General features: G+C 49.4%; 1 protein-coding gene across 1 annotated transcript; it reads left to right on the top strand.

The window, feature by feature from the left end:
- Nucleotides 1-47093: 47093 nt before the first annotated feature.
- On the top strand, nucleotides 47094-67223 carry LOC132385547 (cathepsin L-like). The gene is made up of 12 exons (XM_059957700.1): nucleotides 47094-47121; nucleotides 47727-47867; nucleotides 48810-48876; nucleotides 49376-49489; nucleotides 51915-52078; nucleotides 58051-58147; nucleotides 58242-58322; nucleotides 60509-60628; nucleotides 61019-61083; nucleotides 62565-62649; nucleotides 64448-64506; nucleotides 66378-67223. The coding sequence occupies exons 2-12, from the start codon at nucleotides 47766-47768 to the stop codon at nucleotides 66447-66449; spliced, it is 1026 nt and encodes a 341-aa protein (XP_059813683.1). The 5' UTR covers nucleotides 47094-47121; nucleotides 47727-47765; the 3' UTR covers nucleotides 66450-67223.
- Nucleotides 67224-72089: the final 4866 nt, after the last annotated feature.

Genomic DNA, 72089 nt, shown 5'->3' with positions numbered 1-72089 from the left:
AATCCCAGGGTTGTGTACGATGACATCTGAATCTCAGGGTTGTGTACGATGACGTCTGAATCTCAGGGCTGTGTACGATGCCATGTGAATCTCGGGTTGTGTACGATAATATGTGAATCTCAGGGCTGTGTAAGATGACATCTGTATCTCAGTGTTGTGTACGATGATGAGTGAATCTCAGGGTTGTGTACGATGATGAGTGAATCTCCGGGTTGTGTACGGTGACGTGTGAATCTCAGGGTTGTGTACGATGACGTGTGAATCTCAGGGTTGTGTATGGTGACGTGTGAATCTCAGGGTTGTGTACGATGACGTGTGAATCACAGGGTTGTGTACGATGACGTCTGAATCTCAGGGTTGTGTATGTTTACGTGTGAATCTCAGGACTGTGTACGGTGATGTGTGAATCTCAGGGTTGTGTACGATGACGTGTGAATCTCAGGGTTATGTACGATGATGTGTGAATCTCGGTTGTATACGATGACATCTGAATCTCAGGGTTGTGTACTGTGATGTGTGAATCTCAGGGTTGTGTACTGTGATGTGTGAATCTCAGGGTTGTGTACGATGACGTCTGAGTCTCAGGGTTATGTACGATGATGTGTGAATCTCAAGATTGTGTACGATGTCGTCTGAATCTCAGGGTTGTGTACGGTGATGTGTGAATCTCAGGGTTGTGTACGATGATGTGTGAATCTCAGGGTTGTGTACGATGACGTGTGAATCTCAGGGTTGTGTACGGTGACGTGTGAATCTCAGGGTTGTGTACGATGATGTGTGAATCTCAAGATTGTGTGCCTTGACGTTGCAAATTTCAGGGTTGTGTACGATGATGTCTGAATCTCAGTGTTGTGTACGGTGATGTGTGAATCTCAGGGTTGTGTACGGTGATGTGTGAATCTCAGGGTTGTGTACGGTGACGTCTGAATCTCAGGGTTGTGTACGGTGACGTGTGAATCTCAGGGTTGTGTCGGGTGACGTGTGAATCTCAGGGTTGTGCACGGTGACGTGTGAATCTCAGGGTTGTGTCGGGTGACGTGTGAATCTCAGGGTTGTGCACGATGCCATGTGAATCTCGGGTTGTGTACGATGATGTGTGAATCTCGGTTGTGTAAGATGACATCTGAATCTCAGGGTTGTGTACGATGATGAGTGAATCTCAGGGTTGTGTACGATGACGTCTGAATCTCAGGGTTGTGTACGGTGAAGTGTGAATCTCAGGGTTGTGTAGGGTGACGTGTGAATCTCAGTGTTGTGTACGATGACGTCTGAATCTCAGGGTTGTGTACGATGATGTGTGAATCTCAGGGTTGTGTACGATGACGTGTGAATCTCAGGGTTGTGTACGATGCCATGTGAATCTCGGGTTGTGTACGATAATGTGTGAATCTCAGGGCTGTGTACGATGCCATGTGAATCTCAGGGCTGTGTAAGATGACATCTGAATCTCAGGGTTGTGTACGATGATGAGTGAATCTCAGGGTTGTGTACGATGACGTCTGAATCTCAGGGTTGTGTACGGTGCCATGTGAATCTCAGGGCTGTGTAAGATGACATCTGAATCTCAGGGTTGTGTACGATGATGAGTGAATCTCCGGGTTGTGTACGGTGACGTGTGAATCTCAGGGTTGTGTACGATGACGTGTGAATCTCAGGGTTGTGTACGGTGACGTGTGAATCTCAGGGTTGTGTACGATGACGTGTGAATCACAGGGTTGTGTACGATGACGTCTGAATCTCAGGGTTGTGTATGTTTACGTGTGAATCTCAGGACTGTCTACGGTGACGTGTGAATCTCAGGGTTGTGTACGATGACGTGTGAATCTCGGTTGTATACGATGACATCTGAATCTCAGGGTTGTGTACTGTGATGTGTGAATCTCAGGGTTCTGTACGATGACGTCTGAATCTCAGGGTTGTGTATGTTTAAGTGTGAATCTCAGGACTGTGTACGGTGACGTGTGAATCTCAGGGTTGTGTACGATGACGTGTGAATCTCGGTTGTATACGATGACATCTGAGTCTCAGGGTTGTGTACGATGATGTGTGAATCTCAGGGTTGTGTACGGTGATGTGTGAATCTCAGTGTTGTGTACGGTGATGTGTGAATCTCAGGGTTGTGTACGGTGATGTGTGAATCTCAGGGTTGTGTACGATGACGTGTGAATCTCAGGGTTGTGTACGATGACGTGTGAATCTCAGGGTTGTGTACGATGATGTCTGAATCTCAGTGTTGTGTACGGTGATGTGTGAATCTCAGGGTTGTGTACGGTGATGTGTGAATCTCAGGGTTGTGTACGATGACGTGTGAATCTCAGGGTTGTATACGATGACGTGTGTCTCAGGGTTGTGTACGGTGATGTGTGAATCTCAGGGTTGTGTACGATGATGTGTGAATCTCAGGGTTGTGTACGGTGACGTGTGAATCTCAGTGTTGTGTACGATGATGTGTGAATCTCAGGGTTGTGTACGATGATGTGTGAATATCGGGGTTGTGTACGATCTCATCAGAATCTCAGGGTTGTGTACGGTGATGTGTGAATCTCGGGGTTGTGTACAATGACGTGTGAATCTCAGGGTTGTGTACGGTGACGTCTGAATCTCAGGGTTGTGTACGGTGACGTGTGAATCTCAGGGTTGTGTCGGGTGACGTGTGAATCTCAGGGTTGTGCACGGTGACGTGTGAATTTCAGGGTTGTGTCGGGTGACGTGTGAATCTCAGGGTTGTGCACGATGCCATGTGAATCTCGGGTTGTGTACGATGATGTGTGAATCTCGGTTGTGTAAGATGACATCTGAATCTCAGGGTTGTGTACGATGATGAGTGAATCTCAGGGTTGTGTAGGGGGACGTGTGAATCTCAGGGTTGTGTAAGATGACGTGTGAATCTCAGGGTTGTCTAGTGTGACGTGTGAATCTCAGGGTTGTGTACGATGACGTGTGAATCTCAGGGTTGTGTACGATGACGTCTGAATCTCAGGGTTGTGTATGTTTACGTGTGAATCTCAGGACTGCGTACGGTGACGTGTGAATCTCAGGGTTGTGTACGATGACGTGTGAATCTCAGGGCTGTGTATGTTTTCGTGTGATTCTCAGTGTTGTGTACGGTGACGTGTGAATCTCAGGGTTGTGTACGATGACGCCTGAATCTCAGGGTTGTGTAAGATGACGTGTGAATCTCAGGGTTGTCTAGTGTGACGTGTGAATCTCAGGGTTGTGTACGATGACGTGTGAATCTCAGGGTTGTGTACGATGACGTCTGAATCTCAGGGTTGTGTATGTTTACGTGTGAATCTCAGGACTGTGTACGGTGACGTGTGAATCTCAGGGTTGTGTACGGTGACGTGTGAATCTCAGGGTTGTGTACGATGACGCCTGAATCTGAGGGTTGTGTACGATGACGTGTGAATCTCGGTTGCGTACGATGACGTGTGATTCTCAGGGTTGTGCACGGTGACGTGTGAATCTCAGGGTTGTGTCGGGTGACGTGTGAATCTCAGGGTTGTGCACGATGCCATGTGAATCTCGGGTTGTGTACGATGATGTGTGAATCTCGGTTGTGTAAGATGACATCTGAATCTCAGGGTTGTGTACGATGATGAGTGAATCTCAGGGTTGTGTACGATGACGTCTGAATCTCAGGGTTGTGTACGGTGAAGTGTGAATCTCGGGTTGTGTACGATGATGTGTGAATCTCGGTTGTGTACGATGACATCTGAATCTCAGGGTTGTGTACGGTGACGTGTGAATCTCAGTGTTGTGTACGATGACGTGTGAATCTCAGGGTTGTGTACGATGACGTCTGAATCTCAGGGCTGTGTATGTTTTCGTGTGATTCTCAGTGTTGTGTACGGTGACGTGTGAATCTCAGGGTTGTGTATGTTTACGTGTGAATCTCAGTGTTGTGTACGGTGACGTGTGAATCTCGGTGTTGTGTACGATGACGTGTGAATCACATGGTTGTGAACGATGATTTGCGAATCTCAGGGTGGTGCACGATGCTGTATATACCTCAGGGATGTGTATGATGACGTGTGAAGCACAGAGTTGTGTACGATAACTTATGAATCTCAGTGTTGTGCACGGTGACGTGTGAATCTCAGGGTTGTGTACGGTGACGTGTGAATCTCAGGGTTGTGTACGATGACGCCTGAATCTGAGGGTTGTGTACTATGACGTGTGAATCTCGGTTGCGTACGATGACGTGTGATTCTCAGGGTTGTGCACGGTGACGTGTGAATCTCAGGGTTGTGTACGGTGACGTGTGAATCTCAGGGTTGTGTACGATGACATGTGAATCTCAGTGTTGTGTACGATGACATGTGAATCTCAGGGTTGTGCACGGTGACGTGTGAATCTCAGGGTTGTGTACGATGACGCCTGAATCTCAGGGTTGCGTACGATGATGTGTGAATCTCAGGATTGTGTACGATGATGTGTGAATCTCAGGGTTGTGTATGGTGACGTGTGAATCTCAGGGTTGTGTACGGTGACGTGTGAATCTCAGGGTTGTGTATGGTGACGTGTGAATCTCAGGGTTGTGTACGATGATGTGTGTATCTCAGGGTTGTGTACGATGATATGTGAATCTCAGGGTTGTGTACGATGATGAGTGAATCTCAGGGTTGTGTATGATGACATCTGAATCCCAGGGTTGTGTACGATGACATCTGAATCTCAGGGTTGTGTACGATGACGTCTGAATCTCAGGGCTGTGTACGATGCCATGTGAATCTCGGGTTGTGTACGATAATGTGTGAATCTCAGGGTTGTGTAAGATGACATCTGTATCTCAGGGTTGTGTACGATGATGAGTGAATCTCAGGGTTGTGTACGATGATGAGTGAATCTCCGGGTTGTGTACGGTGACGTGTGAATCTCAGGGTTGTGTACGATGACGTGTGAATCTCAGGGTTGTGTACGGTGACGTGTGAATCTCAGGGTTGTGTACGATGATGTGTGAATCTCGGTTGTGTAAGATGACATCTGAATCTCAGGGTTGTGTACGATGATGAGTGAATCTCAGGGTTGTGTACGATGACGTCTGAATCTCAGGGTTGTGTATGGTGAAGTGTGAATCTCGGGTTGTGTACGATGATGTGTGAATCTCGGTTGTGTACGATGACATCTGAATCTCAGGGTTGTGTACGGTGACGTGTGAATCTCAGTGTTGTGTACGATGACGTGTGAATCTCAGGGTTGTGTACGATGACGTCTGAATCTCAGGGCTGTGTATGTTTTCGTGTGATTCTCAGTGTTGTGTACGGTGACGTGTGAATCTCAGGGTTGTGTATGTTTACGTGTGAATCTCAGTGTTGTGTACGGTGACGTGTGAATCTCAGTGTTGTGTACGATGACGTGTGAATCACATGGTTGTGAACGATGATTTGCGAATCTCAGGGTGGTGCACGATGCTGTATATACCTCAGGGATGTGTATGATGACGTGTGAAGCACAGAGTTGTGTACGATAACTTATGAATCTCAGTGTTGTGCACGGTGACGTGTGAATCTCAGGGTTGTGTACGGTGACGTGTGAATCTCAGGGTTGTGTACGATGACGCCTGAATCTGAGGGTTGTGTACGATGACGTGTGAATCTCGGTTGCGTACGATGACGTGTGATTCTCAGGGTTGTGCACGGTGACGTGTGAATCTCAGGGTTGTGTACGGTGACGTGTGAATCTCAGGGTTGTGTACGATGACATGTGAATCTCAGGGTTGTGTACGATGACATGTGAATCTCAGGGTTGTGCACGGTGACGTGTGAATCTCAGGGTTGTGTACGGTGACGTGTGAATCTCAGGGTTGTGTACGATGACGCCTGAATCTCAGGGTTGTGTACGATGATGTGTGAATCTCAGGATTGTGTACGATGATGTGTGAATCTCAGGGTTGTGTACGATGATGTGTGAATCTCAGGATTGTGTACGATGATGTGTGAATCTCGGTTGTGTACGATGACGTGTGATTCTCAGGGTTGTGTATGGTGTCGTGTGAATCTCAGGGTTGTGTACGGTGACGTGTGAATCTCAGGGTTGTGTATGGTGACGTGTGAATCTCAGGGTTGTGTACGATGATGTGTGTATCTCAGGGTTGTGTACGATGATATGTGAATCTCAGGGTTGTGTACGATGATGAGTGAATCTCAGGGTTGTGTACGATGACATCTGAATCCCAGGGTTGTGTACGATGACATCTGAATCTCAGGGTTGTGTACGATGACGTCTGAATCTCAGGGCTGTGTACGATGCCATGTGAATCTCGGGTTGTGTAAGATGACATCTGAATCTCAGGGTTGTGTACGATGATGAGTGAATCTCCGGGTTGTGTACGATGATGTGTGAATCACAGGGTTGTGTACGGTGACGTGTGAATCTCAGGGTTGTGTACGATGACGTGTGAATCTCAGGGTTGTGTACGGTGACGTGTGAATCTCAGGGTTGTGTACGATGACGTGTGAATCACAGGGTTGTGTACGATGACGTCTGAATCTCAATGTTGTGTATGTTTACGTGTGAATCTCAGGACTGTGTACGGTGACGTGTGAATCTCAGGGTTGTGTACGATGACGTGTGAATCTCAGGGTTATGTACGATGATGTGTGAATCTCGGTTGTATACGATCACATCTGAATCTCAGGGTTGTGTACTGTGATGTGTGAATCTCAGGGTTGTGTACGGTGATGTGTGAATCTCAGGGTTGTGTACGATGACGTCTGAGTCTCAGGGTTATGTACGATGATGTGTGAATCTCAGGGTTGTGTACGGTGACGTGTGAATCTCAAGATTGTGTACGATGATGTGTGAATCTCAGGGTTGTGTACGGTGATGTGTGAATCTCAGGGTTGTGTACGATGATGTGTGAATCTCAGGGTTGTGTACGGTGACGTGTGAATCTCAGGGTTGTGTACGATGATGTGTGAATCTCAAGATTGTGTGCCTTGACGTTGCAAATTTCAGGGTTGTGTACGATGATGTCTGAATCTCAGTGTTGTGTACGGTGATGTGTGAATCTCAGGGTTGTGTACGGTGATGTGTGAATCTCAGGGTTGTATACGGTGATGTGTGAATCTCAGGGTTGTGTACGATGACGTCTGAATCTCAGGGTTGTGTACGATGACGTGTGAATCTCAGGGTTGTATACGGTGACGTGTGAATCTCAGGGTTGTATACGGTGACGTGTGAATCTCAGGGTTGTGTACGATGATGAGTGAATCTCAGGGTTGTGTACGGTGATGTGTGAATCTCAGTGTTGTGTACGATGACGTGTGAATCTCAGGGTTGTGTACGGTGATGTGTGAATCTCAGGGTTGTGTACGATCTCATCAGAATCTCAGGGTTGTGTACGGTGATGTGTGAATCTCGGGGTTGTGTACAATGACGTGTGAATCTCAGGGTTGTGTACGGTGACGTCTGAATCTCAGGGTTGTGTACGGTGACGTGTGAATCTCAGGGTTGTGTCGGGTGACGTGTGAATCTCAGGGTTGTGTACGGTGATGTGTGAATCTCAGGGTTGTGTACGATGACATCTGAATCTCAGTGTTGTGTACGATGTCGCCTGAATCTCAGGGTTGTGTACGATGATGTGTGAATCTCAGGGTTGTGTACGGTGACGTGTGAATCTCAGTGTTGTGTACGATGTCGCCTGAATCTCAGGGTTGTGTACGATGATGTGTGAATATCAGGGTTGTATACAATGACATCAGAATCTCAGGGTTGTGTACGGAGATGTGTGAATCTCGGGGTTGTGTACAATGACATCTGAATCTCCGGGTTGTGTACGATGATGTGTGAATCTCAGGGTTCTGCACGGTGACGTGTGAATCTCAGGGTTGTGCACGATGATGAGTGAATCTCAGGGTTGTGTACGATGACGTCTGAATCTCAGGGTTGTGTACGATGACGTCTGAATCTCAGGGTTGTGTACGATGATGTGTGAATCTCAGGGTTGTGTATGGTGACGTCTGAATCTCAGGGTTGTGTACGGTGACGTGTGAATCTCGGGTTGTGTACAATGATGTGTGAATCTCAGGGTTGTGTATGGTGACGTCTGAATCTCAGGGTTGTGTACGGTGACGTGTGAATCTCAGGGTTGTGTACGATGCCATGTGAATCTCGGGTTGTGTACGATGATGTGTGAATCTCGGTTGTGTAAGGTGACATCTGAATCTCAGGGTTGTGCACGATGCCATGTGAATCTCGGGTTGTGTACGATGATGTGTGAATCTCGGTTGTGTAAGGTGACATCTGAATCTCAGGGTTGTGTACGATGATGAGTGAATTTCAGGGTTGTATACGATGATGAGTGAATCTCAGGGTCGTGTAGGCTGACGTGTGAATCTCAGGGTTGTGTAAGATGACGTGTGAATCTCAGGGTTGTCTAGTGTGACGTGTGAATCTCAGGGTTGTGTACGATGACGTGTGAATCTCAGGGTTGTGTACGATGACGTCTGAATCTCAGGGTTGTGTATGTTTACGTGTGAATCTCAGGACTGTGTACGGTGACGTGTGGATCTCAGGGTTGTGTACGATGACGTGTGAATCTCAGGGTTATGTAAGATAATATGTGAATCTCGGGTTGTGTACGGTGATGTGTGAATCTCGGTTGTGTACGATGACATCTGAATCTCAGTGTTGTGTACGGTGACGTGTGAATCTCAGTGTTGTGTACGATGACGTGTGAATCTCAGGGTTGTGTACGATGACGTCTGAATCTCAGGGTTGTGTACGATGACGTGTGAATCTCAGGGTTGTGTACGATGACGTCTGAATCTCAGGGCTGTGTATGTTTTCGTGTGATTCTCAGTGTTGTGTACGGTGACGTGTGAATCTCAGGGTTGTGTACGATGACGCCTGAATCTCAGGGTTGTGTAAGATGACGTGTGAATCTCAGGGTTGTCTAGTGTGACGTGTGAATCTCAGGGTTGTGTACGATGACGTGTGAATTTCAGGGTTGTGTACGATGACGTCTGAATCTCATGGTTGTGTATGTTTACGTGTGAATCTCAGGACTGTGTACGGTGACGTGTGAATCTCAGGGTTCTGCACGGTGACGTGTGAATCTCAGGGTTGTGTCGGGTGACGTGTGAATCTCAGGGTTGTGCACGATGCCATGTGAATCTCGGGTTGTGTACGATGATGTGTGAATCTCGGTTGTGTAAGATGACATCTGAATCTCAGGGTTGTGTACGATGACGTGTGAATCTCAGGGTTGTATACGATGATGTGTGAATCTCAGGGTTGTGTACGGTGACGTGTGAATCTCAGGGTTGTGTACGGTGATGTGTGAATCTCGGGGTTGTGTACAATGACGTGTGAATCTCAGGGTTGTGTACGGTGACGTCTGAATCTCAGGGTTGTGTACGGTGACGTGTGAATCTCAGGGTTGTGTCGGGTGACGTGTGAATCTCAGGGTTGTGCACGGTGACGTGTGAATCTCAGGGTTGTGTCGGGTGACGTGTGAATCTCAGGGTTGTGCACGATGCCATGTGAATCTCGGGTTGTGTACGATGATGTGTGAATCTCGGTTGTGTAAGATGACATCTGAATCTCAGGGTTGTGTACGATGATGAGTGAATCTCAGGGTTGTGTACGATGACGTCTGAATCTCAGCGTTGTGTACGGTGAAGTGTGAATCTCAGGGTTGTGTAGGGTGACGTGTGAATCTCAGTGTTGTGTACGATGACGTCTGAATCTCAGGGTTGTGTACGATGCCATGTGAATCTCGGGTTGTGTACGTTAATGTGTGAATCTCAGGGTTGTGTATGATGACGTCTGAATCTCAGGGTTGTGTACGATGACATGTGAATCTCGGGTTGTGTACGATGATGTGTGAATCTCGGTTGTGTAAGATGACATCTGAATCTCAGGGTTGTGTACGATGATGAGTGAATCTCAGGGTTGTGTACGATGACGTCTGAATCTCAGCGTTGTGTACGGTGAAGTGTGAATCTCAGGGTTGTGTAGGGTGACGTGTGAATCTCAGTGTTGTGTACGATGACGTCTGAATCTCAGGGTTGTGTACGATGCCATGTTAATCTCGGGTTGTGTACGTTAATGTGTGAATCTCAGGGTTGTGTATGATGACGTGTGAATCTCAGGGCTGTGTACGATGCCATGTGAATCTCGGGTTGTGTACGATGATGAGTGAATCTCCGGGTTGTGTACGGTGACGTGTGAATCTCAGGGTTGTGTACGGTGACGTGTGAATCTCAGTGTTGTGTACGGTGACGTGTGAATCTCAGGGTTGTGTACGATGACGTGTGAATCTCAGGGTTGTGTACGGTGACGTGTGAATCTCAGGGTTGTGTACGATGACGTGTGAATCACAGGGTTGTGTACGATGACGTCTGAATCTCAGGGTTGTGTATGTTTACGTGTGAATCTCAGGACTGTGTACGGTGACGTGTGAATCTCAGGGTTGTGTACGATGACGTGTGAATCTCAGGGTTATGTACGATGATGTGTGAATCTCGGTTGTATACGATGACATCTGAATCTCAGGGTTGTGTACTGTGATGTGTGAATCTCAGTGTTGTGTACGATGACGTGTGAATCTCAAGATTGTGTACGATGACGTCTGAGTCTCAGGGTTATGTACGATGATGTGTGAATCTCAGGGTTCTGTACGATGATGTGTGAATCTCGGTTGTATACGATGACATCTGAATCTCAGGGTTGTGTACGATGATGTGTGAATCTCAGGGTTCTGTACGATGATGTGTGAATCTCAAGATTGTGTGCCTTGACGTTGCAAATTTCAGGGTTGTGTACGATGATGTGTGAATCTCAGGGTTGTGTACGGTGATGTGTGAATCTCAGGGTTGTGTACGGTGATGTGTGAATCTCAGGGTTGTGTACGGTGATGTGTGAATCTCAGGGTTGTGTACGGTGATGTGTGAATCTCGGGTTGTGTACGATGACGTGTGAATCTCAGGGTTGTATACGATGATGTGTGAATCTCAGGGTTGTGTACGGTGATGTGTGAATCTCAGGGTTGTGTACGATGATGTGTGAATATCAGGGTTGTGTACGGTGACGTGTGAATCTCAGGGTTGTGTACGATGACGTGTGAATCTCAGTGTTGTGTACGATGACGTGTGAATCTCAGGGTTGTATACGATGATGTGTTAATCTCAGGGTTGTGTACGGTGATGTGTGAATCTCAGGGTTGTGTACGATGATGTGTGAATATCGGGGTTGTGTACGATCTCATCAGAATCTCAGGGTTGTGTACGGTGATGTGTGAATCTCGGGGTTGTGTACAATGACGTGTGAATCTCAGGGTTGTGTACGGTGACGTCTGAATCTCAGGGTTGTGTACGGTGACGTGTGAATCTCAGGGTTGTGTCGGGTGACGTGTGAATCTCAGGGTTGTGTACGGTGATGTGTGAATCTCAGGGTTGTGTACGATGATGTGTGAATCTCAGGGTTCTGCACGGTGACGTGTGAATCTCAGGGTTGTGCACGATGATGAGTGAATCTCAGGGTTGTGTACGATGACGTCTGAATCTCAGGGTTGTGTACGATGACGTCTGAATCTCAGGGTTGTGTAAGATGATGTGTGAATCTCAGGGTTGTGTACGATGCCATGTGAATCTCGGGTTGTGTACGATGATGTGTGAATCTCGGTTGTGTAAGGTGACATCTGAATCTCAGGGTTGTGTACGATGATGAGTGAATCTCAGGGTTGTGTACGATGATGAGTGAATTTCAGGGTTGTGTACGATGACGTGTGAATCTCAGGGTTGTCTAGTGTGACGTGTGAATCTCAGGGTTGTGTACGATGACGTGTGAATCTCAGGGTTGTGTACGATGACGTCTGAATCTCAGGGTTGTGTATGTTTACGTGTGAATCTCAGGACTGTGTACGGTGACGTGTGGATCTCAGGGTTGTGTACGATGACGTGTGAATCTCAGGGTTATGTAAGATAATATGTGAATCTCGGGTTGTGTACGGTGATGTGTGAATCTCGGTTGTGTACGATGACATCTGAATCTCAGTGTTGTGTACGGTGACGTGTGAATCTCAGTGTTGTGTACGATGACGTGTGAATCTCAGGGTTGTGTACGATGACGTCTGAATCTCAGGGTTGTGTACGATGACGTGTGAATCTCAGGGTTGTGTACGATGACGTCTGAATCTCAGGGCTGTGTATGTTTTCGTGTGATTCTCAGTGTTGTGTACGGTGACGTGTGAATCTCAGGGTTGTGTACGATGACGCCTGAATCTCAGGGTTGTGTAAGATGACGTGTGAATCTCAGGGTTGTCTAGTGTGACGTGTGAATCTCAGGGTTGTGTACGATGACGTGTGAATTTCAGGGTTGTGTACGATGACGTCTGAATCTCATGGTTGTGTATGTTTACGTGTGAATCTCAGGACTGTGTACGGTGACGTGTGAATCTCAGGGTTCTGCACGGTGACGTGTGAATCTCAGGGTTGTGTCGGGTGACGTGTGAATCTCAGGGTTGTGCACGATGCCATGTGAATCTCGGGTTGTGTACGATGATGTGTGAATCTCGGTTGTGTAAGATGACATCTGAATCTCAGGGTTGTGTACGATGATGAGTGAATCTCAGGGTTGTGTACGATGACGTCTGAATCTCATGGTTGTGTACGATGACGTGTGAATCTCAGGGTTGTGTACGGTGAAGTGTGAATCTCAGGGTTGTGTAGGGTGACGTGTGAATCTCAGTGTTGTGTACGATGACGTCTGAATCTCAGGGTTGTGTACGATGATGTGTGAATCTCAGGGTTGTGTACGATGACGTGTGAATCTCAGGGTTGTGTACGATGCCATGTGAATCTCGGGTTGTGTACGATGATGTGTGAATCTCGGTTGTGTAAGGTGACATCTGAATCTTAGGGTTGTATACGATGATGAGTGAATCTCAGGGTTGTGTAGGGTGACGTGTGAATCTCAGGGTTGTGTAAGATGACGTGTGAATCTCAGGGTTGTCTAGTGTGACGTGTGAATCTCAGGGCTGTGTACGATGACGTGTGAATCTCAGGGTTGTGTACGATGACGTCTGAATCTCAGGGTTGTGTATGTTTACGTGTGAATCTCAGGACTGTGTACGGTGACGTGTGAATCTCAGGGTTGTGTAGGGTGACGTGTGAATCTCAGGGTTGTGTAAGATGACGTGTGAATCTCAGGGTTGTCTAGTTTGACGTGTGAATCTCAGGGTTGTGTACGGTGAAGTGTGAATCTCAGGGTTGTGTAGGGTGACGTGTGAATCTCAGTGTTGTGTACGATGACGTCTGAATCTCAGGGTTGTGTACGATGATGTGTGAATCTCAGGGTTGTGTACGATGACGTGTGAATCTCAGGGTTGTGTACGATGCCATGTGAATCTCGGGTTGTGTACGATGATGTGTGAATCTCGGTTGTGTAAGGTGACATCTGAATCTTAGGGTTGTATACGATGATGAGTGAATCTCAGGGTTGTGTAGGGTGACGTGTGAATCTCAGGGTTGTGTAAGATGACGTGTGAATCTCAGGGTTGTCTAGTGTGACGTGTGAATCTCAGGGTTGTGTACGATGACGTGTGAATCTCAGGGTTGTGTACGATGACGTCTGAATCTCAGGGTTGTGTATGTTTACGTGTGAATCTCAGGACTGTGTACGGTGACGTGTGAATCTCAGGGTTGTGTACGATGACGTGTGAATCTTAGGGTTATGTAAGATAATATGTGAATCTCGGGTTGTGTACGATGATGTGTGAATCTCGGTTGTGTACGATGACATCTGAATCTCAGTGTTGTGTACGGTGACGTGTGAATCTCAGTGTTGTGTACGATGACGTGTGAATCTCAGGGTTGTGTACGATGACGTCTGAATCTCAGGGCTGTGTATGTTTTCGTGTGATTCTCAGTGTTGTGTACGGTGACGTGTGAATCTCAGGGTTGTGTACGATGACGCCTGAATCTCAGGGTTGTGTAAGATGACGTGTGAATCTCAGGGTTGTCTAGTGTGACGTGTGAATCTCAGGGTTGTGTACGATGACGTGTGAATCTCAGGGTTGTGTACGATGACGTCTGAATCTCAGGGTTGTGTATGTTTACGTGTGAATCTCAGGACTGTGTACGGTGACGTGTGAATCTCAGGGTTGTGTACGGTGACGTGTGAATCTCAGGGTTGTGTACGATGACGCCTGAATCTGAGGGTTGTGTACGATGACGTGTGAATCTCGGTTGCGTACGATGACGTGTGATTCTCAGGGTTGTGCACGGTGACGTGTGAATCTCAGGGTTGTGTCGGGTGACGTGTGAATCTCAGGGTTGTGCACGATGATGTGTGAATCTCGGTTGTGTAAGATGACATCTGAATCTCAGGGTTGTGTACGATGATGAGTGAATCTCAGGGTTGTGTACGATGACGTCTGAATCTCAGGGTTGTGTACGGTGAAGTGTGAATCTCGGGTTGTGTACGATGATGTGTGAATCTCGGTTGTGTACGATGACATCTGAATCTCAGGGTTGTGTACGGTGACGTGTGAATCTCAGGGTTGTGTACGATGACGTCTGAATCTCAGGGCTGTGTATGTTTTCGTGTGATTCTCAGTGTTGTGTACGGTGACGTGTGAATCTCAGGGTTGTGTATGTTTACGTGTGAATCTCAGTGTTGTGTACGGTGACGTGTGAATCTCAGTGTTGTGTACGATGACGTGTGAATCACATGGTTGTGAACGATGATTTGCGAATCTCAGGGTGGTGCACGATGCTGTATATACCTCAGGGATGTGTATGATGACGTGTGAATCTCAGGGTTGTGTACGGTGACGTGTGAATCTCAGGGTTGTGTACGATGACGCCTGAATCTGAGGGTTGTGTACGATGACGTGTGAATCTCGGTTGCGTACGATGACGTGTGATTCTCAGGGTTGTGCACGATGACGTGTGAATCTCAGGGTTGTGTACGGTGACGTGTGAATCTCAGGGTTGTGTACGATGACGCCTGAATCTGAGGGTTGTGTACGATGACGTGTGAATCTCGGTTGCGTACGATGACGTGTGATTCTCAGGGTTGTGCACGGTGACGTGTGAATCTCAGGGTTGTGTACGGTGACGTGTGAATCTCAGGGTTGTGTACGATGACATGTGAATCTCAGGGTTGTGCACGTGACGTGTGAATCTCAGGGTTGTGTACGGTGACGTGTGAATCTCAGGGTTGTGTACGATGTCGCCCGAATCTCAGGGTTGTGTACGATGATGTGTGAATCTCGGGTTGTGTACGATGACGTGTGAATCTCAGTGTTGTGTACGATGATGTGTGAATCTCAGGACTGTGTACGGTGACGTGTGAATCTCAGGGTTGTGTACGATGATGTGTGAATATCAGGGTTGTGTACGATGACGTGTGAATCTCAGGATTGTGTACGATGATGTGTGAATCTCAGGATTGTGTACGATGATGTGTGAATCTCGGTTGTGTACGATGACGTGTGATTCTCAGGGTTGTGTATGGTGACGTGTGAATCTCAGGGTTGTGTAGGGTGACGTGTGAATCTCAGTGTTGTGTACGATGACGTCTGAATCTCAGGGTTGTGTACGATGATGTGTGAATCTCAGGGTTGTGTACGATGACGTGTGAATCTCAGGGTTGTGTACGATGATGTGTGAATATCAGGGTTGTGTACGATGACGTGTGAATCTCAGTGTTGTGTACGGTGACGTGTGAATCTCAGGGTTGTGTAGGGTGACGTGTGAATCTCAGTGTTGTGTAGGGTGATGTGTGAATCTCAGGGTTGTGTACGATGATGTGTGAATCTCAGGGTTGTGTACGGTGACGTGTGAATCTCAGGGTTGTGTAGGGTGATGTGTGAATCTCAGTGTTGTGTAGGGTGATGTGTGAATCTCAGGGTTGTGTACGATGATGTGTGAATCTCAGGGTTGTGTACGATGATGTGTGAATCTCAGGACTGTGTACGGTGACGTGTGAATCTCAGGGTTGTGTACGATGATGTGTGAATATCAGGGTTGTGTACGATGATGTGTGAATCTCAGGGTTGTGTACGGTGACGTGTGAATCTCAGTGTTGTGTACGGTGACGTGTGAATCTCAGGGTTGTGTACGATGACGTGTGAATCTCAGGGTTGTGTACGGTGACGTGTGAATCTCAGGGTTGTGTACGATGACGTGTGAATCACAGGGTTGTGTACGATGACGTCTGAATCTCAGGGTTGTGTATGTTTACGTGTGAATCTCAGGACTGTGTACGGTGACGTGTGAATCTCAGGGTTGTGTACGATGACGTGTGAATCTCAGGGTTATGTACGATGATGTGTGAATCTCGGTTGTATACGATGACATCTGAATCTCAGGGTTGTGTACGGTGATGTGTGAATCTCAGGGTTGTGTACGGTGATGTGTGAATCTCAGGGTTGTGTACGGTGATGTGTGAATCTCAGGGTTGTGTACGGTGATGTGTGAATCTCAGGGTTGTGTACGATGACGTGTGAATCTCAGGGTTGTGTACGGTGATGTGTGAATCTCAGGGTTGTGTACGGTGATGTGTGAATCTCAGGGTTGTGTACGGTGATGTGTGAATCTCAGGGTTGTGTACGGTGATGTGTGAATCTCAGGGTTGTGTACGATGACGTGTGAATCTCAGGGTTGTGTACGATGACGTGTGAATCTCAGGGTTGTGTACGATGACGTGTGAATCTCAGGGTTGTGTACGATGATGTGTGAATCTCAGGGTTGTGTACGATGACGTGTGAATCTCAGGGTTGTATACGATGATGTGTGAATCTCAGGGTTGTGTACGGTGACGTGTGAATCTCAGTGTTGTGTACGGTGATGTGTGAATCTCAGGGTTGTGTACGATGATGTGTGAATATCGGGGTTGTGTACGATCTCATCAGAATCTCAGGGTTGTGTACGGTGATGTGTGAATCTCGGGGTTGTGTACAATGACGTGTGAATCTCAGGGTTGTGTACGGTGACGTCTGAATCTCAGGGTTGTGTACGGTGACGTGTGAATCTCAGGGTTGTGTCGGGTGACGTGTGAATCTCAGGGTTCTGCACGGTGACGTGTGAATCTCAGGGTTGTGTCGGGTGACGTGTGAATCTCAGGGTTGTGCACGATGATGTGTGAATCTCGGTTGTGTAAGATGACATCTGAATCTCAGGGTTGTGTACGATGATGAGTGAATCTCAGGGTTGTGTACGATGACGTCTGAATCTCAGGGTTGTGTACGGTGAAGTGTGAATCTCGGGTTGTGTACGATGATGTGTGAATCTCGGTTGTGTACGATGACATCTGAATCTCAGGGTTGTGTACGGTGACGTGTGAATCTCAGTGTTGTGTACGATGACGTGTGAATCTCAGGGTTGTGTACGATGACGTCTGAATCTCAGGGCTGTGTATGTTTTCGTGTGATTCTCAGTGTTGTGTACGGTGACGTGTGAATCTCCGGGTTGTGTATGTTTACGTGTGAATCTCAGTGTTGTGTACGGTGACGTGTGAATCTCAGTGTTGTGTACGATGACGTGTGAATCACATGGTTGTGAACGATGATTTGCGAATCTCAGGGTGGTGCACGATGCTGTATATACCTCAGGGATGTGTATGATGACGTGTGAATCTCAGGGTTGTGTACGGTGACGTGTGAATCTCAGGGTTGTGTACGATGACGCCTGAATCTGAGGGTTGTGTACGATGACGTGTGAATCTCGGTTGCGTACGATGACGTGTGATTCTCAGGGTTGTGCACGATGACGTGTGAATCTCAGGGTTGTGTACGGTGACGTGTGAATCTCAGGGTTGTGTACGATGACGCCTGAATCTGAGGGTTGTGTACGATGACGTGTGAATCTCGGTTGCGTACGATGACGTGTGATTCTCAGGGTTGTGCACGGTGACGTGTGAATCTCAGGGTTGTGTACGGTGACGTGTGAATCTCAGGGTTGTGTACGATGACATGTGAATCTCAGGGTTGTGTACGATGACATGTGAATCTCAGGGTTGTGCACGTGACGTGTGAATCTCAGGGTTGTGTACGGTGACGTGTGAATCTCAGGGTTGTGTACGATGACGCCTGAATCTCAGGGTTGTGTACGATGATGTGTGAATCTCAGGATTGTGTACGATGATGTGTGAATCTCAGGATTGTGTACGATGATGTGTGAATCTCGGTTGTGTACGATGACGTGTGATTCTCAGGGTTGTGTATGGTGACGTGTGAATCTCAGGGTTGTGTAGGGTGACGTGTGAATCTCAGTGTTGTGTACGATGACGTCTGAATCTCAGGGTTGTGTACGATGATGTGTGAATCTCAGGGTTGTGTACGATGACGTGTGAATCTCAGGGTTGTGTACGATGCCATGTGAATCTCAGGGTTGTGTACGATGATGTGTGAATATCAGGGTTGTGTACGATGACGTCTGAATCTCAGGGTTGTGTACGATGCCATGTGAATCTCGGGTTGTGTACGATGATGTGTGAATCTCGGGTTGTGTACGATGATGAGTGAATCTCCGGGTTGTGTACGGTGACGTGTGAATCTCAGGGTTGTGTACGGTGACGTGTGAATCTCAGGGTTGTGTACGATGACGTGTGAATCTCAGGGTTGTGTACGGTGACGTGTGAATCTCAGGGTTGTGTACGATGACGTGTGAATCACAGGGTTGTGTACGATGACGTCTGAATCTCAGGGTTGTGTATGTTTACGTGTGAATCTCAGGACTGTGTACGGTGACGTGTGAATCTCAGGGTTGTGTACGATGACGTGTGAATCTCAGGGTTATGTACGATGATGTGTGAATCTCGGTTGTATACGATGACATCTGAATCTCAGGGTTGTGTACGGTGATGTGTGAATCTCAGGGTTGTGTACGGTGATGTGTGAATCTCAGGGTTCTGTACGATGATGTGTGAATCTCAAGATTGTGTGCCTTGACGTTGCAAATTTCAGGGTTGTGTACGATGATGTCTGAATCTCAGTGTTGTGTACGGTGATGTGTGAATCTCAGGGTTGTGTACGGTGATGTGTGAATCTCAGGGTTGTGTACGGTGATGTGTGAATCTCAGGGTTGTGTACGGTGATGTGTGAATCTCAGGGTTGTGTACGGTGATGTGTGAATCTCAGGGTTGTGTACGATGACGTGTGAATCTCAGGGTTGTGTACGGTGATGTGTGAATCTCAGGGTTGTGTACGGTGATGTGTGAATCTCAGGGTTGTGTACGGTGATGTGTGAATCTCAGGGTTGTGTACGGTGATGTGTGAATCTCAGGGTTGTGTACGATGACGTGTGAATCTCAGGGTTGTATACGATGATGTGTGAATCTCAGGGTTGTGTACGGTGACGTGTGAATCTCAGGGTTGTATACGATGATGTGTGAATCTCAGGGTTGTGTACGATGATGTGTGAATATCGGGGTTGTGTACGATGACGTGTGAATCTCAGGGTTGTGTACGATGATGTGTGAATATCGGGGTTGTGTACGATCTCATCAGAATCTCAGGGTTGTGTACGGTGATGTGTGAATCTCGGGGTTGTGTACAATGACGTGTGAATCTCAGGGTTGTGTACGGTGACGTCTGAATCTCAGGGTTGTGTACGGTGACGTGTGAATCTCAGGGTTGTGTCGGGTGACGTGTGAATCTCAGGGTTCTGCACGGTGACGTGTGAATCTCAGGGTTGTGTCGGGTGACGTGTGAATCTCAGGGTTGTGCACGATGCCATGTGAATCTCGGGTTGTGTACGATGATGTGTGAATCTCGGTTGTGTAAGATGACATCTGAATCTCAGGGTTGTGTACGGTGACGTCTGAATCTCAGGGTTGTGTACGGTGAAGTGTGAATCTCAGGGTTGTGTACGATGACGTCTGAATCTCAGGGTTGTGTACGATGATGTGTGAATCTCAGGGTTGTGTACGATGACGTGTGAATCTCAGGGTTGTGTACGATGACGTGTGAATCTCGGGTTGTGTACGATGATGTGTGAATCTCGGTTGTGTAAGGTGACATCTGAATCTTAGGGTTGTATACGATGATGAGTGAATCTCAGTGTTGTGTACGGTGACGTCTGAATCTCAGGGTTGTGTACGGTGACGTGTGAATCTCAGGGTTGTGTACGATGATGTGTGAATCTCAGGATTGTGTACGATGACGTGTGATTCTCAGGGTTGTGTAGGGTGACGTGTGAATCTCAGTGTTGTGTATGTTTACGTGTGAATCTCAGGGTTGTGTACGATGACGTCTGAATCTCAGGGTTGTGTACGATGATGTGTGAATCTCAGGGTTGTGTACGATGATGTGTGAATCTCAGGGTTGTGTACGATGACGTGTGAATCTCAGGGTTGTGTACGATGCCATGTGAATCTCGGGTTGAGTACGATGATGAGTGAATCTCCGGGTTGTGTACGGTGATGTGTGAATCTCAGGGTTGTGTACGGTGACGTGTGAATCTCAGTGTTGTTTACGGTGACGTGTGAATCTCAGGGTTGTGTACGATGACGTGTGAATCTCAGGGTTGTGTACGGTGACGTGTGAATCTCAGGGTTGTGTACGATGACGTGTGAATCTCAAGGTTGTGTACGGTGATGTGTGAATCACAGGGTTGTGTACGATGACGTCTGAATCTCAGGGTTGTGTATGTTTACGTGTGAATCTCAGGACTGTGTACGGTGACGTGTGAATCTCAGGGTTGTGTACGATGACGTGTGAATCTCAGGGTTATGTACGATGATGTGTGAATCTCAGGGTTGTGTACGATGATGTGTGAATCTGAAGATTGTGTACGGTGACGTGTGAATCTCAGGGTTGTGTACGATGACGTCTGAGTCTCAGGGTTGTGTACGATGACGTGTGAATCTCAGGGTTCTGTACGATGACGTGTGAATCTCAGGGTTCTGTACCATGATGTGTGAATCTCAAGATTGTGTGCCTTGACGTTGCAAATTTCAGGGTTGTGTACGATGATGTCTGAATCTCAGTGTTGTGTACGGTGATGTGTGAATCTCAGGGTTGTGTACGGTGATGTGTGAATCTCGGGGTTGTGTACGATGATGTCTGAATCTCAGGGTTGTGTACGGTGATGTGTGAATCTCAGGGTTGTGTACGGTGACGTGTGAATCTCAGGGTTGTGTACGGTGATGTGTGAATCTCAGGGTTGTGTACGATGATGTGTGAATCTCAGGGTTGTGTACGGTGACGTGTGAATCTCAGTGTTGTGTACGATGACGTGTGAATCTCAGGGTTGTATACGATGATGTGTGAATCTCAGGGTTGTGTACGGTGATGTGTGAATCTCAGGGTTGTGTACGATGATGTGTGAATATTGGGGTTGTGTACGATCTCATCAGAATCTCAGGGTTGTGTACGGTGATGTGTGAATCTCGGGGTTGTGTACAATGACGTGTGAATCTCAGGGTTGTGTACGGTGACGTCTGAATCTCAGGGTTGTGTACGGTGACGTGTGAATCTCAGGGTTGTGTCGGGTGACGTGTGAATCTCAGGGTTCTGCACGGTGACGTGTGAATCTCAGGGTTGTGTCGGGTGACGTGTGAATCTCAGGGTTGTGCACGTTGCCATGTGAATCTCGGGTTGTGTACGATGATGTGTGAATCTCGGTTGTGTAAGATGACATCTGAATCTCAGGGTTGTGTACGATGATGAGTGAATCTCAGGGTTGTGTACGATGACGTCTGAATCTCAGGGTTGTGTACGATGATGTGTGAATCTCAGGGTTGTGTACGATGACGTGTGAATCTCAGGGTTGTGTACGATGCCATGTGAATCTCGGGTTGTGTACGATGATGTGTGAATCTCGGTTGTGTAAGGTGACATCTGAATCTTAGGGTTGTATACGATGATGAGTGAATCTCAGGGTTGTGTCGTGTGACGTGTGAATCTCAGGGTTGTGTAAGATGACGTGTGAATCTCAGGGTTGTCTAGTGTGACGTGTGAATCTCAGGGTTGTGTACGATGACGTGTGAATCTCAGGGTTGTGTACGATGACGTGTGAATCTCAGGGTTGTCTAGTGTGACGTGTGAATCTTAGGGTTGTGTACGATGACGTCTGAATCTCAGGGTTGTGTATGTTTACGTGTGAATCTCAGGACTGTGTACGGTGACGTGTGAATCTCAGGGTTGTGTACGATGACGTGTGAATCTCAGGGTTATGTAAGATAATATGTGAATCTCGGGTTGTGTACGGTGATGTGTGAATCTCGGTTGTGTACGATGACATCTGAATCTCAGTGTTGTGTACGGTGACGTGTGAATCTCAGTGTTGTGTACGATGACGTGTGAATCTCAGGGTTGTGTACGATGACGTCTGAATCTCAGGGCTGTGTATGTTTTCGTGTGATTCTCAGTGTTGTGTACGGTGACGTGTGAATCTCAGGGTTGTGTACGATGACGCCTGAATCTCAGGGTTGTGTAAGATGACGTGTGAATCTTCAGGGTTGTCTAGTGTGACGTGTGAATCTCAGGGTTGTGTACGATGACGTGTGAATTTCAGGGTTGTGTACGATGACGTCTGAATATCAGGGGTGTGTATGTTTACGTGTGAATCTCAGGACTGTGTACGGTGACGTGTGAATCTCAGGGTTCTGCACGGTGACGTGTGAATCTCAGGGTTGTGTACGATGACGTGTGAATCTCAGGGTTGTGCACGATGCCATGTGAATCTCGGGTTGTGTACGATGATGTGTGAATCTCGGTTGTGTAAGATGACATCTAAATCTCAGGGTTGTGTACTGTGATGTGTGAATCTCAGTGTTGTGTACGATGATGAGTGAATCTCAGGGTTGTGTACGATGACGTCTGAATCTCATGGTTGTGTACGGTGAAGTGTGAATCTCAGGGTTGTGTAGGGTGACGTGTGAATCTCAGTGTTGTGTACGATGACGTCTGAATCTCAGGGTTGTGTACGATGATGTGTGAATCTCAGGGTTGTGTACGATGACGTGTGAATCTCAGGGTTGTGTACGATGCCATGTGAATCTCGGGTTGTGTACGATGATGTGTGAATCTCGGTTGTGTAAGGTGACATCTGAATCTTAGGGTTGTATACGATGATGAGTGAATCTCAGGGTTGTGTAGGGTGACGTGTGAATCTCAGGGTTGTGTAAGATGACGTGTGAATCTCAGGGTTGTCTAGTGTGACGTGTGAATCTCAGGGTTGTGTACGATGACGTGTGAATCTCAGGGTTGTGTACGATGACGTCTGAATCTCAGGGTTGTGTATGTTTACGTGTGAATCTCAGGACTGTGTACGGTGACGTGTGAATCTCAGGGTTGTGTAGGGTGACGTGTGAATCTCAGGGTTGTGTAAGATGACGTGTGAATCTCAGGGTTGTCTAGTGTGACGTGTGAATCTCAGGGTTGTGTACGGTGAAGTGTGAATCTCAGGGTTGTGTAGGGTGACGTGTGAATCTCAGTGTTGTGTACGATGACGTCTGAATCTCAGGGTTGTGTACGATGATGTGTGAATCTCAGGGTTGTGTACGATGACGTGTGAATCTCAGGGTTGTGTACGATGCCATGTGAATCTCGGGTTGTGTACGATGATGTGTGAATCTCGGTTGTGTAAGGTGACATCTGAATCTTAGGGTTGTATACGATGATGAGTGAATCTCAGGGTTGTGTAGGGTGACGTGTGAATCTCAGGGTTGTGTAAGATGACGTGTGAATCTCAGGGTTGTCTAGTGTGACGTGTGAATCTCAGGGTTGTGTACGATGACGTGTGAATCTCAGGGTTGTGTACGATGACGTCTGAATCTCAGGGTTATGTAAGATAATATGTTAATCTCGGGTTGTGTACGATGATGTGTGAATCTCGGTTGTGTACGATGACATCTGAATCTCAGTGTTGTGTACGGTGACGTGTGAATCTCAGTGTTGTGTACGATGACGTGTGAATCTCAGGGTTGTGTACGATGACGTCTGAATCTCAGGGCTGTGTATGTTTTCGTGTGATTCTCAGTGTTGTGTACGGTGACGTGTGAATCTCAGGGTTGTGTACGATGACGCCTGAATCTCAGGGTTGTGTAAGATGACGTGTGAATCTCAGGGTTGTCTAGTGTGACGTGTGAATCTCAGGGTTGTGTACGATGACGTGTGAATCTCAGGGTTGTGTACGATGACGTCTGAATCTCAGGGTTGTGTATGTTTACGTGTGAATCTCAGGACTGTGTACGGTGACGTGTGAATCTCAGGGTTGTGTACGGTGACGTGTGAATCTCAGGGTTGTGTACGATGACGCCTGAATCTGAGGGTTGTGTACGATGACATGTGAATCTCGGTTGCGTACGATGACGTGTGATTCTCAGGGTTGTGCACGGTGACGTGTGAATCTCAGGGTTGTGTCGGGTGACGTGTGAATCTCAGGGTTGTGCACGATGATGTGTGAATCTCGGTTGTGTAAGATGACATCTGAATCTCAGGGTTGTGTACGATGATGAGTGAATCTCAGGGTTGTGTACGATGACGTCTGAATCTCAGGGTTGTGTACGGTGAAGTGTGAATCTCGGGTTGTGTACGATGATGTGTGAATCTCGGTTGTGTACGATGACATCTGAATCTCAGGGTTGTGTACGGTGACGTGTGAATCTCAGTGTTGTGTACGATGACGTGTGAATCTCAGGGTTGTGTACGATGACGTCTGAATCTCAGGGCTCTGTATGTTTTCGTGTGATTCTCAGTGTTGTGTACGGTGACGTGTGAATCTCAGGGTTGTGTATGTTTACGTGTGAATCTCAGTGTTGTGTACGGTGACGTGTGAATCTCAGTGTTGTGTACGATGACGTGTGAATCACATGGTTGTGAACGATGATTTGCGAATCTCAGGGTGGTGCACGATGCTGTATATACCTCAGGGATGTGTATGATGACGTGTGAAGCACAGAGTTGTGTACGATAACTTATGAATCTCAGTGTTGTGCACGGTGACGTGTGAATCTCAGGGTTGTGTACGGTGACGTGTGAATCTCAGGGTTGTGTACGATGACGCCTGAATCTGAGGGTTGTGTACGATGACGTGTGAATCTCGGTTGCGTACGATGACGTGTGATTCTCAGGGTTGTGTACGGTGACGTGTGAATCTCAGGGTTGTGTACGGTGACGTGTGAATCTCAGGGTTGTGTACGATGACATGTGAATCTCAGGGTTGTGTACGATGACATGTGAATCTCAGGGTTGTGCACGTGACGTGTGAATCTCAGGGTTGTGTACGGTGACGTGTGAATCTCAGGGTTGTGTACGATGTCGCCTGAATCTCAGGGTTGTGTACGATGATGTGTGAATCTCAGGATTGTGTACGATGATGTGTGAATCTCAGGATTGTGTACGATGATGTGTGAATCTCGGTTGTGTACGATGACGTGTGATTCTCAGGGTTGTGTATGGTGACGTGTGAATCTCAGGGTTGTGTACGGTGACGTGTGAATCTCAGGTTTGTGTATGGTGACGTGTGAATCTCAGGGTTGTGTACGATGATGTGTGTATCTCAGGGTTGTGTACGATGATATGTGAATCTCAGGGTTGTGTACGATGATGAGTGAATCTCAGGGTTGTGTACGATGACATCTGAATCCCAGGGTTGTGTACGATGACATCTGAATCTCAGGGTTGTGTACGATGACGTCTGAATCTCAGGGCTGTGTACGATGCCATGTGAATCTCGGGTTGTGTACGATAATATGTGAATCTCAGGGTTGTGTACGATGATGTGTGAATCTCAGGGTTGTGTACGATAATGTGTGAATCTCAGGGTTGTGTACGGTGACGTGTGAATCTCAGGGTTGTGTACGATGATGAGTGAATCTCAGGGTTGTGTACGATGATGAGTGAATCTCCGGGTTGTGTACGGTGACGTGTGAATGTCAGGGTTGTGTACGATGACGTGTGAATCTTTGGGTTATGTACGGTGACGTGTGAATCTCAGGGTTGTGTACGATGACGTGTGAATCTCAGGGTTGTGTACGATGATGTGTGAATCTCAAGATTGTGTGCCTTGACGTTGCAAATTTCAGGGTTGTGTACGATGATGTGTGAATCTCAGGGTTGTGTACGGTGACGTCTGAATCTCAGGGCTGTGTATGTTTTCGTGTGATTCTCAGTGTTGTGTACGGTGACGTGTGAATCTCAGGGTTGTGTACGATGACGCCTGAATCTCAGGGTTGTGTAAGATGACGTGTGAATCTTCAGGGTTGTCTAGTGTGACGTGTGAATCTCAGGGTTGTGTACGATGACGTGTGAATTTCAGGGTTGTGTACGATGACGTCTGAATATCAGGGGTGTGTATGTTTACGTGTGAATCTCAGGACTGTGTACGGTGACGTGTGAATCTCAGGGTTCTGCACGGTGACGTGTGAATCTCAGGGTTGTGTACGATGACGTGTGAATCTCAGGGTTGTGCACGATGCCATGTGAATCTCGGGTTGTGTACGATGATGTGTGAATCTCGGTTGTGTAAGATGACATCTGAATCTCAGGGTTGTGTACTGTGATGTGTGAATCTCAGTGTTGTGTACGATGATGAGTGAATCTCAGGGTTGTGTACGATGACGTCTGAATCTCATGGTTGTGTACGGTGAAGTGTGAATCTCAGGGTTGTGTAGGGTGACGTCTGAATCTCAGGGTTGTGTACGATGATGTGTGAATCTCGGTTGTGTAAGGTGACGTGTGAATCTCGGTTGTGTAAGGTGACATCTGAATCTTAGGGTTGTATACGATGATGAGTGAATCTCAGGGTTGTGTAGGGTGACGTGTGAATCTCAGGGTTGTGTAAGATGACGTGTGAATCTCAGGGTTGTCTAGTGTGACGTGTGAATCTCAGGGTTGTGTACGATGACGTGTGAATCTCAGGGTTGTGTACGATGACGTCTGAATCTCTGGGTTGTGTATGTTTACGTGTGAATCTCAGGACTGTGTACGGTGACGTGTGAATCTCAGGGTTGTGTAGGGTGACGTGTGAATCTCAGGGTTGTGTAAGATGACGTGTGAATCTCAGGGTTGTCTAGTGTGACGTGTGAATCTCAGGGTTGTGTACGGTGAAGTGTGAATCTCAGGGTTGTGTAGGGTGACGTGTGAATCTCAGTGTTGTGTACGATGACGTCTGAATCTCAGGGTTGTGTACGATGATGTGTGAATCTCAGGGTTGTGTACGATGACGTGTGAATCTCAGGGTTGTGTACGATGCCATGTGAATCTCGGGTTGTGTACGATGATGTGTGAATCCCGGTTGTGTAAGGTGACATCTGAATCTTAGGGTTGTATACGATGATGAGTGAATCTCAGGGTTGTGTAGGGTGACGTGTGAATCTCAGGGTTGTGTAAGATGACGTGTGAATCTCAGGGTTGTCTAGTGTGACGTGTGAATCTCAGGGTTGTGTATGATGACGTGTGAATCTCAGGGTTGTGTACGATGACGTCTGAATCTCAGGGTTGTGTATGTTTACGTGTGAATCTCAGGACTGTGTACGGTGACGTGTGAATCTCAGGGTTGTGTACGATGACGTGTGAATCTCAGGGTTATGTAAGATAATATGTGAATCTCGGGTTGTGTACGATGATGTGTGAATCTCGGTTGTGTACGATGACATCTGAATCTCAGTGTTGTGTACGGTGACGTGTGAATCTCAGTGTTGTGTACGATGACGTGTGAATCTCAGGGTTGTGTACGATGACGTCTGAATCTCAGGGCTGTGTATGTTTTCGTGTGATTCTCAGTGTTGTGTACGGTGACGTGTGAATCTCAGGGTTGTGTACGATGACGCCTGAATCTCAGGGTTGTGTAAGATGACGTGTGAATCTCAGGGTTGTCTAGTGTGACGTGTGAATCTCAGGGTTCTGTACGATGACGTGTGAATCTCAGGGTTGTGTACGATGACGTCTGAATCTCAGGGTTGTGTATGTTTACGTGTGAATCTCAGGACTGTGTACGGTGACGTGTGAATCTCAGGGTTGTGTACGGTGACGTGTGAATCTCAGGGTTGTGTACGATGACGCCTGAATCTGAGGGTTGTGTACGATGACATGTGAATCTCGGTTGCGTACGATGACGTGTGATTCTCAGGGTTGTGCACGGTGACGTGTGAATCTCAGGGTTGTGTCGGGTGACGTGTGAATCTCAGGGTTGTGCACGATGATGTGTGAATCTCGGTTGTGTAAGATGACATCTGAATCTCAGGGTTGTGTACGATGATGAGTGAATCTCAGGGTTGTGTACGATGACGTCTGAATCTCAGGGTTGTGTACGGTGAAGTGTGAATCTCGGGTTGTGTACGATGATGTGTGAATCTCGGTTGTGTACGATGACATCTGAATCTCAGGGTTGTGTACGGTGACGTGTGAATCTCAGTGTTGTGTACGATGACGTGTGAATCTCAGGGTTGTGTACGATGACGTCTGAATCTCAGGGCTGTGTATGTTTTCGTGTGATTCTCAGTGTTGTGTACGGTGACGTGTGAATCTCAGGGTTGTGTATGTTTACGTGTGAATCTCAGTGTTGTGTACGGTGACGTGTGAATCTCAGTGTTGCGTACGATGACGTGTGAATCACATGGTTGTGAACGATGATTTGCGAATCTCAGGGTGGTGCACGATGCTGTATATACCTCAGGGATGTGTATGATGACTTGTGAAGCACAGAGTTGTGTACGATAACTTATGAATCTCAGTGTTGTGCACGGTGACGTGTGAATCTCAGGGTTGTGTACGGTGACGTGTGAATCTCAGGGTTGTGTACGATGACGCCTGAACCTGAGGGTTGTGTACGATGACGTGTGAATCTCGGTTGCGTACGATGACGTGTGATTCTCAGGGTTGTGCACGGTGACGTGTGAATCTCAGGGTTGTGTACGGTGACGTGTGAATCTCAGGGTTGTGTACGATGACATGTGAATCTCAGGGTTGTGTACGATGACATGTGAATCTCAGGGTTGTGCACGTGACGTGTGAATCTCAGGGTTGTGTACGGTGACGTGTGAATCTCAGGGTTGTGTACGATGTCGCCTGAATCTCAGGGTTGTGTACGATGATGTGTGAATCTCAGGATTGTGTACGATGATGTGTGAATCTCAGGGTTGTGTACGATGATGTGTGAATCTCAGGATTGTGTACGATGATGTGTGAATCTCGGTTGTGTACGATGACGTGTGATTCTCAGGGTTGTGTATGGTGACGTGTGAATCTCAGGGTTGTGTACGGTGACGTGTGAATCTCAGGTTTGTGTATGGTGACGTGTGAATCTCAGGGTTGTGTACGATGATGTGTGTATCTCAGGGTTGTGTACGATGATATGTGAATCTCAGGGTTGTGTACGATGATGAGTGAATCTCAGGGTTGTGTACGATGATGTGTGAATCTCAGGGTTGTGTACGATGATGTGTGTATCTCAGGGTTATGTACGATGATGTGTGAATCTCAGGGTTGTGTACGATGATGAGTGAATCTCAGTGTTGTGTACGATGACATCTGAATCCCAGGGTTGTGTACGATGACATCTGAATCTCAGGGTTGCGTACGATGACGTCTGAATCTCAGGGCTGTGTACGATGCCATGTGAATCTCGGGTTGTGTACGATAATGTGTGAATCTCAGTGTTGTGTAAGATGACATCTGTATCTCAGGGTTGTGTACGATGATGAGTGAATCTCAGGGTTGTGTACGATGATGAGTGAATCTCCGGGTTGTGTACGGTGACGTGTGAATGTCAGGGTTGTGTACGATGACGTGTGAATCTTTGGGTTGTGTACGGTGACGTTGCAAATTTCAGGGTTGTGTACGATGATGTGTGAATCTCAGGGTTGTGTACGATGACGTGTGAATCTCAGGGTTGTATACGATGACGTGTGAATCTCAGGGTTGTGTACGATGATGTGTGAATCTCAGGGTTGTGTACGATGACGTGTGAATCTCAGGGTTGTGTACAATGATGTGTGAATCTCAGGGTTGTGTACGATGACGTGTGAATCTCAGGGTTGTGTACGATGATGTGTGAATCTCAGGGTTGTGTACGGTGACGTGTGAATCTCAGTGTTGTGTACGATGACGTGTGAATCTCAGGGTTGTGTACAATGATGTGTGAATCTCAGGGTTGTGTACGATGACCTGTGAATCTCAGGGTTGTATACGATGATGTGTGAATCTCAGGGTTGTGTACGGTGATGTGTAAATCTCAGGGTTGTTTACGATGATGTGTGAATCTCAGGGTTGTGTACGGTGATGTGTGAATCTCAGGGTTGTGTACGATGACGTGTGAATCTCAGGGTTGTATACGATGATGTGTGAATCTCAGGGTTGTGTACGGTGACGTGTGAATCTCAGGGTTGTGTACGGTGATGTGTGAATCTCAGGGTTGTGTACGATGATGTGTGAATCTCAGGGTTGTGTACGATGACGTCTGAATCTCAGGGTTGTGTACGATGCCATGTGAATCTCAGGGTTGTGTACGATAATGTGTGAATCTCAGGGTTGTGTACGGTGACGTGTGAATCTCAGGGTTGTGTACGATGATGAGTGAATCTCAGGGTTGTGTACGATGACGTGTGAATCTCAGGGTTGTGTACGGTGAAGTGTGAATCTCAGGGTTGTGTAGGGTGACGTGTGAATCTCAGGGTTGTGTACGGTGAAGTGTGAATCTCAGGGTTGTGTAGGGTGAAGTGTGAATCTCATGGTTGTGTACGGTGAAGTGTGAATCTCAGGGTTGTGTACGGTGAAGTGTGAATCTCAGGGTTGTCTAGTGTGACGTGTGAATCTCAGGGTTGTGTACGGTGAAGTGTGAATCTCAGGGTTGTGTAGGGTGAAGTGTGAATCTCATGGTTGTGTACGGTGACGTGTGAATCTCAGGGTTGTGTACGATGACGTCTTAATCTCAGGGTTGTGTACGATGATGTGTGAATCTCAGGGTTGTGTAAGATGACATCTGAATCTCAGGGTTGTGTACGATGATGAGTGAATCTCAGGGTTGTGTACGGTGACGTGTGAATCTCAGGGTTGTGTACGATGATGAGTGAATCTCAGTGTTGTGTACGATGACATGTGAATCTCAGGGTTGTGTACGGTGACGTGTGAATCTCAGGGTTGTGTACGATGACCTCTGAATCTCAGGGTTGTGTATGTTTACGTGTGAATCTCAGGACTGTGTACGGTGACGTGTGAATCTCAGGGTTGTGTACGATGACGTCTGAGTCTCAGGGTTGTGTACGATGATGTGTGAATCTCAAGATTGTGTACGATGACGTCTGAGTCTCAGGGTTGTGTACGATGATGTGTGAATCTCAGGATTGTGTACGATGACGTGTGAATCTCAGGGTTGTGTACGGTGACGTGTGAATCTCAGGGTTGTGTACGGTGACGTGTGAATCTCAGGGTTGTGCACGGTGACGTGTGAATCTCAGGGTTGTGTCGGGTGACGTGTGAATCTCAGGGTTGTGTACGATGACGTCTGAATCTCAGGGTTGTCTAGTGTGACGTGTGAATCTCAGGGTTGTGTACGATGACGTGTGAATCTCAGGGTTGTGTATGGTGACGTGTGAATCTCAGGGTTGTGTACGGTGAAGTGTGAATCTCAGGGTTGTGTACGATGACGTCTGAATCTCAGGGTTGTGTACGATGATGTGTGAATCTCAGGGTTGTGTACGATGATGTGTGAATCTCAGTGTTGTGTACGATGACGTCTGAATCTCAGGGTTGTGTACGATGACGTGTGAATCTCAGGGTTGTGTACGATGATGTGTGAATCTCAGGGTTGTGTACGATGACGTGTGAATCTCAGGGTTGTGTACGATGACGACTGAATCTCAGGGTTGTGTACGATGATGTGTGAATCTCAGGGTTGTGTACGATGACGTGTGAATCTCAGGGTTGTGTACGATGACGTATGAATCTCAGGGTTGTGTACGGTGAAGTGTGAATCTCAGGGTTGTGTAGGGTGACGTGTGAATCTCAGTGTTGTGTACGATGACGTCTGAATCTCAGGGTTGTCTAGTGTGACGTGTGAATCTCAGGGTTGTGTACGATGACGTGTGAATCTCAGGGTTGTGTACGATGCCATGTGAATCTCGGGTTGTGTACGATGATGTGTGAATCTCGGTTGTGTAAGATGACATCTGAATCTTAGGGTTGTATACGATGATGAGTGAATCTCAGGGTTGTGTAGGGTGACGTGTGAATCTCAGGGTTGTGTAAGATGACGTGTGAATCTCAGGGTTGTCTAGTGTGACGTGTGAATCTCAGGGTTGTGTACGATGACGTGTGAATCTCAGGGTTGTCTAGTGTGACGTGTGAATCTCAGGGTTGTGTACGATGACGTGTGAATCTCAGGGTTGTGTACGATGACGTCTGAATCTCAGGGTTGTGTATGTTTACGTGTGAATCTCAGGACTGTGTACGGTGACGTGTGAATCTCAGGGTTGTGTACGATGACGTGTGAATCTCAGGGTTATGTAAGATAATATGTGAATCTCGGGTTGTGTACGATGATGTGTGAATCTCGGTTGTGTACGATGACGTCTGAATCTCAGTGTTGTGTACGGTGACGTGTGAATCTCAGTGTTGTGTACGATGACGTGTGAATCACATGGTTGTGAACGATGATTTGCGAATCTCAGGGTGGTGCACGATGCTGTATATACCTCAGGGATGTGTATGTTGACGTGTGAAGCACAGAGTTGTGTACGATAACTTATGAATCTCAGTGTTGTGCACGGTGACGTGTGAATCTCAGGGTTGTGTACGGTGACGTGTGAATCTCAGGGTTGTGTACGATGACGCCTGAATCTGAGGGTTGTGTACGATGACGTGTGAATCTCGGTTGCGTACGATGACGTGTGATTCTCAGGGTTGTGCACGGTGACGTGTGAATCTCAGGGTTGTGTACGGTGACGTGTGAATCTCAGGGTTGTGTACGATGACATGTGAATCTCAGGGTTGTGTACGATGACATGTGAATCTCAGGGTTGTGCACGTGACGTGTGAATCTCAGGGTTGTGTACGGTGACGTGTGAATCTCAGGGTTGTGTACGATGACGCCTGAATCTCAGGGTTGTGTACGATGATGTGTGAATCTCAGGATTGTGTACGATGATGTGTGAATCTCAGGGTTGTGTACGATGATGTGTGAATCTCAGGATTGTGTACGATGATGTGTGAATCTCGGTTGTGTACGATGACGTGTGATTCTCAGGGTTGTGTATGGTGACGTGTGAATCTCAGGGTTGTGTACGGTGACGTGTGAATCTCAGGTTTGTGTATGGTGACGTGTGAATCTCAGGGTTGTGTACGATGATGTGTGTATCTCAGGGTTGTGTACGATGATATGTGAATCTCAGGGTTGTGTACGATGATGAGTGAATCTCAGGGTTGTGTATGGTGACGTCTGAATCTCAGGGTTGTGTACGATGACGTCTGAATCCCAGGGTTGTGTACGATGACATCTGAATCTCAGGGTTGTGTACGATGACGTCTGAATCTCAGGGCTGTGTACGATGCCATGTGAATCTCGGGTTGTGTACGATAATGTGTGAATCTCAGGGTTGTGTACGATGATGTGTGTATCTCAGGGTTGTGTACGATGATATGTGAATCTCAGGGTTGTGTACGATGATGAGTGAATCTCAGGGTTGTGTATGGTGACGTCTGAATCTCAGGGTTGTGTACGATGACGTCTGAATCCCAGGGTTGTGTACGATGACATCTGAATCTCAGGGTTGTGTACGATGACGTCTGAATCTCAGGGCTGTGTACGATGCCATGTGAATCTCGGGTTGTGTACGATAATGTCTGTATCTCAGGGTTGTGTACGATGACGTGTGTATCTCAGTGTTGTGTACGGTGATGTGTGAATCTCAGGGTTGTGTACGATAATGTCTGTATCTCAGGGTTGTGTACGATGACGTGTGTATCTCAGTGTTGTGTACGGTGACGTGTGAATCTCAGGGTTGTGTATGTTTACGTGTGAATCTCAGTGTTGTGTACGGTGACGTGTGAATCTCAGTGTTGCGTACGATGACGTGTGAATCACATGGTTGTGAACGATGATTTGCGAATCTCAGGGTGGTGCACGATGCTGTATATACCTCAGGGATGTGTATGATGACTTGTGAAGCACAGAGTTGTGTACGATAACTTATGAATCTCAGTGTTGTGCACGGTGACGTGTGAATCTCAGGGTTGTGTACGGTGACGTGTGAATCTCAGGGTTGTGTACGATGACGCCTGAACCTGAGGGTTGTGTACGATGACGTGTGAATCTCGGTTGCGTACGATGACGTGTGATTCTCAGGGTTGTGCACGGTGACGTGTGAATCTCAGGGTTGTGTACGGTGACGTGTGAATCTCAGGGTTGTGTACGATGACATGTGAATCTCAGGGTTGTGTACGATGACATGTGAATCTCAGGGTTGTGCACGTGACGTGTGAATCTCAGGGTTGTGTACGGTGACGTGTGAATCTCAGGGTTGTGTACGATGTCGCCTGAATCTCAGGGTTGTGTACGATGATGTGTGAATCTCAGGATTGTGTACGATGATGTGTGAATCTCAGGGTTGTGTACGATGATGTGTGAATCTCAGGATTGTGTACGATGATGTGTGAATCTCGGTTGTGTACGATGACGTGTGATTCTCAGGGTTGTGTATGGTGACGTGTGAATCTCAGGGTTGTGTACGGTGACGTGTGAATCTCAGGTTTGTGTATGGTGACGTGTGAATCTCAGGGTTGTGTACGATGATGTGTGTATCTCAGGGTTGTGTACGATGATATGTGAATCTCAGGGTTGTGTACGATGATGAGTGAATCTCAGGGTTGTGTACGATGATGTGTGAATCTCAGGGTTGTGTACGATGATGTGTGTATCTCAGGGTTATGTACGATGATGTGTGAATCTCAGGGTTGTGTACGATGATGAGTGAATCTCAGTGTTGTGTACGATGACATCTGAATCCCAGGGTTGTGTACGATGACATCTGAATCTCAGGGTTGCGTACGATGACGTCTGAATCTCAGGGCTGTGTACGATGCCATGTGAATCTCGGGTTGTGTACGATAATGTGTGAATCTCAGTGTTGTGTAAGATGACATCTGTATCTCAGGGTTGTGTACGATGATGAGTGAATCTCAGGGTTGTGTACGATGATGAGTGAATCTCCGGGTTGTGTACGGTGACGTGTGAATGTCAGGGTTGTGTACGATGACGTGTGAATCTTTGGGTTGTGTACGGTGACGTTGCAAATTTCAGGGTTGTGTACGATGATGTGTGAATCTCAGGGTTGTGTACGATGACGTGTGAATCTCAGGGTTGTATACGATGACGTGTGAATCTCAGGGTTGTGTACGATGATGTGTGAATCTCAGGGTTGTGTACGATGACGTGTGAATCTCAGGGTTGTGTACAATGATGTGTGAATCTCAGGGTTGTGTACGATGACGTGTGAATCTCAGGGTTGTGTACGATGATGTGTGAATCTCAGGGTTGTGTACGGTGACGTGTGAATCTCAGTGTTGTGTACGATGACGTGTGAATCTCAGGGTTGTGTACAATGATGTGTGAATCTCAGGGTTGTGTACGATGACCTGTGAATCTCAGGGTTGTATACGATGATGTGTGAATCTCAGGGTTGTGTACGGTGATGTGTAAATCTCAGGGTTGTTTACGATGATGTGTGAATCTCAGGGTTGTGTACGGTGATGTGTGAATCTCAGGGTTGTGTACGATGACGTGTGAATCTCAGGGTTGTATACGATGATGTGTGAATCTCAGGGTTGTGTACGGTGACGTGTGAATCTCAGGGTTGTGTACGGTGATGTGTGAATCTCAGGGTTGTGTACGATGATGTGTGAATCTCAGGGTTGTGTACGATGACGTCTGAATCTCAGGGTTGTGTACGATGCCATGTGAATCTCAGGGTTGTGTACGATAATGTGTGAATCTCAGGGTTGTGTACGGTGACGTGTGAATCTCAGGGTTGTGTACGATGATGAGTGAATCTCAGGGTTGTGTACGATGACGTGTGAATCTCAGGGTTGTGTACGGTGAAGTGTGAATCTCAGGGTTGTGTAGGGTGACGTGTGAATCTCAGGGTTGTGTACGGTGAAGTGTGAATCTCAGGGTTGTGTAGGGTGAAGTGTGAATCTCATGGTTGTGTACGGTGAAGTGTGAATCTCAGGGTTGTGTACGGTGAAGTGTGAATCTCAGGGTTGTCTAGTGTGACGTGTGAATCTCAGGGTTGTGTACGGTGAAGTGTGAATCTCAGGGTTGTGTAGGGTGAAGTGTGAATCTCATGGTTGTGTACGGTGACGTGTGAATCTCAGGGTTGTGTACGATGACGTCTTAATCTCAGGGTTGTGTACGATGATGTGTGAATCTCAGGGTTGTGTAAGATGACATCTGAATCTCAGGGTTGTGTACGATGATGAGTGAATCTCAGGGTTGTGTACGGTGACGTGTGAATCTCAGGGTTGTGTACGATGATGAGTGAATCTCAGTGTTGTGTACGATGACATGTGAATCTCAGGGTTGTGTACGGTGACGTGTGAATCTCAGGGTTGTGTACGATGACCTCTGAATCTCAGGGTTGTGTATGTTTACGTGTGAATCTCAGGACTGTGTACGGTGACGTGTGAATCTCAGGGTTGTGTACGATGACGTCTGAGTCTCAGGGTTGTGTACGATGATGTGTGAATCTCAAGATTGTGTACGATGACGTCTGAGTCTCAGGGTTGTGTACGATGATGTGTGAATCTCAGGATTGTGTACGATGACGTGTGAATCTCAGGGTTGTGTACGGTGACGTGTGAATCTCAGGGTTGTGTACGGTGACGTGTGAATCTCAGGGTTGTGCACGGTGACGTGTGAATCTCAGGGTTGTGTCGGGTGACGTGTGAATCTCAGGGTTGTGTACGATGACGTCTGAATCTCAGGGTTGTCTAGTGTGACGTGTGAATCTCAGGGTTGTGTACGATGACGTGTGAATCTCAGGGTTGTGTATGGTGACGTGTGAATCTCAGGGTTGTGTACGGTGAAGTGTGAATCTCAGGGTTGTGTACGATGACGTCTGAATCTCAGGGTTGTGTACGATGATGTGTGAATCTCAGGGTTGTGTACGATGATGTGTGAATCTCAGTGTTGTGTACGATGACGTCTGAATCTCAGGGTTGTGTACGATGACGTGTGAATCTCAGGGTTGTGTACGATGATGTGTGAATCTCAGGGTTGTGTACGATGACGTGTGAATCTCAGGGTTGTGTACGATGACGACTGAATCTCAGGGTTGTGTACGATGATGTGTGAATCTCAGGGTTGTGTACGATGACGTGTGAATCTCAGGGTTGTGTACGATGACGTATGAATCTCAGGGTTGTGTACGGTGAAGTGTGAATCTCAGGGTTGTGTAGGGTGACGTGTGAATCTCAGTGTTGTGTACGATGACGTCTGAATCTCAGGGTTGTCTAGTGTGACGTGTGAATCTCAGGGTTGTGTACGATGACGTGTGAATCTCAGGGTTGTGTACGATGCCATGTGAATCTCGGGTTGTGTACGATGATGTGTGAATCTCGGTTGTGTAAGATGACATCTGAATCTTAGGGTTGTATACGATGATGAGTGAATCTCAGGGTTGTGTAGGGTGACGTGTGAATCTCAGGGTTGTGTAAGATGACGTGTGAATCTCAGGGTTGTCTAGTGTGACGTGTGAATCTCAGGGTTGTGTACGATGACGTGTGAATCTCAGGGTTGTCTAGTGTGACGTGTGAATCTCAGGGTTGTGTACGATGACGTGTGAATCTCAGGGTTGTGTACGATGACGTCTGAATCTCAGGGTTGTGTATGTTTACGTGTGAATCTCAGGACTGTGTACGGTGACGTGTGAATCTCAGGGTTGTGTACGATGACGTGTGAATCTCAGGGTTATGTAAGATAATATGTGAATCTCGGGTTGTGTACGATGATGTGTGAATCTCGGTTGTGTACGATGACGTCTGAATCTCAGTGTTGTGTACGGTGACGTGTGAATCTCAGTGTTGTGTACGATGACGTGTGAATCACATGGTTGTGAACGATGATTTGCGAATCTCAGGGTGGTGCACGATGCTGTATATACCTCAGGGATGTGTATGTTGACGTGTGAAGCACAGAGTTGTGTACGATAACTTATGAATCTCAGTGTTGTGCACGGTGACGTGTGAATCTCAGGGTTGTGTACGGTGACGTGTGAATCTCAGGGTTGTGTACGATGACGCCTGAATCTGAGGGTTGTGTACGATGACGTGTGAATCTCGGTTGCGTACGATGACGTGTGATTCTCAGGGTTGTGCACGGTGACGTGTGAATCTCAGGGTTGTGTACGGTGACGTGTGAATCTCAGGGTTGTGTACGATGACATGTGAATCTCAGGGTTGTGTACGATGACATGTGAATCTCAGGGTTGTGCACGTGACGTGTGAATCTCAGGGTTGTGTACGGTGACGTGTGAATCTCAGGGTTGTGTACGATGACGCCTGAATCTCAGGGTTGTGTACGATGATGTGTGAATCTCAGGATTGTGTACGATGATGTGTGAATCTCAGGGTTGTGTACGATGATGTGTGAATCTCAGGATTGTGTACGATGATGTGTGAATCTCGGTTGTGTACGATGACGTGTGATTCTCAGGGTTGTGTATGGTGACGTGTGAATCTCAGGGTTGTGTACGGTGACGTGTGAATCTCAGGTTTGTGTATGGTGACGTGTGAATCTCAGGGTTGTGTACGATGATGTGTGTATCTCAGGGTTGTGTACGATGATATGTGAATCTCAGGGTTGTGTACGATGATGAGTGAATCTCAGGGTTGTGTATGGTGACGTCTGAATCTCAGGGTTGTGTACGATGACGTCTGAATCCCAGGGTTGTGTACGATGACATCTGAATCTCAGGGTTGTGTACGATGACGTCTGAATCTCAGGGCTGTGTACGATGCCATGTGAATCTCGGGTTGTGTACGATAATGTGTGAATCTCAGGGTTGTGTACGATGATGTGTGTATCTCAGGGTTGTGTACGATGATATGTGAATCTCAGGGTTGTGTACGATGATGAGTGAATCTCAGGGTTGTGTATGGTGACGTCTGAATCTCAGGGTTGTGTACGATGACGTCTGAATCCCAGGGTTGTGTACGATGACATCTGAATCTCAGGGTTGTGTACGATGACGTCTGAATCTCAGGGCTGTGTACGATGCCATGTGAATCTCGGGTTGTGTACGATAATGTCTGTATCTCAGGGTTGTGTACGATGACGTGTGTATCTCAGTGTTGTGTACGGTGATGTGTGAATCTCAGGGTTGTGTACGATGATGAGTGAATCTCAGGGTTGTGTACGATGATGAGTGAATCTCCGGGTTGTGTACGGTGACGTGTGAATGTCAGGGTTGTGTACGATGACGTGTGAATCTTTGGGTTGTGTACGGTGACGTGTGAATCTCAGGGTTGTGTACGATGACGTGTGAATCTCAGGGTTATGTACGATGATGTGTGAATCTCAGGGTTGTGTACGGTGTCGTGTGAATCTCAGGGTTGTGTACGGTGATGTGTGAATCTCAAGATTGTGTGCCTTGACGTTGCAAATTTCAGGGTTGTGTACGATGATGTGTGAATCTCAGGGTTGTGTACGGTGACGTGTGAATCTCAGGGTTGTATACGATGATGTGTGAATCTCAGGGTTGTGTACGATGACGTGTGAATCTCAGGGTTGTGTACGGTGATGTGTGAATCTCAGGGTTGTGTACGGTGATGTGTGAATCTCAGGGTTGTGTACGGTGATGTGTGAATCTCAGGGTTGTGTACGATGATGTGTGAATCTCAGGGTTGTGTACGGTGATGTGTGAATCTCAGGGTTGTGTACGATGATGTGTGAATCTCAGGGTTGTGTACGGTGACGTGTGAATCTCAGTGTTGTGTACGATGACGTGTGAATCTCAGGGTTGTGTACAATGATGTGTGAATCTCAGGGTTGTGTACGATGACGTGTGAATCTCAGGGTTGTATACGATGATGTGTGAATCTCAGGGTTGTGTACGGTGATGTGTAAATCTCAGGGTTGTGTACGATGACGTGTGAAGCTCAGGGTTGTATACGATGATGTGTGAATCTCAGGGTTGTGTACGATCTCATCAGAATCTCAGGGTCGTCTACGGTGATGTGTGAATCTCGGGGTTGTGTACAATGACGTGTGAATCTCAGGGTTGTGTACGGTGACGTCTGAATCTCAGGGTTGTGTACGGTGACGTGTGAATCTCAGGGTTGTGTCGGGTGACGTGTGAATCTCAGGGTTCTGCACGGTGACGTGTGAATCTCAGGGTTGTGTCGGGTGACGTGTGAATCTCAGGGTTGTGTACGATGACGTGTGAATCTCAGGGTTGTGCACGATGCCATGTGAATCTGGGGTTGTGTACGATGATGTGTGAATCTCGGTTGTGTAAGATGACATCTGAATCTCAGGGTTGTGTACGATGATGAGTGAATCTCAGGGTTGTGTACGATGACGTGTGAATCTCAGGGTTGTGTACGATGATGAGTGAATCTCAGGGTTGTGTACGATGACGTCTGAATCTCATGGTTGTGTACGGTGAAGTGTGAATCTCAGGGTTGTGTCGGGTGACGTGTGAATCTCAGGGTTGTGTACGGTGACGTGTGAATCTCAGTGTTGTGTACGATGATGTGTGAATCTCAGGGTTGTGTACGATGATGTGTGAATCTCAGGGTTGTGTACGATGATGTGTGAATCTCAGGGTTGTGTACGATGACGTCTGAATCTCAGGGTTGTGTACGATGCCATGTGAATCTCGGGTTGTGTACGATAATGTGTGAATCTCAGGGTTGTGTACGATGCCATGTGAATCTCAGGGTTGTGTACGGTGACGTGTGAATCTCAGGGTTGTGTACGATGATGAGTGAATCTCAGGGTTGTGTACGATGACGTGTGAATCTCAGGGTTGTGTACGGTGACGTGTGAATCTCAGGGTTGTGTACGATGACGTCTGAATCTCAGGGTTGTGTATGTTTACGTGTGAATCTCAGGACTGTGTACGGTGACGTGTGAATCTCAGGGTTGTGTACGATGACGTCTGAGTCTCAGGGTTGTGTACGATGATGTGTGAATCTCAAGATTGTGTACGATGACGTCTGAGTCTCAGGGTTGTGTACGATGATGTGTGAATCTCAGGATTGTGTACGATGACGTGTGAATCTCAGGGTTGTGTACGGTGACGTGTGAATCTCAGGGTTGTGTACGGTGACGTGTGAATCTCAGGGTTGTGCACGGTGACGTGTGAATCTCAGGGTTGTGTCGGGTGACGTGTGAATCTCAGGGTTGTGCACGATGCCATGTGAATCTCGGGTTGTGTACGATGATGTGTGAATCTCGGTTGTGTAAGATGACATCTGAATCTCAGGGTTGTGCACGATGCCATGTGAATCTCGGGTTGTGTACGATGATGTGTGAATCTCAGGGTTGTGTACGATGACGTCTGAATCTCAGGGTTGTGCACGATGCCATGTGAATCTCGGGTTGTGTACGATGATGTGTGAATCTCGGTTGTGTAAGATGACATCTGAATCTCAGGGTTGTGTACGATGATGAGTGAATCTCAGTGTTGAGTACTGTGATGTGTGAATCTCAGGGTTGTGTACGATGATGTGTGAATCTCAGGGTTGTGTACGATGATGTGTGAATCTCAGTGTTGTGTACGATGACGTCTGAATCTCAGGGTTGTGTACGATGACGTGTGAATCTCAGGGTTGTGTACGATGATGTGTGAATCTCAGGGTTGTGTACGATGACGTGTGAATCTCAGGGTTGTGTACGATGACGTCTGAATCTCAGGGTTGTGTACGATGATGTGTGAATCTCAGGGTTGTGTACGATGACGTGTGAATCTCAGGGTTGTGTACGATGACGTCTGAATCTCAGGGTTGTGTACGGTGAAGTGTGAATCTCAGGGTTGTGTAGGGTGACGTGTGAATCTCAGTGTTGTGTACGATGACGTCTGAATCTCAGGGTTGTCTAGTGTGACGTGTGAATCTCAGGGTTGTGTACGATGACGTGTGAATCTCAGGGTTGTGTACGATGCCATGTGAATCTCGGGTTGTGTACGATGATGTGTGAATCTCGGTAGTGTAAGATGACATCTGAATCTTAGGGTTGTATACGATGATGAGTGAATCTCAGGGTTGTGTAGGGTGACGTGTGAATCTCAGGGTTGTGTAAGATGACGTGTGAATCTCAGGGTTGTCTAGTGTGACGTGTGAATCTCAGGGTTGTGTACGATGACGTGTGAATCTCAGGGTTGTGTACGATGGCGTCTGAATCTCAGGGTTGTGTATGTTTACGTGTGAATCTCAGGACTGTGTACGGTGACGTGTGAATCTCAGGGTTGTGTACGATGACGTGTGAATCTCAGGGTTATGTAAGATAATATGTGAATCTCGGGTTGTGTACGATGATGTGTGAATCTCGGTTGTGTACGATGACATCTGAATCTCAGGGTTGTGTACGGTGACGTGTGAATCTCAGTGTTGTGTATGATGACGTGTGAATCTCAGGGTTGTGTACGATGACGTCTGAATCTCAGGGCTGTGTATGTTTTCGTGTGATTCTCAGTGTTGTGTACGGTGACGTGTGAATCTCAGTGTTGTGTACGATGACGAGTGAATCACATGGTTGTGAACGATGATTTGCGAATCTCAGGGTGGTGCACGATGCTGTATATACCTCAGGGATGTGTATGATGACGTGTGAAGCACAGAGTTGTGTACGATAACTTATGAATCTCAGTGTTGTGCACGGTGACGTGTGAATCTCAGGGTTGTGTACGGTGACGTGTGAATCTCAGGGTTGTGTACGATGACGCCTGAATCTGAGGGTTGTGTACGATGACGTGTGAATCTCGGTTGCGTACGATGACGTGTGATTCTCAGGGTTGTGCACGGTGACGTGTGAATCTCAGGGTTGTGTACGGTGACGTGTGAATCTCAGGGTTGTGTACGATGACATGTGAATCTCAGGGTTGTGTACGATGACATTTGAATCTCAGGGTTGTGCACGGTGACGTGTGAATCTCAGGGTTGTGTACGGTGACGTGTGAATCTCAGGGTTGTGTACGATGACATGTGAATCTCAGGGTTGTGTACGGTGACGTGTGAATCTCAGGGTTGTGTACGGTGACGTGTGAATCTCAGGGTTGTGTACGATGACGCCTGAATCTCAGGGTTGTGTACGATGATGTGTGAATCTCAGGATTGTGTACGATGATGTGTGAATCTCAGGGTTGTGTACGATGACGTGTGATTCTCAGGGTTGTGTATGGTGACGTGTGAATCTCAGGGTTGTGTACGGTGACGTGTGAATCTCAGGGTTGTGTATGGTGACGTGTGAATCTCAGGGTTGTGTACGATGATGTGTGTATCTCAGGGTTGTGTACGATGATATGTGAATCTCGGGTTGTGTACAGTGATGTGTGAATCTCAGGGTTGTGTACGATGATGAGTGAATCTCAGGGTTGTGTACGATGACATCTGAATCTCAGGGTTGTGTACGATGACGTCTGAATCTCAGGGCTGTGTACGATGCCATGTGAATCTCGGGTTGTGTACGATAATGTGTGAATCTCAGGGTTGTGTACGATGACGTCTGAATCTCAGGGCTGTGTACGATGCCATGTGAATCTCGGGTTGTGTACGATAATGTGTGAATCTCAGGGTTGTGTAAGATGATTAGTGAATCTCAGGGTTGTGTACGATGATGAGTGAATCTCAGGGTTGTGTACGATGACCTGTGAATCTCAGGGTTGTGTACGGTGACGTGTGAATCTCAGGGTTGTGTACGATGACGTCTGAATCTCAGGGTTGTGTATGTTTACGTGTGAATCTCAGGACTGTGTACGGTGACGTGTGAATCTCAGGGTTGTGTACGATGACGTGTGAATCTCAGGGTTATGTACGATAATGTGTGAATCTCAGGGTTGTGTACGGTGACGTGTGAATCTCAGTGTTGTGTACGATGACGTGTGAATCTCAGGGTTGTATACGATGATGTGTGAATCTCAGGGTTGTGTACGGTGATGTGTGAATCTCAGGGTTGTGTACGATGATGTGTGAATATTAGGGTTGTGCACGATCTCATCAGAATCTCAGGGTTGTGTACGGTGATGTGTGAATCTCGGGGTTGTGTACAATGACGTGTGAATCTCAAGGTTGTGTACGATGACATCTGAATCTCAGGGTTGTGTACGGTGATGTGTGAATCTCAGGGTTGTGTACGATGACGTGTGAATCTCGGGGATGTGTACGATGACGTGTGAATCTCAGGGTTGTGTACGGTGATGTGTGAATATCAGGGTTGTGTACAATGATGTGTGAATCTCAGTGTTGTGTACGATGACGTGTGAATCTCAGGGTTGTGTACAATGATGTGTGAATCTCAGTGTTGTGTACGATGACGTGTGAATCTCAGTGTTGTGTACGATGATGTGTGAATCTCAGGGTTCTGTGTACAATGTGTGAATCTCAGTGTTGTGTACGATGACGTGTGAATCTCAGGGTTGTGTACAATGATGTGTGAATCTCAGTGTTGTGTACGATGACGTGTGAATCTCAGTGTTGTGTACGATGACGTGTGAATCTCAGGGTTGTGTACGATGACGTGTGAATCTCAGGGTTGTGTACAATGATGTGTGAATCTCAGTGTTGTGTACGATGACGTGTGAATCTCAGTGTTGTGTACGATGATGTGTGAATCTCAGGGTTGTGTACAATGATGTGTGAATCTCAGTGTTGTGTACGATGACGTGTGAATCTCAGGGTTGTGTACAATGATGTGTGAATCTCAGTGTTGTGTACGATGACGTGTGAATCTCAGTGTTGTGTACGATGATGTGTGAATCTCAGGGTTCTGTGTACAATGTGTGAATCTCACGGGCTGTGTGGTGACATTTCTCGACTGGTGTCAAAGTTATTTTGCACTCTGAACGATGTGACTGTTCTCTCTGCCTCCCACCCGCAGTCAGTCGCCTTGTCATTGAGACATGGACTATTGCTGTTGTAGGATCACGAACTTCTAGATGAAGCATTTGGAGAAACCCGGTCTTATTCTGGAAATTAATAGTGTCTTTGATCAAAACTTGAAATAAATTTACCATCAAAGTACATATAAGTTCCTGAGATCTAGATGCCCTCTAGTTTGCATCACTTTGCATATTTTGTATTCTTTTTGTCAACATTCAGGCAATGCTTCTTTGAGGCTGCTGCAAGCAAGCAATTGAACGTATTATCAAAGTATGTGTAGGTAACCAGTTACAACCCTGAGATTCCATTCCTTGTGCGCGCTCAGGGTGGAACGACAAAACAAAAAAGTACACTCAGACTGAGAAGCAACCCATGTGCAAGAAAGGACAAACTACACAAATAAACAAGCAATACTGAGAACACGAGTTGTTGAGTCGTTCAACGTGAGACTGCAGGTTGTGAAATCAGTTCAGCTGTTGGGGTGAGTGAATTTATCCCCTCTAATTCAGGAGCCTGATGGTTGAGGGGTAATAACTGTTCCTGAACCTGGTGGTGTGGGACCTGAGGCTCCTGTACCTCCTTCCCGATGGAATCAGTTCAGAGTTGAGGTTATCCTCACTGGTTCAGGAGCCTGATGGTTGAGGGGTAATAACTGTTCCTGAACCTGGTGGTGTGGGACCTGAGGCTCCTGTACCTCCTTCCCGATGGAATCAGTTCAGAGTTGAGGTTATCCTCACTAGTTCAGGAGCCTGATGGTTGAGGGGTAATAACTGTTCCTGAACCTGGTGGTGTGGGACCTGAGACTCCTGTACCTCCTTCCCAATGGAATCAGTTCAGAGTTGAGGTTATCCTCACTAGTTCAGGAGCCTGATGGTTGAGGGGTAATAACTGTTCCTGAACCTGGTGGTGTGGGACCTGAGGCTCCTGTACCTCCTTCCCAATGGAATCAGTTCACAGTTGAGGTTATCCTCACTGGTTCAGGAGCCTGATGGTTGAGGGGTAATAACTGTTCCTGAACCTGGTGGTGTGGGACCTGAGGCTCCTGTACCTCCTTCCCGATGGAATCAGTTCAGAGTTGAGGTTATCCTCACTAGTTCAGGAGCCTGATGGTTGAGGGGTAATAACTGTTCCTGAACCTGGTGGTGTGGGACCTGAGACTCCTGTACCTCCTTCCCAATGGAATCAGTTCAGAGTTGAGGTTATCCTCACTAGTTCAGGAGCCTGATGGTTGAGGGGTAATAACTGTTCCTGAACCTGGTGGTGTGGGACCTGAGGCTCCTGTACCTCCTTCCCAATGGAATCAGTTCACAGTTGAGGTTATCCTCACTGGTTCAGGAGCCTGATGGTTGAGGGGTAATAACTGTTCCTGAACCTGGTGGTGTGGGACCTGAGGCTCCTGTACCTCCTTCCCGATGGAATCAGTTCAGAGTTGAGGTTATCCTCACTAGTTCAGGAGCCTGATGGTTGAGGGGTAATAACTGTTCCTGAACCTGGTGGTGTGGGACCTGAGGCTCCTGTACCTAATTCCTGAAGGCAACCGTGCTCACAGGGGCTCGTGGGCGCTGCATTAAACTTGACTCAATTTATAATTGGTTTGGCTCAGGGTCGGGGTGGTTATGTTTCCTTAAGGCCACAAGGCATAGGAGCTGAATTAGGCCATTCAGTCCATCCAGTCTGCTCCTCTATCCCACCATGGATGATTTATTATCTATCTCAACCACATCTCCTGTCTCCTCCCTGAAACCTTTAAAAACCAATCTAAACAAGAACTTATCGACCTCCGCTCTAAGTTCACTCAGTGAGTTTGCCTGCACAGTGCACAGTGGGAACGAGTTCCATGGCTCCTGGGGCAGAGCAACATGGACTCCTGTTTCAGTAGCGAGGGCCGAGGAGAGGGGTCACTAACGTCCTGAGCAGCTCGGGATGGCGGGGGAAGTGGGGCGATGACGGGTGACCGTTGGTGGAAGGGGGAAGTGGGATTGTAACATCGTTCAGGACCTTATCAGTGCGGGGTGTCCGTTGGCCGGAGGGGTGATAGGATCAGATGGGGGGGGGGAAGGGGCCAGGCAGGGACTATAAGAGATGGTGGACAGTTCACCACAGCGGCTGGAGTTGTCCGAACGAGTGTGGTGAGTGAGCACGCTGTCAGGACTGGCCGGTGTCCATCCTTGCAGAGACTGGCTTCCTGGAACGGGGACAGTCTGAAGGGAGGGGCGTAGGATGTCCATCTCCCTCTCAGTCATTCACCGTCCCGGGGGAACTTTGAGGGCTCCCCTCTCCCCCACCCACAACACCCTCCGCTCCGCCAGCCCAGTCCAGAGAGGCGCTCCTGGTGTCAGTGCTGAGGGAGGCGCCGGTGAGGAGGGATCTCTGCACCGGAGGTGGGGATTGAGGGAGATCTGCCCTCCCGGAGAGTCAGGGAGAAGGGAACACCGCACTGCGGGAGGGGCAGATGAGGGACGATCTCTGTACTGTGTGAGGGTGGGGGAGCAGTGCTGGTGAGGGGCGTATCCGCACCATGGGGAGGGTTTGAGGGGGAGGGGACGGGAGGGAAGGAGGTCAGAGGAGTGATGATGGTGTTTCATTCTGAGGCAGGGAGGTCTGCGCTGTGGGGAGCGGTCAGCAGGAGGCTTCACACTGCGGTGGGGTGGTACGCAAGGGGGCGACCCTTGTGCAGTTTTCCGAGCCACCCACTGGTTCTAAACTGTTTTCTCACTCTCACCCCCGACTCCAGATCCTGTTCTGTTGTCCGGTATAGAGTGCGGGTATCAGAATGTTCCGGCTCCTCGTCGCCTGCCTGGTGGCGACCCAGCTCGTCCCGTCGCGGTGCTCCTCCCTCGCGGTTCTGCCAGATGATGAGGAGGACGAGGAGATGGTGAGTGAGACGCCCTGACCCTGAGGTCCCCTCGGCCGTTTCGGAGCGGGACGTCGGGACCCCGGCGGCGCCCTCTCCTACGACTGGAGACACCAGGCAGCCGAAGCGGCTCCTGAACAGCGTTGGTGCTGGAGTGTCTCAACGCTGCGGGTCTCGGAGGGACAGGCCATTCGGCCCAACCAGTCGCTGCTGACCACGCTGCCTGCCTTGCGTTCGGTGCTGACCCATCCCGGTCCCTCCTGACCATGGACTGCCCTGGGAATAATCCGGCTCACCCTTACCTCACCCGGCAGCTCGACCCATGATTCAGCACCCCCTGTGTGTAGAAGTGACCCCTCAGATTCCTTTTCATCCTTTCAACACTCAACCTAAACCTGTGTCCCCCCTCTGGCAGACTCTCGTCACCCCATCCAACAGCACCTCCCATTCCCCTCGGTTCCTCTAATCCCGTTTCAAACTCTGCGTCCGTCTCCCCCCCCCTTCACACCCTCATCCTCACCATCTCACTCAAACCACTCCCTCCTCCAGCTCCTCACAGACAATCACCTATCCCTGCAACTTTTTCTTACTCATCCCCATGCCACCTCCCCTCCCTATCTATCTCCCTTCCCTCCTCTCCCCCATTTCCCTCCTCTCCCTCTCCTCTCTCCCCTCCCCTTCACTCCCCCTGACCCCCCTCGCCTCCCCTTTCTCTTCAGTCACTCTACCTCCCCTCCCCATCCGCATCCCCTCCCTGTCCCCTACCCCTCACCCCATCCTTCTCCTCTGCCTCCTCTCTCCACCCACACCTCCCTGGCACCTTGTCCGCAGTGGGTGGGGGGGGGGGGGTTTGGTTGATGTTGGGATTCACTGGTCAGGGCTGGGATGCCCTTCCCAGCGGTTCCCACCGACACGGATTAAGGGAAGCAGATTCCCGACTAACGGAACTTCTTCCGTCCCCAGTTCCAAATGCGATCCGATTTCGAGGAGTTCAAAGTGGCTTACAACAAGAGTTATACCGGAGAGGAAGGTGAGGGGAGCCCGGCTCATTCTGTCCCGGGAAGGGATGGGGAGAAGGGGGTCGGGCAATGGGAGTGGGGAGGGAGAGAGGGGTGGAGGAACGGAGGGTTCTACTGCGCACCAATACCCCCTTCTACACCCCTGTCAGGAGATGAACTCTCCCCCACTCCCTCTTTCTCTGTCCTGCTCTCTCTTACACATTCACCCTCTCCTCCTCTTCCTCCCACACTCATTCCCTCACATCTCACCTTCTCTCTCTTCCCACACACACTTTCCATCTCTCGCCTCCTTATCTCTTCCCCTCTGTCACACACTCATCCCTCAACCCTTTCTCTGTCTCTCCTCACACACTCTGTCTCTCTCTCTCCCCCTCAATTCACACTCTCATTCCCGCCCCCTTCTCTCTCCTCACACACTTCCTGTCTCTTTCCTCAAATCCCCCTTCTCTCCCTCTCTCTTCATCTCTTCTCTCTCCTCTCTCTCCTTACACACTCCTTCTCTCTCGGCAGAAGAGAATCGCCGTTTCCAGATCTTTGTAGAGAACATGAAGAAAGCGCAGGTGATGGAGGACGAAGACAAAGGAACGGCCGAGTATGGAGTCACCAAATTCAGTGACATGACAGGTACCGGGTGCCCGGTGTGACACACACCGGTTCGGCTCTGGGAGGGGCCGGTCCTTTCACACTGCACAGCACCCACTCTCTATGTCTGTGCAGTCTGAATCTCCACCTGCCCTTTGGCCCATTAAATGAGCGCTGACCATTAACCTCGATTTACACCACCCTCCCACCCCACGTTCCCATCAATCTCTCCCACATACTGGGGAATTTACGGTGGGTAATTCACACAACGCTGGAGGCTGGGATCGAACCCGGGTCTCTGGGTCACCGAGGTACCGACTCCACCCCCTGTGCCCCCATGCTGACCTCCATAAAGGAACTTTGTTCTACAGTGTTTACCCTTTCCCTCAGACGCTCTCTGACCAGCTGAGTTTTGCGTTTTGGTCGGAGCGGGTGCAGCAGAGGTGCTGCCTGGACTGGAGAGTATTAATTGTCAGGAGAAGTTAGCCAAACTTGGGTTGGTGCCTCTGGAGTGTCAGAGAGGACCTGGCAGAAGTTCATAAAATTATGAGGCATAGACTTGGGAGAGAGTGAGGGTACTGTTCAAAGGTACACGTGTCAAATTGTAGAGAGAACAATCTGCAGGTGCTGGAAATCTGAACAACACACACAAAACGCTGGAGGAACTCAGCAGGCCAGGCAGCTTCGATGGAAAAGAGTGAAGAGTCGGCGTTTCGGTCCGAGACCCTTCAGCATGACTGCGAAAAAAGAGATGAGAAGCCAGAGTGGGGAGTGGAGGAAAAAGGTTGAAGGTGGTAGGTGAACCAGGACAGGGACGTGACGAGCTGGGAAGTTGATTGGAGGAAGAGTCAAAGGGCTGGAGAAGGGGGAGTCCGATAGGGGAGGACCGAAGGCCAGGGAAGAACGAGTAGGAGGGGGAGGACCAGAGGGAGGCATGGGCAGGAAAGGAGAAAAGGTGGGAGAGGGAAATGGGAACGGGAAATGGGGAAGGATGGGGTGCAGTTACCGGAAGTTTGAGAAATCGATCCTCATGAGATCAGGTGAAAGACGGGAACATCTTTGAGATGGGGATGAGGGAAAAAGTTTAGGGGAGATGTGAGGGCAGAGAGTGGCGGGTGTCCGGAATGGGCTTGCAGGGGTTTTGAGGGAAGACAGGGAATGGAGGGATGTGGATCCCGTGCACGCGGACACGCAGGGAATGGAGGGATGTGGATCCCGTGCACCCGGACACGCAGGGAATGGAGGGATGTGGATCCCGTGCACCCGGACACGCAGGGAATGGAGGGATGTGGATCCCGTGCACCCGGGCACGCAGGGAATGGAGGGATGTGGATCCCGTGCACCCGGACACGCAGGGAATGGAGGGATGTGGATCCCGTGCACCCGGACACGCAGGGAATGGAGGGATGTGGATCCCGTGCACCCGGACACGCAGGGAATGGAGGGATGTGGATCCCGTGCACCCGGACACGCAGGGAATGGAGGGATGTGGATCCCGTGCACGCGGACACGCAGGGAATGGAGGGATGTGGATCCCGTGCACCCGGACACGCAGGGAATGGAGGGATGTGGATCCCGTGCACCCGGACACGCAGGGAATGGAGGGATGTGGATCCCGTGCACCCGGACACGCAGGGAATGGAGGGATGTGGAGCCTGTGCAGGCGGATAAAGCGAGTTAAACTTGGCACCAACAAGACGCAGTGCAGGGTCTGTCCCTGAGCGGTGCTCTGCTCTGTCCTATTGATGCGAGACAGGGACACGCAGGGAAGCTGCTACATTCAAGTGGACACTCCACGGACCGATGCCTGCTCTGGGGGGTCAGGTTGGATTCACCTGTTCACTCGGAGAGTGGGGTGGACGGTCCTGACCGCAGTCTTGAGCACCGAGCAGCTCGGAGGCACAACGGTGAGTCCAACTCTTCAGAGCAGTGAGACTGAGAGAACGGGGTTGCACCCCCGTCACTGTCGGTACGAATCCCCGTGAGCACAGGGGGTTCTTCCCCGTGTCCTGGCTTCTCCCGCGGTCCGAAGATGGTTGGTTAGGGTTAGTACGTTGGGGGGATGCTGCGTTAGCCAGCAGAGCTGATCTCCGGAACATCTGTCCAGGGTGGACTTGGGAACAATCAGGACTTGTAAAGGGTCTGGACGGGGCTGGAGAGAGGGTCCATTCTCCCTGGGATCTGGGGCTGGCACAAAGCAATGGGCCTAACGGCCTCCTTTGGCCAAGACGTGGCACGATAGCACGGCGGAGGCCAGTAGGGGGCCCGTTCCTGTCGCTGCCTGTCAGGAGCCGTAAACTCTCCCGATCCCATCAAAACAGACCCCCACATCCCAGGCCCAGCACTCCCAGTCCCTCTGAAATTGAATTTTGCCCACCACGGTTCGTTATGCGCTCCCAGAGCTGACCCCAGCCCAACGTGCCTGGGCAGAAACGGTCGGTAATTCTCTTCCTTCCCCTCTCCTCAGACGAAGAATTCGATCAGTTCTACCTAAACCCGTCAATGATGAACGACACGTCCTGGATGCAGGAAATGGCGAAGGTGCCAGTGGCCGAGCCAATCGAGAACTGTCGGATACGTCGGCAACTGGACTGGCGACGTTGCGGTGCGGTAACTTCAGTCAAAAACCAGGTACGTCCCAAGACCCGATCGGCCAAGTCCCTGCTTGATGAGATGTCGCGGGAGCAGAGGCTGCTGGAGGGAGTAGATGCCGATGAGATGGGTCAGACACAGAGTGAATCTCCCTCCACACCGTCCCATCACACACTCCCGGAGTCAGACACAGAGTGACCCTCCCTCCACACCGTCCCATCACACACTCCCGGAGTCAGACACAGAGTGACCCTCCCTCCACACGGTCCCATCACACACTCCCGGAGTCAGACACAGAGTGACCCTTCCTCCACACCGTCCCATCACACACTCCCGGAGTCAGACACAGAGTGAATCTCCCTCCACACCGTCCCATCACACACTCCCGGAGTCAGACACAGAGTGACCCTCCCTCCACACGGTCCCATCACACACTCCCGGGGTCAGACACAGAGTGACCCTCCCTCCACACCGTCCCATCACACAATCCCAGGGTCAGACACAGAGTGAATCTCCCTCCACACCGTCCCATCACACACTCCCGGGGTCAGACACAGAGTGACCCTCCCTCCACACGGTCCCATCACACACTCCCGGGGTCAGACACAGAGTGACCCTCCCTCCACACCGTCCCATCACACACTCCCATCACACACTCCCGGGGTCAGACACAGAGTGAATCTCCCTCCACACCGTCCCATCACACACTCCCTGTGTCAGACACAGAGTGAAGCTCCCTCCACACCGTCCCATCACACACTCCCGGGGTCAGACACAGAGTGAATCTCCCTCCACACCGTCCCATCACACACTCCCGGGGTCAGACACAGAGTGACCCTCCCTCCACACCGTCCCATCACACACTCCCATCACACACTCCCGGGGTCAGACACAGAGTGAATCTCCCTCCACACCGTCCCATCACACACTCCCTGTGTCAGACACAGAGTGAAGCTCCCTCCACACCGTCCCATCACACACTCCCGGGGTCAGACACAGAGTGAATCTCACTCCACACCGTCCCATCACACACTCCCGGGGTCAGACACAGAGTGACCCTCCCTCCACACCGTCCCATCACACACTCCCGGGGTCAGACACAGAGTGACCCTCCCTCCACACCGTCCCATCACACACTCCCGGGGTCAGACACAGAGTGAATCTCCCTCCACACCGTCCCATCACACACTCCCGGGGTCAGACACAGAGTGACCCTCCCTCCACACGGTCCCATCACACACTCCCGGGGTCAGAAACAGAGTGATCCTCCCTCCACACCGTCCCAACACACACTCCCTGTGTCAGACACAGAGTGAAGCTCCCTCCACACCGTCCCATCACACACTCCCGGGGTCAGACACAGAGTGAATCTCCCTCCACACCGTCCCATCACACACTCCCGGGGTCAGACACAGAGTGAATCTCCCTCCACACCGTCCTATCACAAACTCCCGGGGTCAGACACAGAGTGAATCTCCCTCCACACCGTCCCATCACACACTCCCGGGGTCAGACACAGAGTGACCCTCCCTCCACACGGTCCCATCACACACTCCCGGGGTCAGACACAGAGTGACCCTCCCTCCACACCGTCCCATCACACACTCCCATCACACACTCCCGGGGTCAGACACAGAGTGAATCTCCCTCCACACCGTCCCATCACACACTCCCTGTGTCAGACACAGAGTGAAGCTCCCTCCACACCGTCCCATCACACACTCCCGGGGTCAGACACAGAGTGAATCTCACTCCACACCGTCCCATCACACACTCCCGGGGTCAGACACAGAGTGACCCTCCCTCCACATCGTCCCATCAAACACTCCCGGGGTCAGACACAGAGTGACCCTCCCTCCACACCGTCCCATCACACACTCCCGGGGTCAGACACAGAGTGAATCTCCCTCCACACCGTCCCATCACACACTCCCGGGGTCAGACACAGAGTGACCCTCCCTCCACACGGTCCCATCACACACTCCCGGGGTCAGACACAGAGTGATCCTCCCTCCACACCGTCCCAACACACACTCCCTGTGTCAGACACAGAGTGAAGCTCCCTCCACACCGTCCCATCACACACTCCCGGGGTCAGACACAGAGTGAATCTCCCTCCACACCGTCCCATCACACACTCCCGGGGTCAGACACAGAGTGAATCTCCCTCCACACCGTCCTATCACAAACTCCCGGGGTCAGACACAGAGTGAATCTCCCTCCACACCGTCCTATCACACACTCCCGGGGTCAGACACAGAGTGAAGCTCCCTCCACACCGTCCCATCACACACTCCCGGGGTCAGACACAGAGTGAATCTCCCTCTACACCGTCCCATCACACACTCCCGGGGTCAGACACAGAATGACCCTCCCTCCACACCGTCCCATCACACAATCCCAGGGTCAGACACAGAGTGAATCTCCCCCCACACCGTCCCATCACACACTCCCGGGGTCAGACACAGAGTGACCCTCCCTCCACACCGTCCCATCACACACTCCCGGGGTCAGACACAGAGTGAATCTCCCTCCACACCGTCCCATCACACACTCCCGGGGTCAGACACAGAGTGACCCACCCTCCACACGGTCCCATCACACACTCCCGGGGTCAGACACAGAGTGATCCTCCCTCCACACCGTCCCATCACACACTCCCTGTGTCAGACACAGAGTGAAGCTCCCTCCACACCGTCCCATCACACACTCCCGGGGTCAGACACAGAGTGAATCTACCTCCACACCGTCCCATCACACACTCCCGGGGTCAGACACAGAGTGACCCTCCCTCCACACCGTCCCATCACACACTCCCGGGGTCAGACACAGAGTGACCCTCCCTCCACAAGGTCCCATCACACACTCCCGGGGTCAGACACAGAGTGATCCTCCCTCCACACCGTCCTATCACACACTCCCTGTGTCAGACACAGAGTGAAGCTCCCTCCACACCGTCCCATCACACACTCCCGGGGTCAGACACAGAGTGAATCTCCCTCCACACCGTCCTATCACAAACTCCCGGGGTCAGACACAGAGTGAATCTCCCTCCACACCGTCCTATCACACACTCCCGGGGTCAGACACAGAGTGAAGCTCCCTCCACACCGTCCCATCACACACTCCCGGGGTCAGACACAGAGTGAATCTCCCTCTACACCGTCCCATCACACACTCCCGGGGTCAGACACAGAATGACCCTCCCTCCACACCGTCCCATCACACAATCCCAGGGTCAGACACAGAGTGAAGCTCCCTCCACACCATCCCATCACACAATCCCAGGGTCAGACACAGAGTGTCCCTCCCTCCACACGGTCCCATCACACACTCCCAGTGTCAGACACAGAGTGAAGCTCCCTCCACACCGTCCCATCATACAATCCCAGGGTCAGACACAGAGTGACCATCCCTCCACACCGTCCCATCCCACACTCCCTGGATCAGACACAGAGTGAAGCTCCCTCCGCACCGTCCCATCACACAATCCCAGGGTCAGACACAGAGTGACCATCCCTCCACACCGTCCCATCACACACTCCCTTGGTCAGACACAGAGTGAAGCTCCCTCCACACCGTCCCATCACACACCCCCTCTCCACTGACCAGGTAGAGACAGAATGTACACAGATAGACTGGATGTGGAGTGGATATTTCCTATAGCGGGTGAGTCTAGGACTAGAGGACACAGATAGAGTGGATGTGGAGAGGAGATTTCCTATAGCGGGGGAGTCTAGGACCAGAGGACACAGATAGAGTGGATGTGGAGAGGTTGGTTCCTATAGTGGGTGAATCTAGGAACAGTGGACACAGATAGAGAGGATGTGGAGAGGATATTTCCTGTAGTGGGGGAGTCTAGGGCCACAGGACACAGATAGAGTGGATGTGGAGAGGATGTTTCCTATAGTGGGTACAAATCTTACAGTACTACGCTGTGATGGGTACACATGTTGTTGTACCAGTCTGGAATGGGTACAGATATTGTTGTACCAGTCTGGGATGGGTACAGATATTGTTGTACCAGTCTGGGATGGGTACAGATTATAGAGTACCCGTCTGGGATGGGTACAGATTATACAGTACCATCTGGTGTGGGTACAGATATTGTTGTACCAGTCTTGGATGGGTACAGATTATACAGTACCAGTCTGGGATGGGTATAGATTATACAGTAGCAGTCTGGTATGGGTACATATATTGTTGTAGCAGTCTGGGATGGGTATAGATTATACAGTACCAGTCTGGGATGGGTACAAGTTGTAGAGTATCAGTCTGGGGTGGGTACAGATATTGTTGTACCAGTCTGGGATGGGTACAGATATTGGTGTACCAGTCTGGGGTGTGTACAGATCATACAGTACCAGTCTGGGATGTGTACAGATATTGTTGTACCAGTCTGGGGTGGGTACAGATCATACAGTACCAGTCTGGGATGGGTACAGATATTGTTGTACCAGTCTGTGATGGGTACAGATTATACAGTACCATCTGGGGTGGGTACAGATTATACAGTACCAGTCTGGGATGGGTACAGATATTGTTGTACCAGTCTGTGATGGGTACAGATTATACAGTACCATCTGGGGTGGGTACAGATTATACAGTACCAGTCTGGGATGGGTACAGATATTGTTGTACCAGTCTGTGATGGGTACAGATTATACAGTACCATCTGGGGTGGGTTCAGATTATACAGTACCAGTCTGGGATGGGTACAGATATTTACCAGTCTGGGATGGGTACAGATTATACAGTACCAGGCTGGGGTGGGTACAGATTATACAGTACCAGTCTGGGATGGGTACAGATATTGTTGTACCAGTCTGGAATGGGTACAGATATTGTTGTACCAGTCTGGGATGGGTACAGATTATACAGTACCAGTCTGGGATGGGTACAGATATTGTTGTTCCCGTCTGGGGTGGGTACAGATATTGTTGTACCAGTCTGGGATGGGTACAGATATTGTTGTACCATTCTGGGATGGGTACAGATTATACAGTACCAGTCTGGGATGGGTACAGATATTGTTGTACCATTCTGGGATGGGTACAGATTATACAGTACCATCTGGGGTGGGTACAGATTATACAGTACCAGTCTGGGATGGGTACAGATATTGTTGTACCGGTCTGTGATGGGTACAGATTATACAGTACCATCTGGGGTGGGTACAGATTATACAGTACCAGTCTGGGATGGGTACAGATTATACCGAACCAGTCTGGGATGGGTACAGATATTGTTGTACCAGTCTGGAATGGGTACAGATTATACAGTACCAGGCTGGGGTGGGTACAGATATTGTTGTACCATTCTGGGATGGGTACAGATATTGTTGTACCATTCTGGGATGGGTACAGATTATACAGTACCATCTGGGGTGGGTACAGATTATACAGTACCAGTCTGGGATGGGTACAGATATTGTTGTACCGGTCTGTGATGGGTACAGATTATACAGTACCATCTGGGGTGGGTACAGATTATACAGTACCAGTCTGGGATGGGTACAGATTATACAGTACCAGTCTGGGATGGGTACAGATTATACCGAACCAGTCTGGGATGGGTACAGATATTGTTGTACCAGTCTGGAATGGGTACAGATTATACAGTACCAGGCTGGGGTGGGTACAGATATTGCTGTACCGGGCTGGGATGGAATGAGAGATGAGTCAGGTCAAGCTACCCCTTTAGGGGTGAGAGACAGGAGAATAAACCAGCCCTGATGAAATGGCGCAGCAGACGCAATGGACCAAATGGCTAAATTCTGCTCCTATGCTTTATGCAGGTCTTGCAGACTGTTCCTCGATTTCGGAGCTGATCATTACACAGGGCTTTGTAGTAAAACAAAAACAATGCAGAGTAGAGCCTAACAGTGCAGTGCGGGCAGTCAAGTTCTGGAGAGGAAGTGGGAACTGAGGGATGGAGGAGGGTAGCTCAGGGAGGGCAATGTGGTGAAAGAAACGGACTGAAACAGGCCCCTGCGCTCTCTCTCCCTGCAGATGCGCTGCGGGTCCTGCTGGGCCTTCGCAACCATCGCTAACCTGGAGTCCGCGTGGTTCCTGAAGACCAAGCAACTGGTGAGCATGTCAGAGCAAGGTAATGACCTGAGCCCCTCTCACCGTCCCGGGACACAGTTCACAAAGCGGCTGCCTTCCCTGTGACTGAAGTCTCCTCTGGTTTCCGTCCGCAGAGCTCCTGGATTGTGACCGTCTTGACAACGCCTGTCGTGGTGGTTATCCCTACAACGCCTTCAGAAGCATCATGCAGCTGGGTAAGCGAGCCCTCCGATAACCTCCTGGCATGCGAGGACTGGCCCGTAGCAGGGACAGGCCGTGTAGGAAGGGCGTCACGAGCCTCCCTCTCTGCAGGGAATGGTAAATTAGGGACCTGGCCCCCCGCTGAAGCTGAGGGCCCTGAATTGACTTTATTACTTCACATAGACAAGGAGTAAAGTTCTCTACATTATATTCAAATGTGTAATGTGCAATTTAAAATAAATATAATGTACAACAGGACAGTCAATATAGCAGTTGTGTCAGCATGAATTAAGCAGTCTGATGGCCTGATGGCAGAAGTTGAATTAGAGAAGAGAAATTGCTCCACACTGACCAATGCACCATACGCCTTCTTAACAACAGAGTCAACCTGCGCAGCTGCTTTGAGCGTCCCATGGACTCGGACCCCAGGATCCCTCTGAATCTCCACTCTGCCATTAATACGATATTCTGCCATCATATTTGAGCTGCCAAAATGAACCACCTCACACTCAGTGGGATTGAACTCCACCTGCCACTTCTCAGCCCAGTTTTGCTTCCTATCGATGTCCCTCTGTAACCTCTGACAGCTCTCCACAACACCCCCAACCACTTCGTCATCAGCAAACTTACTAACCCATCCCTCCATTTCCTCATCCAGGTCATTTGTAAAAATCTCAGAGAGAAGGGATCCCAGAACATTTGAGTGCATCAATAACCCAAAGCTATATCCAGGCCCATTCAATTGTCCTCTCTATATCCCTTCGCAAGCTCTCCCTGCACCGATATCAGGTCTCCAGTGTGACACGTTGACTCAGTCTCTCTCTCTCTCTCTCTCTCTCTCCATGGATGCTGCCTGACCTGTGGAACATTTCCATTTCTTCTCCACAAGATGGGAGGCTGGAGTTTGCCACTGAGGGGATGGAACGGCCGTTTCTGGGATGGAGGATGTGGGGGGTAACTTTTATTCACCCGGAGACCGGTCTGGGGACAGAACTTGAGTCGATCAAGATGGACGAGGGTGGTCAGTGTTCACTCTGAGTCACAGAGGGAGAGGTGGAGGCCACACTTTTCTTCCAACCTGTTCCTCCGCTCAATGTCTTTGCTGATTCAGAACCTCCCTATATTCTCGTTCTCACTTCACACCTCTTGTCTCCACAAAGCTGATCCAGAGAAAAATCCGCTCTCCGATATTCTGCAAATCCGGATGACTTAACATCTGGTTCATTTGGCAATATTTCCCTTGCTCCTTTTAATCCCACTTGGGACCCTGTCTCCCGCTCCTTTTAATCCCACCAGGAACCCCCACCCCCCCCACTCCATTTTCTCCCACCAGGACCCCATCTTCCAATCGCATTAATCCCACCGGGACCCCTTCTCCCAATCGCATTAATCCCACCGGGACCCCGTCTCCCGCTCCCTTTAATCCCACTGGAACCCCGTCTCCCACACCCTTTAATCCCACCGGGACCCCACCTCCCACTCGCATTAATCCCACCGGGACCCCATCTCCCGCACCCTTTAATCCCACCGGGACCCCGTCTCCTGCACCCTTTAATCCCACCGGGACCCCATCTCCCGCACCCTTTAATCCCACCGGGACCCCACCTCCCACTCGCATTAATCCCACTGGGACCCTGTCTCCCGCACCCTTTAATCCCACCGGGACCCCGTCTCCCGCACCCTTTAATCCCACTGGGACCCCGTCTCCCGCACCCTTTAATCCCACCGGGACCCCGTCTCCCGCACCCTTTAATCCCACCGTGACCCCGTCTCCCGCACCCTTTAATCCCACCGGGACCCTGTCTCCCGCACCCTTTAATCCCACCGGGACCCCACCTCCCACTCGCATTAATCCCACCGGGACCCCGTCTCCCACACCCTTTAATCCCACCGGGACCCCACCTCCCACACCCTTTAATCCCACCGGGACCCCGTCTCCCGCACCCTTTAATCCCACCGGGACCCCACCTCCCACTCGCATTAATCCCACCAGGACCCCGTCTCCCGCTCCCTTTAACCCCACCCACTCGTTTGGAGACTGGTGTTCTGAACCCCGAGGGGTGTTGCTATCAGTAGGAGAAACTGGAAGGTCAGGCTCACAGGCTTGGGGACAAGGGAGGTCTTCTTCTCATGGGGCATTGATGGGGGATTCCCTGGGAGAACTGAAGACAGCGGAGATAATGTAGACCTCTGTTAACAGGGGGGATGATGACTGCCAGGGACTATCCCTACCAGGCAGCGAGGCACCGGTGCAGGTTCCAGCAGACACGCGTCATTGCCCGGGTCCAGACCTACAGGATGATCAGGCCTCATGAGTATGGTGAGTCGCCTGGGGGGTGGGGGATCAGTGCGGATGCTCCCCCCCGGTTTACCACCCACCGAGACCGCGCCAGGCGCTCTGCCCACTTTCGGCACCGGTAGCAGGAGAGGAAGGGCTCGAGACCCCGGGCCCCAAGGGGAGGGCATGGTTTTACTGCGGATGGGGTGGGGGGTGGTGCCCAAGGAAGCTGAGGTAAAGCCCTCAGTGGTGGCTGGGGGCGGGGCGGCGTTTGGAGACGGTCGGAAATGGTTGGGGGTTGCCGAGAAGCCAGGCCAGCGTCTCGCTGTGCAACAATGAGGCAACGAATGGCGTCGGATGGTGGGCGGGGATGGGTTTGGGGAGGTGGGCCGCATCGTTCCTGTTTGTGACGCTTCCCTTTCTCTCCTGCAGAAATGATGAAGTGGGTATCCAGCAGAGGACCCATCATCATCATGATGAACGCGAAGGCGCTGAAAGTAAGCCGCCCTCCGCTCGATCCGCCTCCGCGTTCTCCCCCCTGCGCACCGGCACCCGCCCGTGCCTGGGACAGCGTCGTCTCCTCAGAGCCCGGTGCCGGGCACGTCGCTGCGGCGCACGGAGAACGAACGCGGGGTCAGCCCAGTGACCACCGGCTCCTGTCGACCCGGCACACCGCAGCTGCCCACTCCGTGCCCTCAGACTGTGGGAAGGGCCCACCCTGACATCTCTCGCACTCTCCTCTCTCTCTCCCCCCACGCTTTCACCGTTCCTCTCTCCCTTTCTGTTCCCAGCTCTCTCGACATACTTCCCTTTCTCCCGCTCTCTTCCCGCATCTTCCTTCCTCTTCCCCCAACATTCTTTGTTCCTCTGCTTCTATCTTTCCCAATTTGCAATTTTCCCTAACCCATCTCTTCCCCGTCTCTACCCTCCTCTTCCTCTTCCCCTTCCCCTCCCCACTCTCTCCACCTTCCTCCCAACCTTCAACTCTCACTCACCCTCTCCCTCTCCCTCACCCTTCTCCACCTCTTCTTCCCTCGCATCCCCTCTCTCCCTCCCCCACAGCCCACACCTGATCTCATTCCTGGGTCACCGACCAACACCATCCCCCCCCCACCCCACAGCCTCATCCCCATGAGGTTCTGAGGGAAGTCACCAGCATGATTCTGGAATCAAAGGGTTAAAGTTCAAAGTGTGCTTGATGGCTCTGGGCCCCTACTCACTGGAGTTTGCAAAAATGTGGGGTGGGGGTCTCATTGAAACCAATGAAATATCTGAAGGCCTTGATAGAGTAGATGTGGAGAGGATGTTTCCTGTAGTGGGGGAGTCTAGGACCAGAGGACACAGATAGAGTGGATGTGGAGAGGGTGTTTCCTATAGTGTGGAAGTCTAGGACCAGAGCACACAGATAGGGTGGATGTGGAGAGGATGTTTCCTATAGTGGAGGAGTCTAGGACCAGAGGACACAGACAGAGTGGATGTGGAGAGGATGTTTCCTGTAGTGGGGGAGTCTAGGACCAGAGGACACAGATAGAGTGGATGTGGAGAGGATGTTTCCTATAGTGGGGGAGTCTAGGACCAGAGGACACAGACAGAGTGGATGTGTAGAGGATGTTTCCTGTGGTGGGGGAGTCTGGGACCAGAGACCACAGCCTCAGAGTAGAGGGACGTCCGTTTAGAACTGAGCCGGACGGTGGAGAATCTGTGGAATTCATTGCCACAGATGGCTATGGAGGCCAAGTCATTGGGTGTATTTAAAGCAGAGGATGATAGTTTTTTGATTAGTAAGGACATGAAGTGTTACGGGGAGATGGCCAGAGAATGGGTTTGCGAGGGAATTGGATCAGCTGCGATGAAATGACAGAGCAATATCCCTATCCAAGTGGCTCCGGTCTGCTCCGATATCGAATGGCCGTGTGGTGTTTCGGGGACCTGCACCAGACTTTGGACACAAATTGTTTCTTTTCTCTCCTTTACCCAGGGCTACAGGGGAGGCATCATCCGACCCAACTGGTGCCCCTGCACCAGACTCAATCATGTGCTCCTGATTGTGGGGTATGGAGTCGGTGAGTCCCACAAAAAACAGACGCTTCAGCCCATCGAATCCATGCAAACCACTGGTGGTGATGAAGGGAGTAAATCTCACATGTCTGCTGTTACCAGTTCTTTAATTTAAAATAAAATCAACAAAAATGTCCAAAATAGATACATTTTAAAGAAGAATATTAAATTTCAGTAAATCAGGTACTCACCACCAATCCTTGCCCTTCGATACTCAGCCCCCTGATCTGTACATTTAGAACACAGAGCATTGAACTGTGTAGCACAGTATCGGCCTTTCAGCCCACAATGTTGTGCTTACCTTTTTTTATCATCCGTTTGTCTGTCAATGAGTCTCTTAAATGTCCCTAATGTATCTGTCTCTACACCATCCCTGGCAGGACGTTCCACACGCCCACCACTTACCCCCGATCACCTTAAATGTCCCTAATGTATCTGTCTCTACACCACCCCTGGCAGGACGTTCTAAAAAAACCAACAACTAACCCCCGCTCACCATAAATGTCCCTAATGTATCTGTCTCTAAACCACCCCTGGCAGGACGTTCCATACACCCACCACTTACCCCCGATCACCTTAAATGTCCCTAATGTATCTGTCTCTACACCACCCCTGGCAGAACATTCCACACACCCCCCACTTACCCCCGATCACCTTAAATGTCCCTAATGTATCTCTCTCTACACCACCCCTGGCAGGACGTCCCACACACCCCCCACTTACCCCCCATCACCTTAAATGTCCCTAATGTATCTGTCTCCACACCACCCCTGGCAGGACGTTCCACACACCCCCCACTTATCCCCGATCACCTTAAATGTCCCTAATGTATCTGTCTCTACACCACCCCTGGCAGGACGTTCCACACACCCCCCACTTATCCCCGATCACCTTAAATGTCCCTAATGTATCTGTCTCTACACCACCCCTGGCAGGACGTTCCACACACCCCCCACTTATCCCCGATCACCTTAAATGTCCCTAATGTATCTGTCTCTACACCACCCCTGGCAGGACGTTCCACACACCCACCACTTACCCCCGATCACCTTAAATGTCCCTAATGTATCTGTCTCTACACCACCCCTGGCAGGACGTTCCACACACCCCCCACTTACCCCGATCACCTTAAAATGATGTCCTGATCCCATTTACCATCTCTATACAGATCCGCTTATATTCCCCCCAACATTCCCAGCAGCTCCCCCAAATTCTGCCCTCACCTTTACATCAAGGGTGCAGTGTGCAGTGATCAATCTTCCCATTCACCCCGCGTGGCTTCGGGTTATAGGTGGAAACTGGAGCATCGGAGGTGTTGGGTGTGGGGGATGTTCTTTTGCAAATTTCACGCGCGCGCGCACACACACACACACGTGCACATGCACTAACACATACACACACGAAAAATCCCTTCACAGAACCTCGCATCTCTCACCTCCCACCTTTACCTCATCTTTCAGACACCTTGATCAATTTTATTTTAAGACATTAAATTTTAAGCCGTTTCTGATGAACTTGTTTGGTATTCCTTGTTTCAATTTAATGGCTGAATGTTCAGTGAGTCCCTTCCCCCTCTCACTGCCAGAGTAAATTCCCCCGACTCCTCTCCCTGTCCCGGTGCCCACCCCGTCGGCGTGCCCAGCTGTGGCTCCCCCTGTGAGCAGGGTCTACCACCGGGCTTTGACCCTCTCCGACCTTGGCTCTTGCCGTCAGTTCCCACTCCACTGGTCCCCGGAGAGATGTGCGCAGAACTGCGGAGGACGGCGATGGGATGCTGACTCCACTCTTCTTTCTGTGTTGCAGAAAGGAGGTCGCCTTACTGGATCATAAAGAACAGCTGGGGAAGCAACTGGGGCGAAAGCGTAAGTCAGCTCAGGGAATTACCGCGTGGACTGAATCCGTAGGCTCCATCCTATCCCTGCTGGTTTGGAAGAGGCGTTGTTAGTCCCTACCCCACCCCCAAATACCCAACACAGGCCCCTGTGGTTCTTTAATGCTCCGGGGCTTGGGACAATGCTGTATAATGTGGGACGGGTTCCAGACCCTCATTGCTCACTGAGTGAAATAACCTTTTTGCCCCAGTCCACATCCTGCTCCGACCCAATCACGGCAGAGAGATGCGGACTCAGCTTGGTTCATCACTGACACATCCCTCCCCACCTTCGGTCGTATCCACAGGAGGGGCTGCCTCAGGAAGGCAGCATCCACCATCAAAGACCTTACCCACCCCTCAGTCCGAGCCGTGCCATCTTCTCGGACCTCCCACTGGGCAGGAGGGTCAGAAGCCTGAAGTCCCACAGCTCCAGGTTCAGGCACAACTACTTCCCTTCAACTATCTGGTTCTTGAACTGACTGGCACAACCCTAATCATCGCCTCAGTGCAGCAACGCTCCTGCCTGTCAGCCAACCTTCTATCCATGCTAGAATATTTCTTGTAGTTCCATGGAAGCTTTGTTAAGCAGCCTTCTGTGTGGCACCTTGTCAAAGGCCCAAGTAAGCAACATCCATCGATTCTGAGGAAACATGCTGACTGTGGCCTATTTCATCACGAGCCTCCAAGTCCCCCGAAACCTCATCCTCGACAATCGACTCCAACACCTTCCCAACCACCGAGCTCAGACTAACCAGCCGATAGTTTCCTTTCTTCTGCCTCTCTCCATTCTTGAAGAGCAGAGTGACATTTGCAATTTACCAGCCTTCTGGAACCATTCCAGAACCTAGTAATTCTTAAAAGGTCATTACTAATGTCTCTTCACCCACCTCATTCAGAACCCTGGGGTGTGCACCATCTGCTCCAGGTGAATTGTCTACCTTCAGACCTTTCAGTTTCCCAAGCACCTTCTCCCTAGTAATAGTAATTACACCACTTCTGCCAACAACCCCCCCCCAAAACACTCATGAACTTTTTGGCATTCTACAAGTGCCTTCCACAGTGAAGACTGATACAAAGTGCCTATTAAGTTCATCTGCCATTTCTATGTCCCCCATTACTACCTCACCAGCATCATTTATGCAGTGGTCCAATATCTAGTCTCCTCTATCTTTTACACCTTTTATATCTGAAAAAACTTTATGTATCATCTTTTAAATTATGGGCTAGCTTACCTTCATATTTCATCTTTTCCTTCCTTGTGTTTTTTTAATTGCCTTCTGTTGGTATTTAAAAGCTTCCCAGTGCTCCAACTTCTCACTAATTTTTGCTCCATTATATGCCCTCTCTTTGATTTTATGTTGGCCTTGGCTTCCCTTGTCAGCCACAGTTCCATCACCCTTCCTATAGAATATTTCTTCAGCTTTGAGCTGTACCTATCCTGGGTCTTTTAAATTGCTTCCAGAACTCCAGCCATTGCTGTTCTGCCATCGCCCCTGCTAGTGTGCCCTTCCAATCAATTTCAGCCAACTCCTCTCTCATGCTTCTGTGATTCCGCTTACTCCACTGCCAACCTGACTTCATCATCTTCTTCTCAATGGTCTTCCTTTGGACAGAGACCATTCATGCCAAATCCGGATAAAAGGTGTCAGCTCAAAACGTCAAACTGTCTATTCCTCTGCATAGATGCTGAGTTCCTTAAGCATTTTATGTTGCTCTGGGCTTCCAGCACCTTTGTTTAAGATGACAGATTATCTGTATCAGTCACGTGTATGTGGAAACATACAGTGAAATGTGTCGTTTGCGATGTACTTGGGGCAGGCCACAGGATCTTACCTCTCGCTCCTTTCTACTCCTTGACAGGGATACTTCCGCATCTACCGTGGTGAGAAGGCCTGCGGACTGAACCGTTTCCCCCTGACTGCCATTGTTTAGCCGGCAGCTCCGAGGCAAATCGCGGCCGGCCCTGGGTGGTCCAAGGCAGTGTGCCACCTCCAATACCGCAGCTTAGCAAACCTTTCTCGACAAGTGGGAGTGCCTCCCCCCTCACCCCACCTTCCCATTCCCCATCTCACCGCTCCATCCCTCGGTACTATTCCAGTGGCAGCCCCCGGTCATCCAGCCATTCTGGCCGGAGCCTCCTGCCCCTGCCAGACAGGCCCACAAGCCCCACCGCTCCGACCTGCAGTCCAATCCATGAGAGAAACACCGAGGGTTGTCGGGAGACCGTGCCCAGATAACCAGAGCTCTTGTGTTGATCCCACACAGGGCTGCACCAATCAGAGGCCCCAAGCCAACGTAGGGAGGGGATTGAAGAATTACCACACCATTTGTTGGGAATGATTGGTTCATTGGAATGGATCCATCTTGGTATAGGAGCGTTCCATTGGAATGCGGGCTGGTTGGAAGGGGAGGAGTCGGTACCACTTCCTGTTGGTCCCTGGTACGGATGGATCCCTTTGGGAATGAATGCATTCATTCCACATCTTTTACTGGGAAGCAGTTGATCGATTAGATCATAAGACGCAGGAATAGAATTAGACCAATCGGCCCCTTGAGTATTGGCTGTTTTATTCACTGGAGTGGTCTCCCTTGTGGGATGATGGGTTGGCATTGGCTCATATCCTCACTGATTTCCCATTTGATTGGGCTTTAATTGAAACCAGTTCTGCATTTTCTTTTGGCTTTTGCAAAGACTCAATAAAAATGTTCTGAAGCTTGGGTGTGACTGCTTGTGTTTGACTGCTGCCGTCTCTAGGGGACTACAGACTCCCGTTCTGCAGCCCACCCGGAGATTTGCGGAGGTGATGGCAGGTGGGCGGGGGGTTCATGCCCTAGGGCACAGTTTGGTCCACAACGTTGTGCTGACCCAATTAAATTAGACATCAAGTGACCAGCTATCCTGATCCCATCTGTCCACCAAATGTTTCCATCCTCCAATATCATCACATTGAAGTTCACTTCTAAATATCTCTGAAATGTCCCTAATGTATCTGTCTCTACACCACCTCCTACAGGACATTCCACACACCCACCACTTACCCCCGATCACCTTAAATGTCCCTAATGTATCTGTCTCTACACCATCCCTGGCAGGACGTTCCACACACCCACCACTTACCCCCGATCACCTTAAATGTCCATAATGTATCTGTCTCTACACCACCCCTGGCAGGACGTTCCACACACCCCCCACTCACCCCCGATCAGTTTAAATGTCCCTAATGTATCTGTCTCTACACCACCCCTGGCAGGACGTTCCACACACCCCCCACTTACCCCGATAAACTTAAATGTCCCTAATGTATCTGTCCCTGCACCCCCCTGGCAGGACATTCCACACACCCCCCACTTACCCCGATAACCTAAAATGTCCCTAATGTATCTGTCTCTACACCACCCCTGGCAGGACGTTCCACACACCCCCCACTTACCCCCGATCACATTAAATGTCCCTAATGTATCTGTCTCTACACCACCCCTGGCAGGACGTTCCACACACCCCCCACTTACCCCGATCACCTTAAATGTCCCTAATGTATCTGTCTCTGCACCACCCCTGGCAGGACGTTCCACACACCTACCATTTACCCCCGAACACCTTAAATGTCCCTAATGTATCTGACTCTACACCACCCCTGGCTGGACGTTCCACACACCCCCCACTTACCCCCGATCACATTAAATGTCCCTAATGTATCTGTCTCTACACCACCCCTGGCAGGACGTTCCACACACCCCCCACTTACCCCCGATCACCTTATATGTCCCTAATGTATCTGTCTCTGCACCACACCTGGCAGGACGTTCCACACACCCCCCACTTACCCCTGATCACCTTAAATGTCCCTAATGTATCTGTCTCTACACCACCCCTGGCAGGACGTTCCACACCCCACCACTTACCCCCGATCACCTTCAGTCTCAGCACATCCTTTCCAAGATGAGGGGCCCAAACCTCCAAGAGAGGCTTCACCAGTGCTTTATGAAGCCTCCACGTTACCATATTCCAGTCCTCCTGAAATGGATGCAAACATCAGATTTGCCTTCCTCAGCTCCCAATCCACCTGTAAATGAACCTGTAGGGAATCCTGCACGGAGACTCCCACACCCCTTTGTGTCTCAGAGTTTTGTATTTTCTCTCCATTTGACAAAATGGTCTAATTACCCTTTTTATTTCTTCTACCAAAGTGCATGACACGTTGTCTTTGTGGCAGCGGTACAATACTATATTAGATAAACAATGTGAATGAGATACCGTATAGATATTATCACATAAAGTTGTCAATTTAAATAAGTAATTCAAAAATGGAAATTAAAAAGTAGTGAGGTGGTGATGGTGGGTTTCCCCTCTCACTTTCAATACATGCCATCTGGTATTAGACATTTCAACCTGGGGAAATGACACTATCTGCTCCATCTCTGCCCCTCTTTAATCTTTAATCTCCAGAGAAATCAACCCAAGTTTGTACAGCCTCTCGTAGAAGCATAGAAAAGCTACAGCGTAATACAGGCCCTTCGGCCCACAAAGTTGTGCCAAACATATCCCCACCTTAGAAATTACTAGGCTTACTCATAGCCCTCTATTTTTCTAAGCTCCATGTACCTATCGAAAAGTCTCTTAGAAGACCTTATCGTATCCACCTCCACCACCATTGCCAAGAGCCCGTTCCACGCACTCACCACTCTCTGAGTCAATAACTTACCCCTGACATCTCCTCTGTACCTACTCCCCAGCACCTTAAAACTGTGTCCTCTTGTGGCAACCATTACAGCCCTGGGAAAAAGCCTCTGATTACCCACACGATCAATGCCTCTCATCATCTTGTACACCTCTATCACGTCACCTCTCATCCTCCAAGGAGAGAAGGCCGAGTTCACTCAACCTATTCTCATAAGGCATGCTCCCCAATCCAGGCAACATCCTTGTAAATCTCCTCTGCACCCTTTCTATGGCTTCCACATCCTTCCTGTAGTGAGGCGACCAGAACTGAGCACAGTACTCCAAATGGGGTCTGACCAGGGTCCTATGTAGCTGCAACATTAGATAGCACATGCCCTCTAAACCAGGCAACGTCCGGGCAACCCTCTCCTGTGGTCTCTCCAAAGCTTGTAATGGGTGACCAGAACCATATGCCATTGTGAGACCCCGGGAAAGGTTGCACTGTTTACGTAATGGTCTCTCTGACGAAGCAGTGTTTGGGTTATGGTTAGAGATAACGTGTCTTTGGAATGTAAGCTGTCCATTGATAGCGGTTGTGTTTTCGTGCCTGACTCCGTGGTGAGCTGGGTTTTTGGTTCAGTGTGAGATGAAGGGAGTAGATTCCGGAGAGAAGAGGTCGTAGGACTTGGTCCGGAGCGGGCCCGTGATCTGACCAAGCCCGGGGCAGATTGAAGGAGGATCGACGAAGAGGAAACCGTGAGCTCCAACTTGTGCACATTAGACTTTGCATTAAAATGGACCCTTTTCTTTTTTTGCTTTTTCTTTACTAACCCTGATAGGTGAGGGAAGGAAGGGGCTTGAGGCAAGAACTTGGGAGGTGATGGGTGGAAAAGGAGAGGAGAGGGAAGGAGGAGGGGCAGCAGGGTGATGGGAGAAGCAGGTGAGGAGAAGAGGTAAGAGGGCAGAGTGTGGAATCGAAGAGGAAGGGAGGGCGAGGGGACGTTGGAGAAATTGATCTTCCTGCCATCAGGTTGGAGGCTGCTGACACAGGATATGAGGTGTTGCTCCTCCACCCTGAGAGAGGTAACCTCATCAGGCCATGGACAGACATGTTGGGATGGGGTTAGAAACTGAAATGGTTGGCCCCCGGGAAACTCCACTTTCTGCGGATGGTTCTCAACGATGCGGTCGCCTAATTTACGTTGGGTTGGCTCGACAAAGTTGTGCTTTCTTTGGAGCGGGAATGAGGAGCGACCTTGTAGCGGGGTGTGGCTAAGGAGGACAGTCCCAGTCTTTACCCCAAGGGTTGAAGGGTGACCTGCAGGCTAGCGGAAGCAGGCAGTGCTTACACCTCCTTTGGTTGAGACTTATCTTCGCCCCGCCAACACAATCCAACACAGATCCTATCAGATCCAAGATGAAAGGGGAGAGATTTAAAGGTGCTCTGAGGGAAACCTGGAATGAGCTGCCAGAGGGGGAGGGCAGTAGTGTTGCAACATTGAAGAGGAATGCCGTACCAAGCCATAAGACATAGGAGAAGAATCAAGCCATTTGTCCCATCGAGTCTGCTGCACCATTTCATCATGGCTGACCCATTTCCCTCTCAGTCCCTTCCTCCTGCTTTCTCGCCCTATCATGCCCGAAAATAATCAAGAATCTATCAACCTCTGCCTTAACGATACCCAAGGACGTGGCATCCACAGATGTCTGTTGCAACGAATTGCACGGATTCACCACTCTGTCTAAAGAAATTCGTCCTCATCTCTGTTCTAAATGGACATCCCTGTATCCTGAGGCTGTGGTCTCTGGTCCTACACTCCCCCACCATTGGAAACATCCTCTCCGCATCCATTCTGCTGAGTCCTTTCAACATTTGATAGGTTTTAATGAGATATTCCCTTCATTGTTCTGAATTCCAGTGAGTACTGGCCCAAAGCCATCAAACATTCTGTATGATGAGCCTTTCAACCCCGAAATTATTTTGAAAACCTCTTTTGAACCCTCTCCAATGTCAGCACAACCTTCTTAAATAAAGCGGCTCACAATACTCCAAGTGATGTCTCCCCTCTGCTTTATGAAGTTCCAACATTATATCCTTGTTTTTATATTCAAGTCCTCTCAAAATGAATGCTGAAATCGCATTTGCCTTCCTCACCACAGACGCAACCTGCTAGTTACCCTTTAGGGGATCGTGCACAAGGACTCCCAAGTCCTTTTGCACCTCAGATTTTTCAATTTTCTCTCCATTTATAAAATATTCTTTTCTTTTATTTCTTCTACCAAAATGCATGACCATGTACTTCCCAAAACTGTATTCAATCTGCCACTTCTCCTAATCTGTCTAAATCCTTCTGTAGCCTCTCTGCTTCCTCAACCCTACCTGGTCCTCCACCTATCTTCGTATCATCTGCAAACTCAGCCACAAAGCCATCAATTCCATCATCCAAATCATTGACATGTAATGTTAAAGGAAGTGACCCCAACACAAACTCCTGTGGAACACCACTGGTCACCGGCAGCCAACCAGAAAAGTCTCTCTTTGTTCCCACTCTTCGCTCCCTGCCAACAAGCCAATGCTTCTATCATTGCTCGTGTCTCTCCTGTAATACCATGGGCTCTTAAGTTGTTAAGAAGCTTCATGTGTGGCAAAGGCTTTCTGAAAATCCAGGTATGTAGCACCGATTCTCCGTTGACTATCCTGCTTGTTATTTCTTCAAAGAATTCTGCCAGATTTGTTCGGGAAGATTTTTCCTTAAGGAAACCATGCTGACTATGGTCTATTTTGTCGTGTGCCTCCAAGTACGCCGAACCACGTCCTTAATAGTCGAATCCAACTATTGAGATCGATAATTTCCTTTCTTCTGCTTCTCTCCCTTGAAGAGTGGAGTGACATTTGTGATTTTCTGGTCTTC

Source organism: Hypanus sabinus, assembly GCF_030144855.1.
Source record: "Hypanus sabinus isolate sHypSab1 chromosome 31 unlocalized genomic scaffold, sHypSab1.hap1 SUPER_31_unloc_1, whole genome shotgun sequence".
Taxonomy (NCBI): domain Eukaryota; kingdom Metazoa; phylum Chordata; class Chondrichthyes; order Myliobatiformes; family Dasyatidae; genus Hypanus; species Hypanus sabinus.
This window is presented reverse-complemented; position numbering and strand designations above follow the sequence as displayed.

Bases quoted from the DNA above. Each gene is read 5' to 3' on its own strand.
- LOC132385547 (XM_059957700.1), top strand. From the start codon at position 47,766: ATGTTCCGGCTCCTCGTCGCCTGCCTGGTGGCGACCCAGCTCGTCCCG. The intron at 47,868-48,809 runs GTGAGTGAGACG...TTCCGTCCCCAG, and splicing joins ATGAGGAGGACGAGGAGATG to TTCCAAATGCGATCCGATTT. The intron at 61,084-62,564 runs GTAAGCCGCCCT...TCCTTTACCCAG, and splicing joins TGAACGCGAAGGCGCTGAAA to GGCTACAGGGGAGGCATCAT.